This window comes from Salvelinus fontinalis, chromosome 6, assembly GCF_029448725.1.
Source record: "Salvelinus fontinalis isolate EN_2023a chromosome 6, ASM2944872v1, whole genome shotgun sequence".
NCBI lineage: Eukaryota > Metazoa > Chordata > Actinopteri > Salmoniformes > Salmonidae > Salvelinus > Salvelinus fontinalis.
This window is the reverse complement of record NC_074670.1, coordinates 32,205,495-32,256,300: the sequence shown is the minus strand read 5'-3', so window position 1 is coordinate 32,256,300 and position 50,806 is coordinate 32,205,495. Positions and strand designations below refer to the sequence as shown.

The 50,806-nt window shown below is 42.1% G+C and overlaps 2 protein-coding genes and 1 long non-coding RNA gene across 7 annotated transcripts; 2 read left to right on the top strand and 1 right to left on the bottom strand.

The window, feature by feature from the left end:
- The first annotated feature begins 1,057 nt into the window (after positions 1 to 1,057).
- On the top strand, positions 1,058 to 8,321 carry LOC129857693 (uncharacterized). Its single transcript, XR_008759938.1, has 4 exons — positions 1,058 to 2,503; positions 2,827 to 2,969; positions 6,619 to 6,683; positions 6,796 to 8,321. It is a non-coding gene; the product is annotated as an uncharacterized LOC129857693 (long non-coding RNA).
- A 3,200-nt stretch (positions 8,322 to 11,521) lies between these two features.
- On the top strand, positions 11,522 to 40,532 carry LOC129857689 (uncharacterized). Of its 4 annotated transcripts, XM_055926182.1 has the most exons (17): positions 11,532 to 11,629; positions 11,796 to 11,869; positions 12,092 to 12,368; positions 12,893 to 13,044; positions 13,229 to 13,282; positions 13,375 to 13,657; positions 13,764 to 13,912; positions 14,076 to 14,099; positions 14,402 to 14,467; positions 14,635 to 14,917; positions 16,205 to 16,356; positions 16,468 to 16,572; positions 17,200 to 17,292; positions 20,012 to 20,294; positions 35,945 to 36,099; positions 38,760 to 39,042; positions 40,066 to 40,532. In XM_055926182.1, exons 2-17 carry the CDS (start codon positions 11,800 to 11,802, stop codon positions 40,208 to 40,210), a joined length of 2,574 nt encoding a protein of 857 aa, XP_055782157.1. In that variant the 5' UTR covers positions 11,532 to 11,629; positions 11,796 to 11,799; the 3' UTR covers positions 40,211 to 40,532. The 4 variants fall into 4 exon arrangements, with proteins under 4 accessions (XP_055782155.1, XP_055782156.1, XP_055782154.1 ...); XM_055926180.1 differs by lacking the exons at positions 35,945 to 36,099; positions 38,760 to 39,042; positions 40,066 to 40,532 and adding an exon at positions 20,459 to 20,864 and having other exon boundaries at positions 11,522 to 11,629; positions 13,232 to 13,282; XM_055926181.1 differs by lacking the exons at positions 35,945 to 36,099; positions 38,760 to 39,042; positions 40,066 to 40,532 and adding an exon at positions 20,459 to 20,864 and having other exon boundaries at positions 11,522 to 11,629; positions 17,203 to 17,292.
- LOC129857692 (probable C-mannosyltransferase DPY19L1) lies at positions 21,223 to 28,229 on the bottom strand. 2 transcript variants are annotated; one of them, XM_055926186.1, is made up of 13 exons: positions 28,126 to 28,229; positions 27,617 to 27,703; positions 27,440 to 27,499; positions 27,098 to 27,178; positions 26,809 to 26,910; positions 26,377 to 26,448; positions 25,371 to 25,450; positions 25,188 to 25,212; positions 24,707 to 24,826; positions 23,504 to 23,678; positions 23,168 to 23,267; positions 22,951 to 23,076; positions 21,223 to 22,678 (listed from the first exon to the last, which is right to left on the bottom strand). In XM_055926186.1, the coding sequence occupies exons 2-13, from the start codon at positions 27,674 to 27,676 to the stop codon at positions 22,507 to 22,509; spliced, it is 1,173 nt and encodes a 390-aa protein (XP_055782161.1). In that variant the 5' UTR covers positions 27,677 to 27,703; positions 28,126 to 28,229; the 3' UTR covers positions 21,223 to 22,506. The 2 variants fall into 2 exon arrangements, with proteins under 2 accessions (XP_055782161.1, XP_055782162.1); XM_055926187.1 differs by lacking the exon at positions 26,809 to 26,910 and having other exon boundaries at positions 28,126 to 28,227.
- Positions 40,533 to 50,806: the final 10,274 nt, after the last annotated feature.

Sequence of the window (50,806 nt, the reverse complement as noted above, 5' to 3'; positions counted from 1 at the left end):
ATTTACTTATCATTGGGAAAGGTAGGCCAAACGGCCTTTACTTATCATTGGGAAAGGTAGGCCAAACGGCCTTTACTCATCATTGGGAAAGGTAGGCCAAACGGCCCTTACTCATCATTGGGAAAGGTAGGCCAAACGGCCTTTACTTATCATTGGGAAAGGTAGGCCAAACGGCCTTTACTCATCATTGGGAAAGGTAGGCCAAGCGGTCTTTACTCATCATTGGGAAAGGTAGGCCAAACGGCCTTTACTCATCATTGGGAAAGGTAGGCCAAACGGTCTTTACTTATCATTGGGAAAGGTAGGCCAAACGGCCTTTACTTATCATTGGGAAAGGTAGGCCAAACGGCCTTTACTCATCATTGGGAAAGGTAGGCCAAACGGCCTTTACTCATCATTGGGAAAGGTAGGCCAAACGGCCTTTACTCATCATTGGGAAAGGTAGGCCAAACGGCCTTTACTTATCATTGGGAAAGGTAGGCCAAACGGCCTTTACTCATCATTGGGAAAGGTAGGCCAAACGGTCTTTACTCATCATTGGGAAAGGTAGGCCAAACGGCCCTTACTCATCATTGGGAAAGGTAGGCCAAGCGGTCTTTACTCATCATTTGGAAAGGTAAGCCAAACGGCGTTTACTCATCATTGGGAAAGGTAGGCCAAACGACCTTTACTCATCATTGGGAAAGGTAGGCCAAACGGCCTTTACTTATCATTGGGAAAGGTAGGCCAAACGGGCTTGACTCATCATTGGGAAAGGTAGGCCAAACGGCCTTTACTTATCATTGGGAAAGGTAGGCCAAACGGCCTTTACTCATCATTGGGAAAGGTAGGCCAAACGGCCTTTACTCATCATTGGGAAAGGTAGGCCAAACGGCCTTTACTTATCATTGGGAAAGGTAGGCCAAACGGTCTTTACTCATCATTGGGAAAGGTAGAACAAACGGCCTTTATTTATCATTGGGAAAGGTAGGCCAAACGGCCTTTACTTATCATTGGGAAAGGTAGGCCAAACGGCCTTTACTTATCATTGGGAAAGGTAGGCCAAACGGCCTTTACTTATCATTGGGAAAGGTAGGCCAAGCGGTCTTTACTTATCATTGGGAAAGGTAGGCCAAACGGCCTTTACTTATCATTGGGAAAGGTAGGCCAAGCGGCCTTTACTTATCATTGGGAAAGGTAGGCCAAACGGTCTTTACTCATCATTGGGAAAGGTAGGCCAAACGGCCTTTACTCATCATTGGGAAAGGTAGGATGTGTTTTGGACATATCCTTTCTGTGCTCCAGCAATTTATGAACAGATGCCTCCTTCCATCAGTCGTATGCACCTTGTTCAGTATCTGTCACTTTACAGTACTGTAGTTCATGATCTGGTTTTACTTACTTTATGACATTCCTCCTCGTTCTTATAGGCTGGAGCAGACTTAGACTCAAAATAAGACCGGTTTAAAATAGTTTTAGCCTGTTAAAGCAGGGTTTCCCAAACCTTTCTTTTTCAAGGTGAAGGGGGAGGTTCGGACAGAGCTAAAGGACGTCCATTTTTTTTGCACTGATCACAGACGTGGTCAAGTGTAAATATGACTTCTTACATGAGCCTGACAGTGCATGTCACGAAAGACTGAACACTATCTCAGGCTAACATAGTTTGGAAAGCAATTGGCTATTGCTTCAAAGAGAAGACAATGAAAAGACTAATCTGTCTTTTAGTTATCAAAATTCTCAACTTAATTGAGCGAACAGTATTTTTGCCATTGGCTATATCCCCGGTGAGTGTGCATATTCACTTTCTTTATCCCTGGGTCAGTGCCACTTGAAAGTCATATTGAAAAAGATTCTGCTAATCTCTATAGTCATATAAAGTGTAGTAGAATTGCATGATAAAAAATATTTTAACAAGGGGGGGGAAAAATCCTGTAAAGAGAAACATATCTGACATAGCCTAGCCTAGCCTTACTCTACCACGCGCTGCATTGAACAGCCGTTTTTTTGTGAACAGTGATTGAGTTATATTATTAACCTAAATGATGACTATCCAATTTACTAATCACATTAGCAATAGTCAGCTATCTTACAAAAGTCTGTAAATGTGATGATGCATAGAATGCTTTATTTATTTTTTTATGGTGAAAATGAGCTTCCCCTTAACTTGAGACTCGCGCGCCTATGAGCAAGACAGTTAGGCCTAAACACTCCGTTTTTCTTTGCTAATGTTTCCCCCGTCCGTCCTGTCGGCTGTCAGCAATGTCGATGACTGTGTACATACCGCACGTCAATCACCGACACCGGAAGTCCCATGACCGTCACAGCCCTAATTGTATGCTTGAGTTTGTTCAAGAGAGGCTTTGACGCCAGATTTGAGCAGATCTTGCTTTAGTTTTCCTCAGCCTGTGTTTTGTTTCTCTCTCCTTTTCCTGTTAGATGGTGATGCTGCTTCTCTCCAGAGGAGCCAACATTAATGCTTTTGACAAGAAGGACCGCCGAGCAATCCACTGGGCTGCTTACATGGGTAATGAGTTGACCACACATTTACATTCTGACTAATGTCCTTATCCCAGTGAGTGAATGAATTGGCTGTGTGTTAGCCTCACAGCTCAGCTGTATGGTCCACCTCTAGTGTGTTATTATGTCAGAATGATGGACTAAGTATGTTGATAAGATGTAGGTTTTCAATTGTACTAACACGATGTAGGTATTGTTTATGGTGCTGTGTACCACTGTAAACTAACCTCTTTCTCCCTCTATATCTCTGCCTTACTCTCTGTCTCTCTCCATCTGTCTGTCTCTCTCTCCATCTCTGTTTCTCTCTTTGTCTCTCTTTCCCCCCCATAGGGCACATTGAGGTGGTGAAACTGCTGGCCTCTCATGGATCAGAGGTCTCCTGTAAAGACAAGAAGGCCTACACCCCTCTCCACTCTGCAGCCTCCAGCGGCATGATCAGCATAATCAAGTACCTCCTGGACCTTGGGGTGGATGTGAGTCAATGCATACATACACCTCCCCACATTCAACTGTGTAGTCACTGTTCAATTACAACTCCATGAAAAGACAGAGCTCTAGTGTGTTGGAGAATGATTTCCTTCAAGTAATGAAGAGATGGAGGTTGGGCCAGGGGGTTGGGATCAGTGGGTTGGGACAAGTGTGTTGGGACCAGTGGGTTGGGACCAGTGGGTTGGGATCAGGGGGTTGGGACCAGTGTGTTGGGACCAGGGGGTTTTCATAACCAAGTAATGAAGAGATGGAGGTTGGAGCCAGTGGGTTGGGACCCAGTGTGTCGGGACACAGTGTGTTGGGTCAGGGGTTTTTCCTAACTAAGTGACCTGATCAGGAATGTATTGTCTCTCTCTCTGTCAACATGTTAAATGTGCAACCAGAGTAAAATAAACTCTGGACCAGCTTTACTCCATATTCAAAGATGCATACAAAGCTCTCCCTCGCCCTCCATTTGGCTAATCTGACCATATTTCTATCCTCCGGATTCCTGCTTACAAGCAACAATTAAAGCAGGAAGCACCAGTGACTAGATCAATAAAAAAGTGGTCAGATGAGGCAGATGCTAAACTACAGGACTGTTTTTCTAGCACAGACTGGAATATTTTCTGGTATTCTTCCGATGGCATTGAGGATTACACCACATCAGTCACTGGCTTCATCAATAAGTGCATCGATGACGTCGTCCCCACAGTGACTATACGTACATAACCCAACCAGAAGTCATGGATTACAGGCAAAATCCAACCTTAGCTAAAAGGGTAGAGCTGCCGCTTTCAAGGAGCGGGACTCTAACCTGGAAGCTTATAAGAAATCCCGCTATGCCCTCCGACGAACCATCAACCAGGCAAAGCATCAATACAGGACAAAGATCACATCATACTACACCGGCTCCGATGCTGGTCGGATGTGGCAGGGCTTGCAAACTATTACAGACTACAAAGGGAAGCACAGCCCGAGAGCAGCCCAGTGACACGAGCCTACCAGACGAGCTAAATGATTTATATGCTCGCTTCGAAGCAAGTAACACTGTAACATGCATGAGAGCACCAGCTGTTCCGGACTACTGTGTGATCACATTTTCCGCAGCTGATGTGAGTAAGACCTTTAAAAAGGTCAACATTCACAAGGCCACAGGGCCAAACGGATTACCAGGATGTGTACCTGAGCATGCGCTGACCAACTGGCAAGCGTCTTCACTGACATTTTCAACCTCTCCCTGTCTGAGTCTGTAATATCAACATGTTTCAAACATTGCACCATAGACCCTTTGCCCAAGAAGACTAAGGTAACCTGCCTAAATAGCTACCGACCCGTAGCACTCACGTCTGTGTTTTTGAAAGGCTGGTCATGGCTCACATCAACACCATTATCCTAGAAACCCTAAACCTACTCCAATTTGCATACCGCCCCAACAGATCCACAGATGATGCAATCTCTATTGCACTCCACACTGCCCTTTCACACCTGGACAAAAGGAGCACCTATGTGAGAATGCTATTCATTGACTACAGCTCAGCGTTCAACACCATAGTGCACTCAAAGCTCATCACTATCAATCAATTAAATGTATTTATAAAGCCCTTCTTACATCAACTGATGTCACAAAGTGCTGTACAGAAACCCAGCCTAAAACCCCAAACAGTAAGCAATGCAGGTGTAGAAGCACCAAAACCTAGGAAGAAACCTAGAGAGGAACCAGGCTATGAGGGGTGGCCAGTCCTCTTCTGGCTGTGCCGGGTGGAGATTATAACAGAACATGGGCAAGATGTTCATAGATGACCAGCAGGTTCAAATAATAATAATCACAGTGGTTGTAGAGGGTGAAACAGGTCAGCACTTCAGGAGTAAATGTCAGTTGGCTTTTCATAGCCGATCATTCAGAGTATCTCTACCGCTTCTGCTGTCTCTAGAGAGTTGAAAACAGCAGGTCTGGGACAAGGTAACACGTCCAGTGAACAGGTCGGGGTTCCATAGCCGCAGGCAGAACAGTTGAGACTGTTCAGCAGCACGGCCAGGTGGCCTGGGGACAGCAAGGAGTCATCAGGCCAGGTAGCATGTCCTCCTCCGAGAGAGAGAGAAACAGAGATAATTAGAGAGCATACTTAAATTCACACAGGACACCGGATAAGACAGGAGAAATACACCAGATATAACAGACTGACCCTAGCCCCCCTACACATAAACTACTGCAGCATAAATACTGGAGGCTGAGACAGGAGGGGTCGGGAAACACTGTGGCCCCATCCGACGATACCCCCGGACAGGGCCAAACAGGCAGGATATAACCCCACCCACTTTGCCAAAGCACAGCCCCCACACCACTAGATGGATATCTTCAACCACCAACTTACTATCCTGAGACAAGGCCGAGTATCTCCAGTATCTCCAATCTCCAGTGGGTGCGCGGGAGGGGGTAGATCCAGAATTTTGGGAATCCTGTAGAAAGGAGATGGCGTCTCTTCCCTCCACGACCTCCGGGAAACCTTGAAGTCTCAAATTCGAATGCCTTTGGAAATGTTCATAATAATCAAATTTCTCCTCGAGTTTAGCGATGGAGTCTTCCAACTTCTTGTATTTTAGGTCCACTTCCTCACGGACGTCCAGGATGGCAGCCTGGTGGTCAGCATGGTCTTTTTCTAACTTTGTCACTCGTCCCTTTGTGACTTTATGGTCTTCGTGGAGTTTATCGACCAGTACATCAATTTTGCTGAGGGGTTCAGAAAGTGTCTCTTGGATTTATTTTTGTTATACACTTGTCCATCTCCATTCTGAACCATGCTGGTGCTTCTTCCCGAGCTAGCATCCGCCAAGGCCGACGAAGGACTGTCAGAGAGGGGCATTTTTCCATGCCTCGTCTGAGGCTTTGACATATTTGGCATATTTTGTTTTGGCGATACAATAAACCTTTTAACTTCCAACTCACTATTAACGAACAGTTAAACAATGTCAAAATGCCTTAAAACTGTTTGAAAGTTCGAGGACACTACGCAGATGCGTCTTGTTAGAGCTTCGCCATTGGCGGAAGTCCCTCTCATATCATCATTCTTAACAGTCATCGTCCAACAAGTCTTCTACTGTTGTTCTTCTCCATTTCATGCACAACACATTGGAGGGACACTTCACATATGTAGTGGGTGTACTTTCCATGTTACAGTATTTCCTTTATAACATTTATAATGACTACATAACTAATAAAACAACATTAGTGTTCTTTAGATCACCTCTGACCATTCCCCACGTTTTATGTTAGATATATTGTTCCAGTAGTTGCTTCTGAACGTGTTAGAATTTCGTCAGGAAAAAGTATTCTTGAAACAAAGCAAAAGTTGTTAACCCCCACCAGTTCCCTCCTCCTCCCTCTGCGGGAGAGAGGGGGCGGCAGCGTAGCCTAGTGGTTAGAGCGTTGGACTAGTAACCGAAAGATTGCAAGATCAAATCCCCGAGCTGACAAGGTACAAATCTGTCGTTCTGCCCCTGAACAAGGCAGTTAACCTACTGTTCTTAGGCCGTCAATGAAACAAAGAATTTGTTCTTAACTGACTTGCCTAGTTAAATAAAGGTTAAAAAAAGAAGGGATCTTGTTGAAGTCATTCATTGCAAACCTGATCTGACCTCTTTGGATCCTCACAGGACAGTCTGTAATCCCGACATATTTCAAGCTGACTACCATTGTCCATGTTCCCAAGAACTCCAAGGTAACCTGTCTGTAGCACTCACATCTGTGCTTTGAAAGTCTGGTCATGACCACATCAACACAATCATCCCAGACACCCTGTACCCACTCCAATTTGCATATCTCCCCAACAGATCCACAGATGAAGCAATCTCAATTGAGAGGGGAAATACCTATGTGAGAATACTGTTCATAGACTACAGCCCAGCGTTCAACACCATAGTCCCCTCCAAGCTAGGGACCTTGGGACTGAAGACCTCCTTCTGCAACTGGATGCTGGACTTTCTGACGGGCCGGCCCCAGGTGGTGAGGATAGGCAAGAACACCTCTGCCACACTGACCTTCAACACGGGAGACCCTCAGGGATGCGTGCTTAGTCCCCTCTTGTACTCCCTGTTCACCCATGACTGTGTGACCACACACGACTCCAACACCATCATCGAGATTGCTGACGACACGAAGGCGATGAGAGGTCAGAGACTTGGCATTGTGGTGCCAGGACAACCTCTACCTCAATGTCAGTAAGACCAAGGAGCTGATCGTGGACTATAGGAGCAAGAGGGGAGAGCACGTCCCCATCCACATCAACAGGGCTGTTAAAGGGTCTTGCTCTGAACCTACCCACAATCACTAGACTGTATACAAACCATATGCACACACACACACACACACACACTACATTCACACTCCCACACAAAACCCACACACACACACAAACCCGACACAACCCAAACACACATGCATACACATTACACACTCTCACAAACAAACACACACCTTTACACTCATTTGCTGCTGCTGCTCTGTTCTTTATTTTTCTCTTATTATTATCTATCCTGATGCCTAGTCACTTTACCCTGCCTTGTACATATCTACCTCAAATACCTCGTACCCCTGCACACTGATATGGAACTGGTACTCCTTGTATATAGCTTTATTCTTGGGTATTTTATTACACTGTTACAATATATACAGTGCCAGTCAAAAGTTTGGACACACCTACTCATTCCAGGGTTTCTTTATTTTTTTTACAATTTTCTACATTGTAGAACATCAAAACTATGAAATACCACATAAGGAATCCTGTAGTAACCAAAAAAATCGAAATATATTTTATATTTGAGATTCTTCAAAGTAGCCACCCTTTTCCTTGATGACAGCTTTGCACACTCTTGGCATTCTCTCAATCAGCTTCATGAGGTACTCACCTGGAATGCATTTCAATTAACAGGTGTGCCTTGTTCAAAGTTAATTTGTGGAATTTATTTCCTTAGTGCTTTTGAGCCAATCACTTGTTTTGTGACAAGGTAGGGGTGGTATACATAATAGCCCTATTTGGTAAAATACCAAGTCCATATTATGGCAAGAACAGCTGCCCACCATGATCATGGGAGGTGTGAGAGAATTGCTGCTCTTTGTGATGACTGTGGGGGTTGTCATAGGTTGGTTCACTAATGTTTTATTTGGATTGAAGTGATTTGTTCGGGAAATATGCAGAACTTTACAAGTGTGAGATTAAAATTTGACTGTCTGTTTCTTCCGTGTTGGTCAACTTAGAAAAAAGGGTTTCAAAAGGGTTCTTCAGCTGTCCCTATAGGAGAACCCTTTTTGGTTCCAGGTAGAACCAATTTTGGTTCCAGATAGAACCCTTTTAGGTTCCATGTAGAACCCTCTGTGGAAAAGGTCCTACATGGAACCCAAAAGAGTTCTGCCTGGAACCAAAATGGTTCTTTAGAGGTTATGCTATGGGGACAGCCAAAGAACCCCTTTAGGTTCTAGATAGCACCTTTTTTTCTAAGAGCGTACTCTACTGTTCTATAGCAGACTCTTCCTTTAGGATAACTTATTATTTCTCTTCAAGGCCGGGGTCATTAAATCCAGTCCAGCAGGTAGATATCTCACTCTGTGGACATCAGGTGAAGAAGGACGTTATGTGACTGTGGTTCTACCAGGTCAGAACAGAATTCTAACACTCTGTGAAGTGGAGATGTATGGGTACCATGCTCCAACTGGTAAGACTCCCTTTTTAAAAATGTATTTTCATGTTATCTTCAGCAATATCCGCCTTATTAAACAGACTTATGGTCTGACATCTTCACAAACAAAATATTAACATAGTGTCACTTGTGAACTAGTAAACCAAAGTTTAATGTCCTGCTGTTGTGTCCAGGATAAATGTTTTTTGCGAAATTGCTTTTGTCGAATAAACCTTGGTCAATGGAAACCTGCCTAGTGTTGGGGACTAGTGAACTAGATATAGTTCAATTATATTTTGCAGTAGCTTGGTGGTAGTTGAACTAAATTAAAATACTGGTAGTGTTTTCAGTAGTTAATTACCTTTTAGGAGTGTAGCTAAGTCCTAGAACTACACGCTACTTTTTTTGTTCAAATTAAATATGGGTGAAGACTTTCCTTTTCGGCACCAGACCAGTCTGTATCCCACTTGAAACAGCTTTTGTGTTTAATAGGCTAAATTACATATTCTGTTAACATCTGACTCTAGAGTGATCCTTTCTTGAAATTTGTAGTCTATGACATTTCAGATTTAGTGGTCTCCACCTTTTGACGGCCGTGACACTGACTGTGATATGTGGTTGTCCCACCTAGCTATCTTAAGATGAATGCACTGTAAGTGTCTGCTAAATGACAGAAAATAGCTCATGTAAAATGTATAACTCTCCTGAGAAAGGTAGTGAAATCTGTCATACCTACAGTATGTGCTCAACTCCAAAGACTGACTGGACAGTACAGGATTATGGTTGTGAAAAGACTTTCACTTTCCTTCAATTAGATCAGCAGCCTAACTGGTTAAAACCCTTAAACACCTACGTGACTGACTACAGTACATACCAAATTGCTCAAATCTTCCTCCAGTGCTAACAAATCATGAATACCCTTCTAATGATTTAGCTATGTACTTCATTCACTCACTCTGGCGTAAACGGCAGCAACAAAGCATTTCAACTTCAACTCTGTATTACAAAAATCCCCATCAGGGACATCTGTTACTTTGAGACTGTACTAAATGAGAAAGTCTCAGGCAATACATCTCAGCTGCTGTATTTACTCAAGCGTTCTGTCATTATGTAAGTACAGATATGGGATCTTAATTTGATCACTCTTTTTCTGCTGAAAATGTTCCTGCATGGCAGGAAATGCAAGCTTATTGTGTATTCGAGGTTTGAAAATGCTTCTAAAGTTTGTAATTTCCACTTTAAAAAGTCAGACTAACAAAAAATGTATCAAATGTATGAATTATAATCCAAATAATTAATTAACATATACTGTTGCTGTAGGATGATTTTCCCGCTGTAGCAAACTGTCTCAAATTAAGATCCTAGATATGTAAGACACAATCCAATCATATACTGTTTCTTCAAACTATGACAGCTGAAATGAATACATCAAATACATTGTTGGAAACCCAAACATTATTTAGGTAATAGACACAGGTATCTTACCAGAGTTTAATTGTTCCAGCCGCTGGTGTTACAGCAGAGCTGGTTAGAGGCAGTGCAAATTAAGCCCTTGTTTTTTGACAATGGCTTCAGTGCTCAGAGGAGTTCCGCAGTTGGAGGTAGTGATGGATGTTGCATTGAGAGTACCTGTAGTGGACAAAACAGGTTAAACATTATCAGACGACACATACACAGGCCTGAAATATCTTCTACATATTCATTTTACTCAAAGCAAGACTGTTGTCAATGACTAATTAACAAGGCAACAATAATTAAAACATGACAAGCACATGTAATACATATTTATATTAGACAGCATTTCACAGCTTTGTTTTAAAGAGACAGTTTAGGCTCTTTTGCTGCACTCTCCTGGAAGTGCAGGTCCACATACTGCAGTATGTGGTCCACTGGACTGAGCAGAAGGATGTCTGTGTTCTCATCAATGTCCAGCTCAGTTGAGTAGTTCTTCAGTGGGATGGTGGGGCGGTGAACATGCCAAGCAGAGCACCACTCTTGGTCGTCTACACACACGCGTGCATGCACAAACACACACACATTTGTTTTACTATCCTTGTGGAACTGAACATTACCGTTCATTACCGTTCATTACCGTTCAAAATCCTATTTTCCCTAACCTCTAAACCTAAGCATGACCGTAACTCCTAAACCTATGCCTAAACCAAACCCCTAACCCTAATTGTAACCCTAAGCCTAAAATAGCATTTTTCCTTGTGGGGACCCGAGAAATGTCCCCACTTGTCCAAATTTTCCTCGTTTTACTATCCTTGTGATTTCTGGTCACCACAAGGATAGTAAAATCAAAAACACACCTACACAGTTATTAAATCAAATACTTGATTTTTGTTTTACTTCCAGCAATATTTGAGATGAAATGATGTTCCCCTTTTGAACCATATGATGGTGCTGTTGTATTGCAAACATTTCTTCCTCTTGTGATGTATAGTGGGTGAAGGACACTGCATACCGTGATTCTAAAATGCTGCTATATTTATTCGGTGGTGTTCAGTGGCCTGCCTAGCACATCTTTTTGCAAAATGTACAATTAGTTTTAAATGACCATTTAGGACTGATTTAGAGGTGGTTTTGGACTGTACGCATGTGTAATGTATGCTATAGCATGATTACAGGGCAATGGCCAGGTTGATGTCACCAGGTTGTTCCACTGAGCCTTTACAACAATCCAGGCCGTCTTAGTGTGTCTGTGAAGCTTCATCATGTCTTATGAACATACTCATAAGCATACTGTACAAGGAATGCAAAAAGTGCAGTTCACACAAAAAGTACAAGATGACTACATGTGACATGCCTGTGTCAGGGTTCTGTATATGTAATGCTCCATGGCACAGTCTTGTTTGCCACTTTTGAAAAGCAAACAGTTCTTTGTGCATCGCAAACATAGTGACTCGGAGGTCAATGGACCCTTCCTATGTTCAATCCATTTCTGCCAGTCCCTGAGGACCTAAAGGAATGCAAACACATTACATCCACGGTAAGTTCCCAAATGTATATGATAACTTCATTTTGAGTAGCCTACTGCAAAATGTGTCAGTCATATGTTTTATCTGATCTGTGACATTTCAAAGAACTGTCTGGTTAACAGAATATCTGAATCTGTTGATGTTAATCTGTGAACCTCTCCTATTTGTTTCTATCAGCAAGATGAAAGAAGTAATTATACTCTCCCTACTGGGGATTCTGGGAATGGGAAGGTGCTCTAAAGATGAATTAGGTTGGTCAACGCTTTTGTTGGGTCCCATGGGAATCTATTTTCTTTTGTTCTATATGTAAAGTTAACGCATGAAAATAGTGTCACTATTTCAAATGTGGATATTTAAATACAGTATTTAAAAATGATTTTATAACATGTAAGGAGATTATCAGATGGTAACATGATTTATGGTTCATCTCTGTTCTGAATAGCTATCCTCACTATTCTCCTTCTGGCCCACAGTGAATGTTGCTCTGAGGGGCAAAGCAGCCCAATCCTCCACAATCTACGGAGGCCCTGCAAAAAGAGCCATTGATGGAATATGGAACCCGACTTACGAAGATCACTCCTGCAGCCACACTTTGGGAGAGACCAACCCCTGGTGGAGGGTGGACCTGCTGGAGACTTACCAAGTCACCTCCGTCACCATCACCAACAGAGATACTTTAGCAGAGAGGATCAACGGGGCTGAGATCCGCATTGGAAATTCCCTGGAGAACGATGGCAACAGTAACCACAGGTATGGCACTACCCATCATCCTGCATTTGAGCATTAGAAGAAAATGATGTTGTATGCCCAGGCTGATAGCCCAGGTGTCTGCTATGTCACAATTGTGTTATTCCTCACATGCTATCTCTTCACCTGCTTCTCAATAGTATTGAGGAGAAGGTTCAAGGTGCCTCCACTAGGACTTATTTTATCCAATGGGTTTTGACAGTTGTGTAAAGTAGCTTTAGTAAAAATGCCTTTGACAATTTTTACTCCACTAGATTCCTATTTTATGTTTACTTTTCACTCCCATACATTTTCCCTGACACCCAAAAGTACTCAGGCAGGACAGCAAAATGGTCCAATTCACACACTTGTAAAGATAATTTTACTGGGTGACTCTCCCTTTTACTTCTACCTTTTTTACTGCAGTATATTTACTTTTACTCAATTATAACTGTTCGGTACTTATTCCACATCTGGGTTTTAAAAAGGAGGCGAGGATAGAGGATACGAGGAATCCACCTCCTAATACGTCTTACTGTTCCATCCAGGTGTGCGTTGATATCCTCCATTCCCGCAGGGGGCTCCACCACATTTCAATGCCACGGGATGCAGGGGCAATACGTCAATGTGTTCCTCAGAGGATACATGCAATATCTGACCCTGTGTGAGGTGGAGGTGAATGCTCATCCTGCTCCTATTGGTACGCATCAAAACCTGGAAGAAAAGAACCTAACAGAGTGATCATACACATATTGAGCTAAATATTTTGATGGTGGTCCATTTGTGTGATAGTTTTCCTTTTTTATTAGCTATAAATGGTTGATAAGACCTGTACATTATAACTTCACTGTTCATCTCATGTATGTTTCATTGTGTCTTATAAGAAGAAATGGGACCAACTCAAGCTTCAGAACTCAACTTAATTGTTCCTGTTACAGGTAAACCCAGATCTATACCACATAAGTATGTTATATAAATTAATGGATCGTTGTACTGCATTGGTAAGTGTAAACCTTCTATTTCCCTAAAGACAATGTTGCCTTAAAGAAAACTACTCGCCAATCCTCCCAGTACTCCTACATGGGGGGCTCTAACAATGCCGTAGATGGAATACGCCTCTCCATGTACAAAGACAAATCATGCAGCCGCACCAAGTCCCAAGTCAACCCATGGTGGAGGGTGGACTTGCAGCGACCTTACAACGTCACCTCCATAACAGTCACCAACATTGAAGACGTTGATCCAGAGATGATCGATGGTGCTGAGATCCACATTGGAAACTCCCTGCAGAATAATGGCAACAGCAATCCATTGTGAGGAGCCTCATTAGCAAATATAACACAGAGCGCATTTGATGTTTAAGATTTGAGATCAAAAGCCTGTTTATACAATGTGTTTTCGTTCGATTTCCTTCTTTAGGTGCGCTGTGATCTCCTCATATCCCGCGTGGGAGGTCATGACCTTTCAGTGCAGTGGGATCGAGGGTCGCTATGTGAACGTTTTCTTGCCGGGCTGCAATAAACACCTGTCACTGTGTGAGGTGGAGGTGAATGTGGGCAGCCGTCCAGGTGAGGAGCAGACATTATATGGTATTGTCATCTATTAACGGAAGGGGCAATATATGATCACTTCATCTAAGTTTATAAGCTTGTTAGGGTGACAAAATCATGACATCTGGTCAAACTTGACCTATTCCTCTAAATTACAACAAATGTCTTGGTCCTTTTACAGATGTGGACGAACATCTTTCCTCTGGTATGTACAGGGTTTTATTTATAATATCTCTGATGTGTTATTGTTGGACATCAAATCACATTTTATCGGTCACATACACATCGTTAGCAGATGTTATTGCGAGTGTAGCGAAATGCTTGTGCTTCTAGTTCCGACCATGCAGTAATATCTAACAAGTAATCTAACAATTTCACAACAACTACCTTTTACACTTGCCTACATGGTAGCTATTAGATGACTTGAAGCCATGGCTAACTGTCTCTTAACAGTGTGGGTCAAAAGCCTGTGACTCAAACCCTTATGTACTGTAATGTTTCCTGTAGACAGGAGCGTGCAAGATATGAAGAGAGGGCAAGACATTCTATGCCCAGACCATAAGACTCGATATGGTAACACAATATACAACATTTTTACTTTTGTTGTATTATAGAGAATGCAACACTGTTTTAGAAAATGTTTCATTGAGATCACTGATTAGTACAGCTATGTACTGCATCTTGAACTGACAATGAACCATTTGTAAACCCATGATTTTAATCTGGTTTGTTCTGTGAAGAGAATGCAGCCACTGGCGGGATAGCCAGTCAGTCGTCGCAGTGGGACAAGTTTGGAGATGCCAACAATGCCATTGACTTGAACTGGACCAACCAGTATCTGAAGGGGTCCTGCAGCCACACAAAAGCAGAGGTCGACCCCTGGTGGCGGGTGGACCTGAGCAAGACCCACAACGTCACCTACGTCACCATTACCAACAGAGGGGACTGCTGCTCAGACAGGATCAGTGGAGCAGAGATCCACGTTGGGGACTCACTGTTCAACAACGGCAATAGCAACCCACTGTGAGTTATCTTTGTAACACAACTTCTGGCTGGCTACACAACCCACTATGTGTCATCCCGACAACACAACTCTCCCTTAAACAACCCAGCCATCTCCATAACTCATCAGCTATGAGGATTTAATCAGACTTAAAGGGGCAGTTTACATACACTTCGGTTGGAGTCATTAAAACTCATTTTTTAACCACTCCACAAATTTCTTGTTAACAAACTATAGTTTTGGCAAGTCGGTTAGGACATCTACTTTGTGCATGACACAAGTCATTTTTCCAACAATTGTTTACAGACAGATTATTTCACTGTATCACAATCCCAGTGGGTCAGAAGTGTACATACACTAAGTTGACTGTGCCTTTAAATAGCTTGGAAAATTCCAGAAAATGGTGTCATGGCTTTAGAAGCTTCTGATAGGCTAATTGACATAATTTGAGTCAATTGGAGGTGTACCTGTGGATGTATTTCAAGGCCTACCTTCAAACTCAGTGCCTCTTTGCTTGACAGCATGGGAAAATTCAAAGAAATCAGTGCGAGCAAGGAGTGCGAGCAAGGAGGCCTACAAACCTGACTCAGTTACACCAGCTCTGTCAAGAGGAATGGGCCAAGATTCAGCCAACATATTGTGGGAAGCTTGTGGAAGGATACCCGAAACATTTGACCCAAGTTAAACAATTTAAAGGCAATGCTACCAAATACTAATTGAGTGTACGTAAACTTCTGACCCACTGGGAATGTGATGAAAGAAATAAAAGCTGGAATAAATAATTCTCTCTAGTATTATTTTGACATTTCACATTCTCAAATAAAGTGGTGATCCTAATTGACCTAAGACAGGGAATTTTTACTAGGATTAAATGTCAGGAATGGTGAAAAACTGAGTTTAAATGTATTTGGCTAAGGTGTATGTAATCTTCTGACTTTAACTGTAGCTATGGATACAATGACTGACCAGCTATGATATCAAAATTATAGTTGGAACCATGTTTTGAGGCTATATAGTTTGTTTACATTTACTTTGTTTAAGAACATTGGATAAAACAAGATTATATTTTTGGTTCTGATGGGCTATGACAGTTGAACTAAGCTCATGAGGCATTTCTAAGTTATGTTCTTCAAGAATCATTGGGTACATATCATTGATTTATACATCCCAAAATGGATGTAGCAACTGCAGATTGCCCCTTTAAGCTTTCAGGAAACTCGTCCCTGATCCATTATTTTGAGCAAATACTGTTTGTCCTGTAATCATCTTATAACATATAACAATGCTCAAGATTCCTACGCCTGTAGGTGTGCCAGGATTCCATACATTCCTGCTGGGCAAAGCAGGACATTTCCGTGCGGTGGGATATCGGGGCGCTATGTCAACATTCTCCTCCCAGGAAAAGAAAAGTACTTGACTTTGTGTGAGGTGGAAGTGCAAGCAAGCACCTTTCAGGCAGGTATGGGCTCCATCATTCAGAATGTACACCTTCTCCAGCAGATGCCTTTTTTTATTATCGTTTACCGATATACATTTTTTACTCCACTCCCTTCCATCCTCCTTTTTCCAGGCCTGCCTTCAACTGACCCCGAGACAGCTGTTAGAGCTCCAAACCTAAACCTGGCCTGGCTATGGGATCTTCTGAGATCCCTCGGAAGGTCTGCTATTCGGAAAGGTCAGCTACTCCTACATCCAATCATACAGTCCCCTCCAGGCTAAAATTGGGACCAGAAATCAGAAATCCTTAACCAGAGGCTTGGATTTTACACAATATTCCATACTCACCAAGTCATTTTTCTGAGCATGGGCAGCGCCATTGAGGGCTGTCCCTATTTTAAAGTAGTTCATTTCTTCTTCTTCTGAGTGTATTCGCAGTACAAAAATAAACTGAAAAGGTGCATACCACTACCTACTTTGATGGAGTGTGTAAAGTTTGAACAGATAGATGTACTGCCACCTGCAGTTATGGAATGTTTGCTCAGGAGTAATATTCATTGGCTGAACTCTCCTACTGACCTACTGTGATCCTTCCTTAACCCATAGCAAGTCCTAGCCAGTTGACTACTTCAAAATGGTGAAAGTCCTCAATGGCGCTGCACATGCTAAAATAGGCTTTTGGACAATGGGTCAATTACATTTCAACACAGTTGATTCATGGAGGGCCGAATCCTAACTTCAAATTTATGTATTTACCTCAAGTTTCATGCATTAGGATTAGCCCTGAAATGAGTTGACGTGTTAGTTTCAACTCTGCTGTTGCATTGATTTCCCTTACTTCTCGTCTTCTATTTCTCGACTGAAGAAGAGACCTACAATCAAAACAATACAGATGAAGAAACATTTGATCATGAGAAAATATCATTTGAGACACAACATCCAGTTGATACAGTGCCTGGTAAGTTACCCACATAGTCTGCAAAATGCAAGCAACCCTTTTGCTTGCGTTGTGTGTCACTAAGGCTGTGTTTACATAGGCAGCTAAAATCTGTTTTTTTCCACTAATATGTCTTTTGACCAATCAGATCTTTGGAAAAAGATCTGATGTGATTGGGCAAAAGACAAATTACTGGGAAATAGATCAGAATAGGGCTGCCTGTGTCAATGCAGCCTATTACACTTACAGTGCCTTCAGAAAGTATTCACACCCCTTTGACTTTTTACACATTCTGTTGGGTTACAGCCTGAATTTAAGATGGATAAAAACAAACAAAAAAATGTCACTGGCACAATATCCCATAACGTTTTTTTAAACAAATTAGTGACAAACAAAAAGCTGAAATGTCTTGAGTCAATAAGTATTCAACCCCTTTGTTCTGGCAAGCCGAAATAAGTTTAGGAGTAAACATTTGCTTAACAAGTTACCCCTTTGTTCATGGCGAAGTTATTAATTATACTTTGGATGGTGTATCAATACACCCACTCACTACAAACTCAGTTGCCGGAAAGGAAGGAAGGATTTCTCCATGAAACCAATGGAGACTTTAAAACAGTTACAGAGTTTAACGGCTGTGAAAGGAGAACTGAGGATGGATCAACAACATTCTAGTTACTCCACAATACTAACCTAACTGACAGAGTGAAAAGAAGGAAGCCTGTACAGAATACAAATATAATACAAAATATGCATCATGTTTGCAACAAAGCACTAAAGTAATACTGCAAACAAAATGGCAAAGCAATTAACTTTTTGTTCTGAATTCAAAGTGTAATGTTTGGGGCAAATCCAATACAACACATTTCTGAGTACCACTCTCCATATTTTCAAGCATAGTTGTGCCTTCGTCATGTTATGGGTATGCTTGTAATGGTTAAGAACTGGGGAGTTTTTCTGAATAAAAAATACATTGAATGGACCTAATTCTAAAAGAAAACCTGGTCCAGTCTGCTTTCCACCAGACATTGGGAGATGAATTCACCTTTCAGCAGGACAACTTAAAACACAAGGACAAATCTACACTTGAGTTGCTTACCAAGAAGACAGTAAATGTTCCTGAGTGGCCGAGCTACAGTTTTGAATTAAATCTACAGCAAGACAAATATATGGCAAGACTTGAAAATGGTTGTCTAGCAATGATCAACAACCAATTTGAAAGAGCTTGAAGAGTCTTGAAAATAGTAATTGGCAAATGATGCACAATCCAGGTGTAGAAGCTCTTAGAGCAGAGTTCCCCAACTGGTGGCCTGAGGGTGATATTATTTGGCTCCCCAAGTTTTCTGAACAAACAAAATAATATACAGTACCAGTCAAAAGTTTGGACACACCTACTCATTCAAGGGTTTTTCTATATTTTACTATTTTCTACATTGTAGAATTAATGTGAAGACATAAAAACTATGAAATAACGTAGTAATCAAAAAAAGGTGTTAAAAAAATCAAAATATATTTTGATTTGCACACTCCTGGCACACACTCAGCATTCTCTCAACCAGCTTCATGAGGTAGTCGCCTGGAATGCATTTCAATTAACAAGTGTGCCTTGTTAAAAGCTTAATTGGTTTGAGCCAATCAGTTGTGCTGTGACAAGGTAGGGGTGGTATACAGCAGATAACCCTATTTGGTAAAAGACCAAGTCCATATTATGGCAAGAACAGCTCAAATAAGCAAAGAGAAATGACAGTCCATCATTACTTTAAAACATGAAGGTCAAACGCGCACCTTTTATAAAATAGGGCCACCTTCTGTATACCACCCCTACCTTGTCACAACACAACTGATTGGCTGAAACACATTAAGGAAAGAAATTCCCCAAATTAACTTTTAACAAGGCACACCTGTTAATTGAAATGGATTCCAGGTGACTACCTCGTGAAGCTGGTTGAGAGAATGCCAAGAGTGAGCAAAGTTGCCATCAAGGCAAAGGGTAGCTGAATAATCTCAAATATAAAATATATTTTGATTTAACACTTTTTTGGTTATTACATGACTCCATATGTGTTATTTCATAGTTTTGATGTCTTCACTATTATTTTACAATGTAGAAAATAGTTAAAAATGACAAAAAACCCTTGAATGAGTAGGTGTGTCAACTTTTGACTGGTATTGTATATATTATTCTTTTTTTTTTTTTTGACATAAAATACCTTAAAAATACCAGCAAATCAGTTCCAAGTGATTTTAGTTTTAGAAATCTGTTCCAAAGTATTCCCACGCATAATAGATATTGTGACCGTATACAAATGTACGCATGGTTTGAAAATATGTTTTAATTAAACATAATATCTGTTTGTACTTCCTGCGGTCAATTTGCAGTTTACAAATGATTTGTAATTATGTTTCGGCCCACTGAATTTTTAAAATAAATCAATGGATCTAATTTGATGATCCCTGTCTTACTTACCGAGAAAGACTGATTGCTGCAATCGCTGCCAAAGGTGCTTCTACAAAGTATTGACTCAGGGGTTTGAATACTTAGGTTAATTAAATATTTCTGTATGTCATTTTAACTTTCCCTTTGTCATTATTGGGTATTGTGTGTAGATTATCATTTAAAAAAAATAGTTTTATCCATTTTGAATTCAGGCTGTAACACATCAAAATGTTGAATATGTCAAGGGGTATGAATACTTTCTGAAGGCACCGTTTTTCCCCCTAATTCTTATTGTGTCCCCCTCAGAGAATCTAGCCTCCGGTGGAATAGCGGTCCATTCCTCCCAGTACGACAGCCACGGTGCTGCCAGCAATGCCATCGACAGAAAGCGTAACCCACTGTACCATGCTGGCTCCTGCAGCCACACGGAGGCAGAGACCAACCCCTGGTGGAGAGTGGACCTATTGGACATATACCAAGTCACCTTTGTCACCATCACCAACAGAGGGGACTGCTGTCTCCACAGGATCAACGGGGCTGAGATCCGCATTGGAAACTCCCTGGAGAACAACGGCACGACCAATCCACTGTGAGAAAATATGATTCATGAAGCCTTGGCTTAGATGATCCACAGCAGTCATGTTTTGGAGATGTTGTGGCGAATTTACCAGTTTACATCAATGATTGCAGGTTTCATGATCAGGAAAAACCTCTGGCTGTATGCTCTAACTTACTGGTATGTGTGCGTTTCAGGTGTGCTGTGATCTCCGAGATGGGAGAAGGGCAGCCAATGGATATTCCATGTAACATGGAGGGACACTATGTCACTATCGTTCTCCCAGGCAGAGAGAAGTACCTGGCACTGTGTGAGGTAGAGGTGTACGGGGGAAAGTGATGACCCTAACCAATCCGAAATGATTCCTTTTACAGGAAAGTCCAAATAAGGCCAACATAGTTACCATCTACCTGCATAATTACTACAGAATCACTTAATATTTTGAGAAGTGTGGAGAAAGTCACTCACTATTTCTTGTCATAACCCAGTGGAACCTCAAATTGTTTTCTTTGTTGAAGGCGGACGCCGTATTATAGCCAAATTATAAACAGTCACATTTGTATTCAGGTGTCTATTCTATTAATAAAGGCTTGTTACTGTGCATCCCGAAACCATTTAATGAATTTAATATCCAATTCTCTCAAATGATCAACCAGCAAAAACTCGCATTGGTTTCACTGTTAATCAAAAACAAGAGAAAGAAAGATGCTGATAAACCTTTTTTCAAAATACAGATGAAGTCAACAAGCATTAGACAAAGCTAGGCCTGTCACAAGAAATGTTGATGTCAAAATATTTCAAATTGTGTGGTCACCGCCCCACCACTAAAAACAGGCATTTTGCTTTCAAGATCACTTCAGTACCTTACTGTATATCTTGGACATAACCAAAAATAAACTTAGCATAAAACACTTGCTGTGCTATTCATGAACAGTCACAGAAATAGCAGAACACATTGAAATAAACTTCTTGCATTTAATTGAAACTGCTGCTTGAAACTATTACAATTGATGAATGTTGTATAATATGTATAAACCTTGAAGTCTGAGTAACTAACAGTATGCTTATTGCTAAAATGCCTCACCTGTATTGGTGAGATGATTTGTACCCAACAATACTGTAGCTTTTACACTGGAATGATTACACTGGGGTTGTTTTAAGTAACTTCAAAGCCACACTGGTAAAGGCCGAATGAGTCACAGGGATAATGAGAACGACTCTCCTGTTTGACCCTTGACCTCATCAGAGTGGCAAAGGGACTTTCACAGTCACAACTCAGAGCTGCATGAACAAAAGGGGGAAGTGGTTAGAGCACACCAGTGCTATCAAGTGTAAAGTGGAGACCAGAGTGGCGTAGTCTTTCACAGCTATGTCCCCACAATAAAATGGGGAAGTAACCGCAAGCGGGTTACAATTCAAATCATTAAAAAAAAATTGTTTTTTTTTGTCATAACATTGTTGAATTCAATTATGTTGTGACATGTGCAAAGGCCACTGAGGTGCAAAAAAAGGCTACAAATTAATGACGTAACTTCCTGTGGTGGAGTCCAAAGCAATAACGCTAAATTGGTATGACTTTAACAACTCCAAAAAGATGCCTAAAAGTGTTTTCTGTATGTCAATACAGGGTCCTAAACCACTGATATATGGTGGTAGGTCATTACGCTAATGCTTAAAATAATGCACTGCTACAAGTTGCAATGGGTTGTTGGGAAAAATCTGTTTGCAGATGATCATATTCCACTTCTCTTAAAAAGGACATTTCAGGTGTGCTACATTAAGCTGACACTTGCAGCTGTAACACTAGTAGTTATACTAACTACACTTTGCTTTGGCAAATAACAAAATTATTACACACATCAGTGAATCAAAAAAATGACACTAAATAATGACAATTCTTAATATGCAAAAAAGGGCATAAAAGTACAAAAAGTAAATATGCCTGACATCCAAAATGTACTAATACACAAAAATAAAATGAATTTCTTTCTTTAAGAACAACTTTCAGTATAAGCTCGCATAAAATTAAATGAAATGCTTACACAACACAAGTGGGGACTCTTATTTAGCCCATCACATCAGTCCACTGCTCTAACAGAGCCTCAAAAAAGGGAGACGTAAAACGCAGCTGTGGCAGTGGTACCTCCAAAGGAGACAGACCAACAGGAAAAGGAACTATATAAAAACACGCACCACGCTGATGGAAACACTAGAAGGTAGCACCAAAAACAGGCCGACGCTGCTGTTATCTGAGCTCTTTAGCTGCTTTGGGAACTTTTAGAACTTTGTAAACGTTGTTGTGAAAGACTGTGGCAAAGTGGGGCCTGGAGTCCCTGGACATGAGCGTACAGAGGGGGACTTTCCCAGCGTTCTGAGGGTCCTCCACATCCCAGATCTCAGGCATACTGCAGCCAGGCCTGGAGAGCACAGAAAAAGCCAGGAAGGGAAAATATTTCAGCAAAGAAACAAATTGAACAAAAACATTGTGTGATTAACGGACTGCGAAACAGATCAAATGGTTCAAATGGTCACTTGGCAGCAGAATTGGGTTCAGTTCAATTCTGAGTAATTTCAGAGTGAGTTGGAAAAATGCCCTGTACTGACTGGAATGACTTGTTGACAATGTCACAAGAACATATGACAGTGTAAACAGCAGTTGGTGACTGACAGGAAGGTCAACTAGGGTTACCTGGAGCGCCGGGTGCACCACGAGTCCTCCAGGACAAAGTAGTCCACCTCCATCTGCATCAGGTTCCTCTTCACCACCTCGGCAGACTTGCGGCTATACATGGCGTACACCAGCTTGGTCCTCTCCCTGAGTGGAACAGACCACAAAGTTTAGGCAACGCTGAATTGTTGTTAGCCTAGCATATAGCGAGTACAGTGTATCAATGTTCTGTCCACACCTCAGTCCAGCGTCCTCGTAATGTGGGTGGTTGACGATGGGCCGGCCGGCTGACAGCTTCACACTGGCCATGGTGGGCATGGCTCCAGCAAACACAGCGTCTGCACCACACACAAAACAAAGTACATCTAAGAGAAGAGTCCACAGAGGCATGGGTCATGATCACTGATCTGAAAGGGACTGGATACCTGAAAGTGAGGTTACCAGCCAATTGCTTTCACCAATCCAACCTAGTCAGATCAGTCAATTCCATAACGAAGGATGTCATTTAGAATGATTTAAAAAAATGTGTTTCTCGAGCCTCTGGTTTCAGAGGTAGGATGAAGACGTTACTCACTGGGCCGTGTGTTGTCTCTGATCCAGTCCAGCAGCTGCTCCTGGGGTAGGTTGCTGAATTCTCCCATGATGCCCCACTGGGCCTGCAGGTTGGCCGCACCCTGCATGGCCATGATGGACAAGATGCCAAACACCATCACGTGGAGCTTGAACTTCTCCCCTATCCAGCCAAACAACTGACACACAGACAGACAACACATGAGCATCACAGAGAACACTGGTCTGCAGTGTATCTGTGATGGAGGTCTCTAGTGGTAGTGGTGTTGTGAGCCATCTTTTGTAACGTTATGTACTCTGCAGTATCTGTGTGGTGTCAGTGCTAATTGTGTTGTGGTGTGTTGAATCTCACCGAGTTGCGATGAGTCGTGTCGTGTCGAGTGGCGTCGTGTCGTGTCGAGTGGCGTCGTGTCGTGTCGAGTGGCGTCGTGTCGTGTCGAGTGGCGTCGTGTCGAGTGGCGTCGTGTCGAGTGGCGTCGTGTCGAGTGGCGTCGTGTCGAGTGGCGTCGTGTCGAGTGGCGTCGTGTCGAGTGGCGTCGTGTCGAGTGGCGTCGTGTCGAGTGGCGTCGTGTCGAGTGGCGTCGTGTCGAGTGGCGTCGTGTCGTGTCGAGTGGCGTCGTGTCGAGTCGTGTCGTGTCGAGTCGTGGCGTGTCGTGTCGAGTGGCGTCGTGTCGTGTCGAGTGGCGTCGTGTCGTGTCGAGTGGCGTCGTGTCGTGTCGAGTGGCGTCGTGTCGTGTCGAGTGGCGTCGTGTCGAGTGGCGTCGTGTCGAGTGGCGTCGTGTCGAGTGGCGTCGTGTCGAGTGGCGTCGTGTCGAGTGGCGTCGTGTCGAGTGGCGTCGTGTCGAGTGGCGTCGTGTCGAGTGGCGTCGTGTCGAGTCGTGTCGCGTCGTGTCGAGTGGCGTCGTGTCGTGTGGCGTGGCGTCGTGTGGCGTCGCGTCGAGTTGTGTGGCGTCGCGTCGAGTGGCGTCGCGTCGAGTGGCGTCGCGTGGCGTCGCGTCGCGTCGAGTGGCGTCGCGTCGAGTGGCGTCGCGTCGAGTGGCGTCGCGTCGAGTGGCGTCGCGTCGAGTGGCGTCGCGTCGAGTGGCGTCGCGTCGAGTGGCGTCGAGTCGAGTGGCATCGTGTCGTGTCGACGTGTCGCGTCGTGTCGAGTGGTTGTCGTGTCGTGTCGAGTGGCGTCGTGTCGTGTCGAGTGGCGTCGGGGACTGACCTGTTTGGAGCAGATCAAGGAGGCCATGATGCACATGTGGGGCGTGAGGAAGAGCTTGAGACGCATGATGAGCATCGCCAGCACTGCAAACGCTATCAACTGTAGGCTATGGTACACCAGCTGACACCATGACAGAGAAAGAGAGATACATACATAGAGAGAGAGAAAGAGCTCAGGTAGAGAATGAGGGTTGAAGGGCACAGGAGAGAACAAGATTGGGGGAGGGATGGATGGAGGAAGCGAGAGAAATAAATGGTTAGAGCTAGAAGTGGTAATAAAGTGAGCAATTTAACTGGCAGGAGAAAATTGCCTCTGTATGCAGGTTATGAAAATCACTTAGACGATCATTACTATTGTAGCTGAAGCAGATGAACATTACCGCATTTAAGAAAAAAAAGAAGGCTTGAATCATATGGCGTGAGGAGACTCAGGCACGGTGTACACAGCAGTAACATTCAGGGAAATCAGGATGCTTGCTTACCTCTCCTTTTGCCAACATTTCTGGGCTGTGAAAAATGTGAAAAAAAGTTATGAGTTGTCAAAATGTCTAGTTGTGTTGTCTTTATAGGAATGAATGGGCAAAATGCACATGGAAGTTTGCCTTTTGACTTGTGCTGTTAAGAGGGTGAGTTTTATAACAGAGGACAGAGGGAAATATACTCACTGTTCATCGTCGTCATCGTCTTCAGGTTTGACAGAATACTTCTCTCCTTCCCTCAGGAACCTCACAACATCCTGGATGGTCTGCGCAGAGTAGGAGAAGGGACAAACAGTGTCACAATTTTTTTTTAAAGACGAACCTCAGAAGGGATATAACGTTGACCAGGATGATTCCGCCTTCTAGTATATGCTAACAGTGAGCATACTCACAGCAAATAATTAACCATTTTCATTTCGACCAGTATCACTATTTAGAAGCCCTCCATTTCTTCACTAGCAAAGCAAGTCAAACAGAATCAAAATGGCACGTCATTTTTTATTATAATAATTTTTTACCCCTTTATCTCCCCAATTTCTTGATATCTAAATTGGTAGTCAGTCTTGTACAGTCTCGGGAGAGGTGAAGGTCGAGAGCCACGTGTCCTCCGAAACACAACCCTGCCAAGCAGCACTGCTTCGCATAACCCAGAAGCCAGCTGCACCAATGGGTTGGAGGAAACTCCGTACAACTGCCGACCATGTCAGCGGGCATGCATCCGGCCCGCAACAAGGAGTCGCTAGAGCGCGACGAGACAAGGACATCCGGCCGGCCAAACCCTCCCCTACCCCGGATGTCGCTAGGACAATAGTGCGTTGCCTCAAGGGACTCCCGGTTGCCGCCGGCTGCGACATAGCCCGGGATCCAACCCGGATCTGAGGTGACGCCTCAAGCACTGCAGTGCTTTCGACCGCTGTGCCACTCGGGAGGCCCGCACTCGTCTTATTAATTCTGCATTTGACACACAATTAGATCAAACTGACACATTTGGACACGATCGAGGAGATTCTTGAATATTTCTGGAACATAATTATCTTGCCGTTTGTCAAGCCTGCCTCAAATATGACAAATTGAGCTCAACAGCCATGTCAAAAGCAGAACGGGAGAAATGACATTTCAAGGATGCCTGCCTTGTTCTCTAACAGTGGATTGTGTGGAGTGCCTGGTGTATGGCACACAAATTAAGTCTTACCCGTCCTGCTATGACAGCAACCACCAGCATGTTGATGGGAAGCAGCAGTGTCTTGATGTAGCGCAGTGGGGTCTGAGAAGAGCAATGTTACACACGTCAGATCGACTGGAGAAAAACTGTTATTTCTGACACATACCACACACGACCTTTACAAAATGAGCTGCCAAATGGGACGGCAGGCAGCCTAGTGGTTAGAGCGTTGGACTAGTAACCGAAAGGTTTCAAGATCGAATCCCCGAGCTGACAAGGTAAAAAATGTCGTTCTGCCCCTGAACAAGGCAGTGTTCCTAGGCCGTCATTGAAAATAAGAATTTGTTCTTAACGGACTTTCCTAGTTAAATAAAAGGTCAAATAAAAAAAATACTATGAAAGGATGCCTTCTAACACTAGTGCCATGTTGCTATGCCAAATACGGCCAAGTGTCTTTCATACTTCAATTTCCATGAAGTCAAACTCAGCAGCACAGGTATACATCATGGTGTCAAAGTCCTTGTAGCTGGTAAACTTGGGCTTTATTAAGCTACTGATGTGAGCCTGGAAGAGAAATTGTTGTAAAAGTAGCTGCAATTTCAAATACAGTTAGCATATTCCTATTTACTTGTATTACTATCATACTTTTGAGTGATGGCTTGTTTCAAAATGCACAGTGATTCTTCCAGAAAAGGCACCAAAATGTAAGGCATTTTGTTTCAAATGCACAGGGCTATTTTCAAAGACTTACATCATCAGAGGCTCCAAAGATGGCTGACAGCATGAACTTGAGAATGACCGTGGAGACAACCCATACCAGGCCCTGCATGACCTGAGAGCAGACCGACAAGTCAACCAGGAGACAGACAGACAGACGCAGTCTTCTTTTACTAACATTGTGGGGACACACAATTGATTCCCATTCAAAATCATATTTTCCCTAACCTAAAACACTAATTCTAACCCCTCTAGAAATATACTTTTTTCCTTGTGGGGACCGGCAAAATGTCCCCAGTTTTTGATTGTTTACTATACTCGTGGGGACTTCTGGTCCCCACAAGTATAGTTAAACATGTCCACACACACCTCTTACCCATGTGATGAGGCCAGGTTTGAAGGCTCCTGCAAATTTGTCCCGCAGGGCAATTATTCCCTGCAACCAGGAAGGAACTGATTTCAACACCATACCATTTTCAACATCACACCATGCTTAACATAAAAGACATCCTCTACACATTGAAAGCATGAGGAGAGTGCTAGTCCAGCTCACCCAAATGGAGACCAGCGAGGAGGCGTAGAATGATGTCAGCAGCATGGAGTTTCCAAACATCAGAAAAAAGCACACAGCAAGTGTGATCTGGAGATGGAGTGGGGCGGAAAGAAGTTTGGTGACATAGTCCGAGTCGATATTCACATAATAATAAGGAATTCCCCTTGACCACGCCTACAAATTGTGGAAAACAAACATTCTTTACCATTGACCTCAAGTGCGAGAGACAACTTCGTCATAGATTTGTTATACAGAAAAATAAATGCAGAAAACCTGCTGTGTTGTTCAATGTACATGTAACCAGGTCAAAAATCCAGACGGTTCGCAATGCTTCCACATAGGGAAATAGAGCATGCCAGAAGAGCCCTATGGCTTCAGGCTATTCGGTGTAGGACAGTGGAAATATGGGGACCCAGTGTCCAAGTAAGCTACAGTATGTGTGTGGAAAACATTATCACATTCAAAGACATTTAACTTGTTTAGTAGAGTCTGTTTGTAACTCCACTTACCCCAACGGAAAACGTGAAGCCTTCAGTCAGTCTTAATGCTACTACTTGAAGCTGTATAGTCCGTTATAGTCCGTTTGCTTGTGTTGTTGGTCTTGGCTAGCTTAATGTTCTGGTCGGTAGCACTCACGTGGCTATTTGCACCCTCATGAAAACGTGTATGAGGGAACTCTACATTATGTTTTTCTCAGTAGTGAGAACGCTCCGGAGTAGGCAATTTTGAAAAGTAATCTTTAGACGTTGTACTTTTTTAAATGTAGTTTTGTAATTGACGAAAACAGGTTGACAACAAGGAAATTGCATTTGAAAAAGGTTACGTTTCAGCTGTGAGCCAATGGGGTAACCTAGGCAACCACCGGTTGTTTTCCCCCACAGATGGGCAGGGCTGCAACATTCAATCTAATACCGACTGGGACTATCAAAAGAGTTGTGTGAAAGTATTATTTTTTAGTAAATATTTTTTCTTTTTACTGTTGTCATGGCACATTGACACGCACAGCAAACTTGTTACAGCCAAAGTGGGCTTCAAAAAAATAAAGGAAACACTAAAATAACACATCCTAGATCTGAATGAATGAAATATTCTTATTAAATACTTTTTCCTTTACATAGTTGAATGTGCTGACAACAAAATCACACAAAAATGATCAATGGAAATCAAATTTATCAACCCATGGAGGTCTGGATTTGGATCACACTCAAAATTTAAGTGGAAAACCACACTACAGGCTGATCCAACTTTGATGTAATGTCCTTAAAACAAGTCAAAATAAGGCTCAGTAGTGTGTGTGGCCTCCACGTGCCTGTATTGACCTCCCTACAATGCCTGGGCATGCTCCTGATGAGGTGGCGGATGGTCTCCTGAGGGATCTCCTCCCAGACCTGGACTAAAGCATCCGCCAACTCCTGGACAGTCTGTGGTGCAACGTGGCGTTGGTGGATGGAGCGAGACATGATGTCCCAGATGTGCTCAATTGGATTCAGGTCTGGGGAACGGGCGGGCCAGTCCATATTATCAATGCCTTCCTCTTGCAGGAACTGCTGACACACTCCAGCCACATGAGGTCTAGCATTGTCTTGCATTAGGAGGAACCCAGGGCCAACCCGCACCAGCATATAGTCTCACAAGGGGTCTGAGGATCTCATCTCGGTACCTAATGGTAGTCAGGCTACCTCTGGCGAGCCTATGGAGGGCTGTGCAGCCCCCCAAAGAAATGCCACCGCACACCATGACTGACCCACCGCCAAACCGGTCATGCTGGAGGATGTTGCAGGCAGCAGAACGTTCTCCACGGCGTCTCCAGACTCTGTCGCGTCTGACACGTGTGCTCAGTGTGAACCTGCTTTCATCTGTGAAGAGCACAGGGCGCCAGTGGCGAATTTGCCAATCTTGGTGTTCTCTGGCAAATGCCAAACGTCCTGCACTGTGTTGGGCTGTAAGCACAACCCCCACCTGTGGACGTCGGGCCCTCATACCACCCTCATGGAGTCTGTTTCTGACCGTTTGAGCAGACACATGCACATTTGTGGCCTGCTGGAGGTCATTTTGCAGGGCTCTGGCAGTGCTCCTCCTTGCACAAAGGCGGAGGTAGCGGTCCTGCTGCTGGGTTGTTGCCCTCCTACGGCCTCCTCCACGTCTCCTGATGTACTGGCCTGTCTCCTAGTAGCGCCTCCATGCTCTGGACACTACGCTGACAGACACAGCAAACCTTCTTGCCACAGCTCGCATTGATGTGCCATCCTGGATGAGCTGCACTACCTGAGCCACTTGTGTGGTTTGTAGACTCCGTCTCATGCTACCACTAGAGTGAAAGCCCCGCCAGCATTCAAAAGTGACCAAAACATCAGCCAGGAAGCATAGGAACTGAGAAGTGGTCTGTGGTCACCACCTGCAGAACCACTCCTTTATTGGGGGTGTCTTGCTAATTGCCTACAATTTCCACCTGTTGTCTATTCCATTTGCACAACAGCATGTGAAATGTATTGTCAATCAGTGTTGCTTCCTAAGTGGACAGTTTGATTTCACAGAAGTGTGATTGACTTGGAGTTACATTGTGTTGTTTAAGTGTTCCCTTTATTTTTTTGAGCAGTGTATAATACTGCAGTTGAGCCACAATTTAAATTTTGGCCATTAGATGGCAGCAGTGTGTGTGCAAAGTTTCAGAGTGATCCAGTGGAGCATTGCAATACTGCACAGTATTTTGTATCAAGTCTGCCCAAATGTGTCGATTTGGTCAAAAACAGCGCTACATTTTATCTCTGGGACCCTCAGGATTACAAATCAAAGCAAGATTACTGAATGTAAGTACACTACTTACCTTCAGAGGTGAATATATCAAACCAGTTGCCGTGACAATTGTGCACTCAAACCAGTTGCCGTGTTGTGCACTCTCCTCAAACAAAAGCATGGTATTTTTTAACTGTAATAGCTACTGTAAATTGGACAGTGCAGTTAGATTAACAATAATTTAAGCTTTCCGCCCACATAAGACATGTCTATGTCCTGGAAAGTTTGATGTTACTTACAACGTCATGCTAATCACATTAGCGCACGTTAGCTCAACTGTTCCGGTATAGGGACACCGATCCCGTAGAGGTTTTAAAGTAATTCTGGACTGTCGTTTCTCTTTGCTTCTTTGAGCTGTTCTTGCCATAATATGGACTTGGTCTTTTACCAAATAGGGCTGTCATCTGTATACCACCATTACCTTGTCACAACACAATTGATTGGCTAAAACGCATTAAGAACGAAATAAATTAATTTGAAATGCATTCCAGGTGACTACCTCATGAGGCCGATTGAGAGAATGCCAAGTGTGCAAAGCTGTCATCCTGGCAAAGGGTGGCTACTTTGAAGAATATAAAATATATTTTGATTTGTTTAACACTTTTTTGGTTACTACATGATTCTATGGTTACTACATGTTATTTCATAGTTTTGATGTCTTCACTATTATTCTACAATGTAGAAAATAGTAAAACTAAAGAAAAACCCTTGAATGAGTAGGTGTTTTCCTGTCATGGTTTAGGTCCACTTGTAGAATCTATGCCGTGAGGCATTGAAGCTGTTCTGGCAGCTCATGGTGGCCCAACACTCTTTTAAAACACTTTATGTCGGTGTTTCCTTAAGATACCCGTAAATGCTTGTGATAAAACTCAATCCAGTATTTTTGGGGATAAACTATTGATCCTGTGGCAAAATCATGTTCTCTGGTATATTTTGAACATTGAGGGCGGGCTCCTGTGGTTGGATAAAAAATAATAATAATACGGCTTGGGCCCAGCCCCACTCACACAATCGACCAGTCACATTATTTATCACACAGTTTATTTTCTTATTTTTATTCATCAGTTACCCAATCAAGGCAGGGCCCCCCAGTTACCAACGTGGGCTCCCTACCTCCTCTCCTCTCCCCATCTGATGTGCGGCACCAGGCAGCAGGCTGTCTACACTCATGGAGAGTCTTCCTGTGGTTGGCGGTTGCAGTGAAAACAATATACTGTATACAGTATATATAAAATATTCTGAATGTATAATATCTACAGTATATATTTCCTTAATAAAAATAAAACGCTATCAGTAAGTCCCCGAACAAATCTGTCCCTGTTTGTCAATGACAGAGAGGCAGATAAACCGTTTTCAAGTGAAACGTCAATAATGATGGTTTTGGGAAACATCTTGGATATTTAACGATGCTCCTACAAAAGGTTTTAACGATGAACTTCAAGCCTTAAGATGTTTTTGGGAAACCGGGCCCTGATCATTAGTTATGCTGTATATACAGTGCCTTGCAAAAGTATTTATCCCCTTGGTGTTTTTGTCACGCCCTGATCTGTTTCACCTGTCCCTGTGATTGTTTCCACCCCCTCCAGGTGTCGCTTATTTTCCCCAGTATATTTATCCCTGTGTTTCCTGTCTCTGTGCCAGTTTGTCTTGTATGTTTTCCAAGTCAATCAGCGGTTTTCCCGTTCTCCTGCTTTTTGCTATTCTCCTTTTTCTAGTCCTCCCGGTTTTGACCCTTGCCTGTTTCTGGATTCTGTACCCGCCTGCCTGACTTTTCTGCCTGCCTTGCCACGCTGTACCTTCTAGACTCTGATCTGGTTTTGACCTTTTGCCTGTCCACGACCATTCTCTTGCCTACTCCTTTTGAATTAATCAACAGTGTAAGACTCCAACCATCTGCCTCCTGTGTCTGCATCTGGGTCTCGCCTTGTGTCATGATAGTTTTTCCTATTTTGTTGCATTACAACCTGTAATTTAAAAGGATTTTTATTTGGATTTCATGTAATGGCCATACACAAAATAGTCCAAAGTGGTGCGTGCATATGTATTCACCCCCTTTGCTATGAAGACCCTAAAAAATATCTGGTGCAACCAATTACCTTCAGAAGTCACATCATTAGTTAGATTGCACACAGGTGGACTTTAAGTGTCATATGATCTCAGTATTTATACACCTGTTCTGAAAGGACCCAGTGTCTGCCACACCACTAAGCAAGGGGCACCACCAAGCAAGCGGCACCATGAAGACCAAGGAACTCTCCAAACAGCTTTTCAAAGTTGTGGAGTAGTACAGATCAGGGTTGGGTTGTAAAAAAATATCAAACTTTGAGCATCCCACGGAGTACCATTAAATCCAGTATTAAAAATGGAAAGAATATGGAACCACAACAAACCTGCCAAGAGCGGGCCGCAAACCAAAACTCATGGACCAGGCAAAGAGCTCATTAATCAGAGAGACAACAAAGCAGCCAAAGATAACCCTGAAGGAGCTGCAAAGATTTGAGTATCTGTCCATTGGACCACTTTAAGCCGTACACTCCACAGAACTGGGCTTTACGGAAGATTGTCCAGAAAAAAAAGCCATTGCTTAAGGACAAAAATAAGCAAACACGTTCGGTGTTTGCCAAAAGGCATGTGGAAGACTCCCAAAATATATGGAAGAAGGTACTCTGGTCAGATAAAACTATGAAATTGAGCTTTTTGCCCATCAAGGAAAATTCTATCATATATGGCGCAAACCCAACACCTCTCGTCACCCCGAGAATCCCATCCCCACAGTGAAGTATGGTGGTGGCAGCATCATGCTGTGGGGTTGTTTTCGTCGGCAGGGACTGGGAAACTGGTCAGAATTGAAGGAATGATGGATGGCGCTAAATACATGGAAATTCTTGAGGGAAACCTGTTTGTCTTCCAGAGATTTGAGACTGGGACTGAGGTTCACCTTCCAGCAGGACAATGACCCTAAGCATACTGCTAAAGCAACACTCGAGTAGTTTAAGGGGAAACATTTAAAAGTCTTGGAATGGCCTCGTCAAAACCCAGACCTCAATCTAATTGAGAATCTGTGGTATGACTTAAAGATTGCTGTACACCAGCTGAACCCATCCAACTTGAAGAAGCTGGAGCAGTTTTGCCTTGAAGATGTGCCAAGCTTATAGAGACACCCCAAGAGACTTGCAGCTGTAATTGCTGCAGAAGGTGGCTCTACAAAGCATTGACTTTGGGGGGGTGAATAGTTATGCACGCTCAATTTTTCTGTCTTTTGGTCTTATTTCTTGTTTGTTTCACAATAGAAAATATTTTTCATCTTCAAAGTGGTAGGAATGTTGTGTAAATCAAATGATACACACGCCCCAAAAAATATATTTTAATTCCAAGTTGTAAGACAACAAAATATGAAAAATGCCAAGGGGGGTGAATAATTTCACACGCCACTGTATATCTCATAAATTGTAATCATGTTTTAGTTATTTATCTCAATGATTGGTCATGATTACCAAAGTATTACTCAATTATTAATTTAAACTCTTTCCTGCAGTTAAATTACCAAATCGCTCCCTCCTTTGGCATTATGGGAGGAATGTTATTAATATTTTTCATAATTTCACAATTAATACACTTTTTTGTAATGCCGAATATCCAGTGTTTCTTAATCAAACAGATTTGTAAAAAATATTTCAGTCTTCTGTGAAGTGTAATATTGGAATGTAAACTCAACATTTTATACATTTCAACTCTTTATGACATGGTACAGGGGTTTTGTTTTTTTAACCCATAACCATGTGTGTGAGGTGTATACTTTGGTTTCAAAGTACATTTGTGACAACCAAGAAAAACACTGTGTGACCCTGATTGTACACGTAGAAAACATCAAATATGACAAGTTCATTGACTTGGTTACTGGTGTATAAATACCTCCGTTTAATCCAGTTTAGAGAACGTTTACCTACATCAACATCAGCAGTGAAGGTAAGAGGATTTAAGGTAAGAGGATTTAAGGTAAGAGGATTTAAGGTAAGAGGATTTGACAATATTAATACCTCACCTTTTGAATTGTTTTAAATGTTCTAGTTGAGACATCATCAATGAAGTCTCTTTTTCCACTATTCTGTTCTTGCCTTTATTTTATTTTGTTTGTATAGATTACCAATGTGATATACTGACTTATTTTCTTTATTATAATTTTTAAAATCCTTACCACAACCGTAATACATGGAATAATTTTTTTGTGTAATTTTTTCACACAATAAAAACTGCACTCCTGTTTTTCTGAACCAGAAAAGCCCATTTGGACATAACACCTTTCTGAAATCTTATACTACACAAAACGCTGTTATATTTATTGCAGTCTTATGTGCTTTTGATGGAACTGACTGCTGTGTCTGTTTACTGTGCCTGCTGTCTTATTACGTATTCTCTCCACTGACTTGCTCTGTGTCTCCCCTCCAGGAGAATGAGACAAGCCATGTTCTTCCTCTTGCTGGCTCTTCTAGGAACGCCCTGTGGTGCCATTGTTCCAAGTAAACACTACCTCTTCTTGTTACCGCTAGATATATGATGCCCTTTATATTGACAGGAAAAGGCCTATAGTTATCAACAGTGAAAATGGTATCAGTTCTCTTGTCTTGTTTAACTTATGACACACAATCCTTATCACACACAAATAAACAATTCTATCCTCCGGCAGAAAACCTTGCTTTGCATGGAAAAGCTACCCAGTCAAGCCTTGTTTACATTTACATTTTACATTTAAGTCATTTAGCAGACGCTCTTATCCAGAGCGACTTACATTTAACATTTTTTATTTAACTAGGCAAGTCAGTTAAGAACAAACTCTTATTTTTCAATGACGGCCTAGGAACAGTGGGTTAACTGCCTTGTTCAGGGGCAGAACGACAGATTTGTACCTTGTCAGCTCGGGGATTTGAACTTGCAACCTTTCGGTTACTAGCCCAACGCTCTAACCACTAGGCTACCCTGCCGCCCTTGTTGAAAATCCGTGGGCAGCTTTTGGTGATGCCGATCATGCCATTGATGGGAACCGCAATGCAAATTTTGACTTGGGGTCCTGTACTGCCACTGAGTGGCAGGATAACCCCTGGTGGAGAGTGGACCTGCTTGATAAGTACATAGTCACCTCCATCACCATCACCAACAGAGGGGATTCTGTTCCTGAGAGGATCAACGGGGCTGAGATCCACATTGGTAATTCTGGGAATGATGGCATTCCAAACCCTCTGTGAGTCAAGATGTTTAAAAAGGGATGCTATGTGCAATGTGTTGCTACTGTTTATATCCTTGCAAAGTTAAATTAGTGACAACAGTATACATACTGTGCATAAAAAACCCATGCAGGCCAGACAGATAGAATCCATTAACGCTGGTGAAAAGCTTCAACCCCACTCACAGGTTACCACCAGACCAGAGGCACAGTTGTAGATATCATTATATCGACTCCTGTGTCTTGTTTAAATAAAGTTATATCGTATATGATACAGTATCTTGACAGAGGTCAGTGAAAACCCATTTCTCTCTCAGGGCAAAAACAATTGCCTCCTTTCCAGCCAGTGGTTCTCTCACCTTGGACTTTGACCCAGGCTTTGAAGGACGTTATGTGACTGTAGTTATACCAGGCCAGAGAAGACTTCTGACACTCTGCGAAGTGGAGGTTTATGGCTACCTTGCCCCAACTGGTAAGAACTTATATTAATATATTTCATATATACAGTGCCTTCGGAAAGTATTCAGACCCCTTGACTTTTTACATATTTTGTTAGATTACAGCCTTATTCAAAAATGTATTAAATAGTTTGTTTAATGACAAAGCATAAACTGTTTTTCAGACATTTATTTATTATAAATAAAAAAAGAAATATCACATTTACATAAGTATTCAGACCCTTTACTCAGTACTTTGTTGAAGCACCTTTGGCAGCAATTACAGCCTCGAGTCTTCTTGGGTATGACGCTACAATCTTGGCACACCTGTATTTGGGGAGTTTCTCCCATTATTCTCTGCAGATCCTCTCAAGCTCTGTCAGGTTGGAAGGAGAGCGTTGCTGCACAGCTATTTTCAGGTCTCTCCAGAAATGTTAGATCGAGTTCAAGTCCGGGATCTGGCTGGGTTACTCAAGGACAATCAGAGACTTGTCCCGAAGCAACTCCTGCGTTGTCTTGGCTGCTTAGGGTTGTTGTCCTGTTGGAAGGTGAACCGTCACCCCAGTCTTAGGTCCTGAGCGCTCTGGAGCAGGTTTTCATCAATGATCTCTCTGTACTTTGCTCTGTTCATCTTTGCATCGATCCTGACTAGTCTCCCAGACCCTACCGCTGAAAAACACCCCCACAGCATGATGCTGCCACCACCATGCTTCACCGTAGGGATGGTGCCAGGTTTCCTCCAGACGTGACGCTTGGCATTCAGGCCAAAGAGTTCAATCTTGGTTTCACCAGACCAGAGAATCTTGTTTATCATGGTCTGAGAGACTTTGGGTGCCTTTTGGCAAACTCCAAGCGGGCTGTCATGTGCCTTTTACTGAGGAGTGGCTTCCGTCTGGCCACTCTACCATAAAGGCCTGATTGGTGGAACTCTAGAGCTCTGTCAGAGTGACCATCGAGTTCTTGGTCACCTCCTGAACCAAGGCCCTTCTCCCCCGATTGCTCAGTTTGGCCGAGCGGCCAGCTCTAGGAATAGTCTTGGTGGTTCCAAACTTCTTCCACATCAGAATGATGGAGGCCACTGTGTTCTTGGGGACCTTCAATGCTGCAGATATTTTTTGGTACCCTTCCCCAGATCTGTGCATCGAAACAATTGTCTTAGAGCTCTACGGACAATTCCCTCGACCACATGGCTTGGTTTTTGCTCTGAAATGCACTGTTAACCGTGGGACCTTATATAGACAGGTGTGTGCCTTTCCAAATCATGTGAAATTAATAGAATTTGCCACAGGTGGACTCCAATCAAGTTCTCAAGGATGATCAATGGAAACAGGATGCACCAGAGCTCAATTTCGAGTCTCATAGCAAAGGGTCTGAAAACTTATGTAAATGAGGTATTTCAGTTATTTTTTTAACATTTACAAACATTTCTTAAAATCTGTTTTCTCTTTGTCATTATGGCGTATTGTGTGTAGATTGCTGAGGATTTGTATTTATTTATTACATTTTATTATAAGACTAACGTAACAAAATGTGGGAAAAGTCAAGGGGACTGAATACTTTCCGAATGCACAGTATATATTATGAATATTATGCAATAAGTACAATTTTAGTTATATTCTCTGTAATTATAGTCTAAACTTTATCCACTCTTAACCTGTTGAGGACAGAGGGCGCTGTTTTCACTTTGGGGGAAAATTGTGCCCAATTTAAATGGCCTCGTACTCAATTCTTGCTCGTACAATATGCATATTATTATTACTATTGGATAGAAAACACTCTCTAGTTTCTAAAACCGTTTGAATTATATCTGTGAGTAAAACAGAACTCCTTTTGCAGCAAACTTCCTGACAGGAAGTGGAAAATCTGAAATCGATGAACTGTTCTAGGGCCTGTCTATTAAAGTCCTTGATATTTATTAGTTTAGATGCCCTTCATACGTCTTCCACTAGATGTCGACAAGCAGTGAGAGAAGAAATTGAGTGTGTAACTTGATCTGGGGTTGAATAATAGCTCTTGGCATGACGTGTCACCAGTTTCCTGTTTTCTGGAGAGCACGAGAAGGGACCTGGATTTGCCTTCTGATAAGCTGTCGTTATGGACGACTAATATCTCTGGCTTTGATTTTATTTGATACATGTGACAATTTCATCGTAAAGTATGTTTTTTCAATATAGTTTAATCAGATTATTGAAATTTTTTCGGGAGTTTTGCCGTGGTCCGTTCTCTGAGTTTGTTGACGATGGAGAGATTCGCGCCACTTGGCAAGTGTGCTTGCTAAATCGAGAGGGAAAAAGGCCGTTCTAAAACCAAACAACGATTGTTCTGGACAAAGGACCCCTTGTACAACATTCTGATGGAAGATCAGCAAAAGTAGGACCCATTTTATGATGTTATTTCATATATCTGTCGTACATGTGAAATAGTCGTTTGCGCCCAGATTTTGGGTACTCTCTCGCTATACCTAAGCTGGATGTCGTAATAAAGTTATTTTTAGAATTCTAACACGGCGATTGCATTAAGAACTAGTGTGTCTATCATTTCCTATACAACATGTATTTTTTAGTTATGTTTATGAATAGTTATTTGGTCAGAATATGTGTGTCAGAACTTTACAGTGCATGAATATCCTCACACAAGTTCAAACAATTGTTTGGTAAGATGACAGCTATTGTGCATTATGCTCTATTTTGTCCAGGAGATAATGTGGCTCTATTTGGAAAGGCCACCCAGTCGTCGTTGTTCGAGTTTGGCATTCCAGGCAATGCTATTGACGGTAACCGCAATGCTATTTGGACAAGTGGGTCCTGCTCCCACACACACCAGGACATGAATGCCTGGTGGAGGGTGGACCTTCTGAAGACCTACAAAGTGTTCTCCATCATCATCACCAACACAGTCGACAGTGTTCCCAGCAGACTCAATGGAGCTGAGATTCGCATTGGAAATTCCCTGGAAAACAACGGCATCAACAATCCCAGGTGAATTACTTTATGAGAGTTGAGGTCCATTTAACTTTCTATGTGTTTTAAAGATGAGTTTAAGCACAAAATTATGAAAAACCAACCTAGCCAATCAGGAGGCAAGGTGGGGCTATAACCATATTAGTTAATTTATCCTGCCTAATTTACTTAATGGGTATCTTAAATGGGCAATCTGTGATTTTTATACTTTTAAATTTTATATTTATTTAACCAGGAAAGTCAGTTAAAAATAAATTCTTATTTACAATGTCGGCCTAGGGACGATGCTGGGCCAATTGTGCGCTACCCTATGGGACTCCCAATCACGGCCGGTTGTGATACAGCCTGGATTCAAACCAGGGTGTCTGTAGTGACGCCTCTAGCATTGAGATGCAGTGCCTTAGAATGCTGCGCCACTCGGGAGCCCAATTTATACCCATTGATTCTTGAAGTATATTACTCATAAATACCTCATGAGCTTAGTTTAACTGTCACCAGAACCCAAAATATAAACTTGTTTTGCTCCAATGTTTGTAAACATTGCAGATTTAAACAAACACAGAGTGGCTCAGCGATCTAAGGCACTGCATCTCAGTGCAAGAGTTATCACTGTAGTCCCTGGTTCAAATCCATGCTGCATCACATCTGGCCGTGACAGGGCGGCGCACAATTGGCCCAGCGTCGTCCGGGGTAGGCCGTCATTGTAAATAAGAATTTGTTCTTAACTGACTTGCCTAGTTAAAACAAGGTAAACATTTATTTTTTTATAGCCTCAAAACATTGTTAAAACTATAATTTTGATATCATGGTTGGTCAGTCCTTGCATCCATAGCTCTGCCTATGAATTTGAAAGAGGTTAAATTAATCCAGTCTCATCCCTCAGATTTTTACCAAAACAGTGGCGGGTGTCTACTTTGTTATTTAGCCCCTATCTCTGCGAATTAAAGTGGCCATCTGCAGTTCAAACAATATCCATTTGGAATTGAGCAGAAGTTGCTATCAGCAGTTGCTATAGTAGTGTTTTTCTGTTTTATCCTGCAGGTGTGCTGTGATCTCTATCTCCGGTGACAATTCAAGCACCTTCCAGTGTAATGGCATGGAGGGTCGATATGTCAATGTGGTCATTCCAGGGAGGAAGGAGTATCTGACTTTGTGTGAGGTGGAGGTGTATGGGTCACCCCTGTAGGGGACTGGGCCTACATGTAACTAAATCAGATCATTAACTGTTAACAGCACCCTGCAATATTTAATTAAATTATTGTCTTACAAAATAATTAATATTTTTTTGTATATTTTCAGTATGTTAATTATTACCAAAAAAAAAGCATTTACTTTAAGTATACAAAAACTAATTTGGTGCACTTTTGGAGAATTTATTCCATATCCTAATTATTGGTTAGATGGTTATCTATCATACTTAGAAATACATATAATGCTGTAATACTATTGCTATCATGTTCAAATGAATTAAAGGTGAAATCTTGGATCTGGAAGGTTTCGCTTATGTATTTGGTTGTTTGTGCTTGTAGTCTGTAAATAGGTCAATTTTGGACTTTTAACAATAATCCAGTCTTTGCCGTATTCTGTTCCCTCTAAAGGTGTAACCCTATCTTCTCCTTAAAATACGTAGGGTTATGGTCGGGATTACTGCAGATGACTTCCTTGCTTGCAGCTTTATTATTTGCTGGCGTCATATTTTAACAAATAATAAGCAAATATTTACCAGTTGCATTCATATATAGCTGAGTGTTACTCAGATGACGAGACCAGGTCTAGGGCCGTGGCGGTTATTACATTTTGTCAGCCAGCGATGGTCATGCAAATAATGTCCGGTCTATAATTGTCCGTTAATTAACATAAACATGTTTAGCATCTCCTGGCTTCCACGCATAGCCAACAAGCCACTGATGCAGACCTTTTGGAACATCTACATTTTAAAAAGGATATTTGCCCCTAATTATTTCCGGAGTGCACGCACACATGCGGCTATTCTGCGTTGAGCTTTAACAAAGAAACATGTTCACCTATATGCTTAATTTCGGGTATCGAACTTTAGTCCTAAAGTATTCAGACGCTTTGCTATGAGACTCAATGTAGCTCAGGTGCAATCTGTTTCCATTGATCATCCTTGAGATGGTTGTACAACTTGATTGGAGTCCACCTGTGGCAAATTCAATTGATTGGATATGATATGGAAAGGCACACACCTGTCTATATAAGGTCCCACAGTTGATAGTGCTTGTCAGAGCAAAAACCAAAGCCATGAGGTCAAATGAATTGTCTGTAGAGCTCCGAGACAGGATTGTGTCGAGGCACATATCTGGGGAAGGGACTAATCTGAACTTTACTCCGTATGCTGTGAACACTATGCCATAATCCAGTCCGTGTGTTCGTACTGTGGGATTCCTGTTCCATATTTTATAGTAGCCAGAGAGTAGGAGTGATATACGCTGTGAACTATGTAATGCCAGCATACTTCGGAGTAAAGTTCAACTAAAGTATAAGAACGCCCCAACCTCAGTTCTTATAAACCTAAGACATCTAAACAACTATGGGTGTTACAGGTACCAAAACAATTATGCAGCATTGAAGGTCCCCAAGAACACAGTGGCCTCCATCATTTTGAAATGGAAGAAGTTTAGAACCACCAAGACTCTTCCTAGAGCTGGCCAACCCGGCCAAACTGAGCAATTGGGGGAGAAGGACCTTGGTCAAGGAGGTGACCAAGAACCCAATGGTCACTCTGACAGAGCTCTAATGTTCCTCTGTGGAGATGGGAGAACCTTCCAGAAGGACAACCATCTCTGCAGCACTCCAACAATCAGGCCTTTATGGTAGAGTGGCCAGGTGGAAGTCACTCCTCAGTAAAAGGCACGTGACAGCCCGCTTGGAGTTTTCTAAAAGGGACCCAAAGACTCTCAGACCATGAGAAACAAGATTCTCTGGTCTGAAGAAACCAAGATTGAACTCTTTGGCCTGAATATCAAGCGTCACGTCTGGAGGAAACCTGGCACCATCCCTACGGTAAGGCATGGTGGTGGCAGCATCATATTGTGGGGATGTTTTTCAGCGACAGGGACTGGGAGAATAGTCAGGATCGAGGGAAAGATGAACGGAGCAAAGTACAGAGGGATCTTTGATGAAAACCTGCTCCAGAGTGCTCAGGACCTCAGATTGGGGCGACGGTTCACCTTCCAACAGGACAACAACCCTAAGCACACAGCCAAGTCAACACAGGAGTGGCTTTGGGACATGTCTCTGGAGTGGCCCAACCAGAGCCCGGACTTGAACCCGATCAAACATCTCTGGAGAGAACTGAAAATAGCTGTGCAGCAACACACCCCATCCAACCTGACAGAGCTTGAGAGGATCTGCAGAGAAGAATGGGATAAATTCCCCAAATAGCAAGCTTGTAGCATCATACCGAAGAAGACTCGATGCTGTAATTGCTGCCAAAGGAGCTTCAACAAAGTACTTCGTAATGGGTCTGAATACTAAGCAATTTCTAAAAAGCAGTTTTTGCTTTATCATTATGGAGTATTTTATGTAGATTGATGAGAGGAAAAAACAATGTAATAATTTTATAATAAAGCTGTAACGTAACAAAATGTGGAAAACTCAAGGGGTCTGAATACTTTCTGAAGGCACTGTATAGGTAGGAGCTACCAATATCATTTTTGGTGAGTTCGGACATTTACAAGCAGATGTGAACGAGAGACATTGTGAAAATGAACAAAGTTCTTTCCTTCTTAATATGTTTAAGCCAATCATATGTGTTGTGACAAGGTAAGGGTGGTATACAGGTGATTGTTTTATAAAACCAAGTCCATATTATGGCAAGAACAGCTCAATAAGCAAAGAGAAACAGTCCATTACTTTAAGACATGAAGGTCAGTCAATCCGGAAAATTAAGAACTTTGAAAGTTTCTTCAAGTGCAGTCACAAAAACCATCAAGCGCTATGATGAAACTGGCTCTCATGAGGTCCGCCACAGGAAAGGAAGACCCAGAGTTACCTCTCCTGCAGAGGATAAATTCATTAGAGTTAACTGCACCTCAGATTGCAGCCCAAATAAATGCTTCAGAGTTCAAGAAACAGACACATCTCAACATCAACTGTTCAGAGGAGACCACGTGAAGCAGGCCTTCATGGTCGAATTGCTGCAAAGAATACTACTTAAGGACACCAATAAGAAGAGACTTGCTTGGGCCAAGAAACACGAGCAATAGACATTAGACCGGTGGAAATATTTCCTTTGGTCTGATGAGTCCAAATCTTTGATTTTTGGTTCCAACCGCTGTATCTTTGTGAGATGCAGAGTAGGTGAACGGATGATCTCCGCATGTGTGCTTCCCACCATGAAGCATGGAGGTGATGGCATGGAGGTCCTTTGCTGGTGACAATGTCAGTGACTTTCTTTTGTTGAATTCCCACATATGCTGAGCACTTGTTGGCTGCTTTTTCTTCACTCTGCAGTCCAACTCATCCCAAACCATCTCAATTGGGTTGAGGTCGGGTGATTGTGTAGGTCAGGTCATCTGATGCAGCACTCCATCACTCTCCATCTTGGTCAAATAGCCCTTACACAGCCAAGAGGTGTGTTCAGTCATTGTCCTGTTGAAAAACAAATGATTGTCCCACTAAGTACAAATCAGATGGGATGACATATCTCTGCAGAATGCTGTGGTAGCCATGCTGGTTAAGTGTGCATTGATTTCTAAGTAAATCACTGTCAGTGTCACCAGTAAAGCACCATCACACCTCCTCCTCCATGCTTCTGAATCCACTGGATCTATTCCTGTTTACAACATTGTGCTCGTCTCTATTTCTTCCAGTATTCTTATTTTGACTCCTAAGCACCTGGAACAGACACTTTTTAGTAGTAATGACCTTATTAAAAGAGCTCAGACGGCCTCTGATCATTTATGATAAACATTAGAAATATGATGGCCATGCATTGTTTTTGTAAAAAAAAGACTACCTCATTTACCTGTGTGGCTGCCAAATAGCGTTGTCATCTGATCAAAATGTAATTTTCTGCAGAATGTGTTGGTTGCTCTAATGTATTTAGATTGTGTTGGTTGCTCTATTGTACGACCCCTGTCAATACACAGCTGGACTCACCTGCTCCTGCTTTCTCCCGTTGCGCTATTTAAAGACACAGACGTGACTCGCTCAATCGTTCTGGGGAACTTTGGTAAGCTTCATAATGTCAAATAATGTGACAGGTGAAATGAAGAACGCTTTATCTCCTAATGTATTGCACAAGTTGACAAGTTGAAAGACATTAACGTTTATTGAAAAACTTCAAATAAATAGTTTCAAAGGTATTGATGCTATTAAAAAACCATCACATGGCTAGCTCCAAATACCCATATACTCTATACTGCCCATGCCTTAATCCTCATTTAGACATAATAGTAGAGATGTTAATTTGTTTTCATAGTGTAACAGCAGTCTAAGTCGTCCTCCTCCTCAGACGAGGAGAGGCGAGAAGGATCGGAGGACCAATGTGCAGCGTGGTAAGTTTCCATAATTTAATGACATGAAAACTAGACAAGAATACAAAACAACAAAATTACTAACCGTCACAGTCCCGTGTGGCACAAACACGGACACAGGAGACAACCACCCACAAAATCCCAACACAAAACAAGCCACCTATATATGATTCTCAATCAGGGACAACGATTGACAGCTGCCTCTGATTGAGAACCATATTAGGCTGAACACAGAAACAGACACACTAGACACACAACATATAATGCCCACCCAGCTCACGTCCTGACCAACACTAAAACAAGCAAAACACATAAGCACTATGGTCAGGACGTGACACATAGCATGTATTTTAATTGTACTTAATAAAACAAGATGTCAAAAGATGAAAAATCACCACTTGAAAGTTGTCTGGAAGTGAATACTATGACACTATCTTGAAATGAATACTGCCAAGGCAACGCTATGGCCACACCGTTTATGCTGTAAAAGGCTTTAAATTAAACCTAATTTGCCAAACTCGTGAGGACAATGCATCATGTAGTGAAAGTCTTAGCAAGCACATCAGAGTATATGTATTGTAAAGAGTATACAAATTTTTTTTTTCCATTGGTGTCTGAAACACCATATTGTATGGTGATAAGAATGTTTCATATACAAAGATTATACTTATATAGCAATAGCCTAACAGATTTTACAACTGAAACTGAAATTGAGGTCTTTCCATGGTAGAAAAGTAATTGATTACTATAACTTTTAATTCCTTCAAGCTAGCCTCTACCTCTCCCACTGCTAATGTTAATAAGTATCTTAGCTGAAATATATTTTGTATACTGTCGTGACTTGACTTTGATTAGTGTGATGACTGTTATTTAGCTTATCAACTAACTATGTTTTCATATGACTTAGTTCTCTGTACTTTTAAGATGAACTTTTCATCAACTTAATGTAGTAAATGGAGTGTTAAAACTAGTTAGTGGGTTTATTAGCATATTTCCCAGTTGTATTGTTTGAAATGTGATATTTTATGGTTTAATCGTTATATTTTTTTTGTGTTTTAGACGAATAAAAATCACATATCTTTGTTTGTATTGAGTTTCTTGTTATTCTGTTAATTACATTGGATGCCAATGAATGGGGGTATACATAAGTCCACCTTACTTAATTGAATTACGGAAATTGGTTTCCATACTTTAAAGACAGCTCATTTGATTTCACAGTGCCTACAGAATTATGAAAACGTTTATACTCCATCTCGTACTGGGAAGGCCAGGTCTCCTTTATGCTGTCCACGTAATGTCGCTTGTTATACAAAACTGTAATGTTTAATTGTGTAGCCCTTTCCTGCAGTCAAATTACCTAGTAGCCTCATGGGTGGAATGTTATTAATATTTTTCATAATTAATAAACTTTTTTTTATTTTTTAACTGCAACAAATCTGGTGTTTCTATGACAAACGGTTTAGTTATATTTAAGTCTTCTGCGATAAGTGTAATATTGCGATGCAACCTCAAAATGTAATACATTTCAATATCTGACATGATACAGGTATCTTCTTTTTTTAAAGATCATAACCCTGTGTGTGAGGTGTATACCTTTGTTTCATAGTAGATTTGTTTAAGACTACCAAGAAACACTCGGTGTGACCCTGATTTAGCCCACTGCAGTAAAAGGTTCAATCTCCCTGCAGAAAACATTGCCTTTCGTGGAACCCAGTCTTATTTGGTAAATAACGCAAACACAGGTTATAGTCTTGCTTTAAATGCGGAGGGATGAGTGTCTGCGGGTTTTCGCTCCTCCCTTGCATTTGATTGATGAATTAAGGTCACTAATTAGTAAGGAACTCCCCTCATCTGGTTTCCTAGGTCTTTACTGAAAGGGAAAACCAAAACCCAGCAGACACTAGGACCTCCAGGGAATGAGTTTGACAACCCCCCCCCCCCCGCTCTGTGTTTTTTTTGATGACATTACATTTTGATTACACACATCACAAAGCTAGATAAATGTCTACGCTATCATGTAAAGACAGATATATAATTTGACATGCTTTGTTGTATTTCTTTGAATAGAGTAATCATCTGATATGGTTCAATGTACACTGCTCAAAAAAATAAAGGGAACACTTAAACAACACAATGTAACTCCAAGTCAATCACACTTTTGTGAAATCAAACTGTCCACTTAGGAAGCAACACTGATTGACAATAAATTTCACATGCTGTTGTGCAAATGGAATAGACAAAAGGTTGAAATTATAGGCAATTAGCAAGACACCCCCAAAACAGGAGTGATTCTGCAGGTGATGAACTCAGACCACTTCTCAGTTCCTATGCTTCCTGGCTGATGTTTTGGTCACTTTTGAATGCTGGCGGTGCTCTCACTCTAGTGGTAGCATGAGACGGAGTCTACAACCCACACAAGTGGCTCAGGTAGTGCAGTTCATCCAGGATGGCACATCAATGCAAACTGTGGCAAGAAGGTTTGCTGTGTCTGTCAGCGTAGTGTCCAGAGCATGCAGGCGCTACCAGGAGACAGGCCAGTACATCAGGAGACGTGGAGGAGGCCGTAGGAGGGCAACAACCCAGCAGCAGGACCGGTACCTCCGCCTTACTGCAAGGAGGTGCACTACCAGAGCCCTGCAAAATGACCTCCAGCAGGCCACAAGAGTCTGACTTGGAGTTACATTGTGTTGTTTAAGTGTTCCCTTTATTTTTTTGAGCAGTGTATATGATAAGTATACACTTAGAAAAAAGGGTTTCAAAAGGGTTCTTCAGCTGTCCCCATAGGAGAACCCTTTTAGGTTCCATGTAGAACCCTCTGTGGAAAAGGTCCTACATGGAACCCAAAAGAGTTCTGCCTGGAACCAAAATGGTTCTTTAGAGGTTATGCTATGGGGACAGCCAAAGAACCCTTTTAGGTTCTAGATAGCACCTTTTTCTCTAAGAGCGTACTCTACTGTTCTATAGCAGACTCTTCCTTTAGGATAACTTATTATTTCTCTTCAAGGCCGGGGTCATTAAATCCAGTCCAGCAGGTAGATATCTCACTCTGTGGACATCAGGTGAAGAAGGACGTTATGTGACTGGTTCTACCAGGTCAGAACAGAATTCTAACACTCTGTGAAGTGGAGATGTATGGGTACCATGCTCCAACTGGTAAGACTCCCTTTTTAAAAATGTATTTTCATGTTATCTTCAGCAATATCCGCCTTATTAAACAGACTTATGGTCTGACATCTTCACAAACAAAATATTAACATAGTGTCACTTGTGAACTAGTAAACCAAAGTTTAATGTCCTGCTGTTGTGTCCGGGAGAAATGTTTTTTGCGACATTGCTTTTGTCGAATAAACCTTGGTCAATGGAAACCTGCCTAGTGTTGGGGACTAGTGAACTAGATATAGTTCAATTATATTTTGCAGTAGCTTGGTGGTAGTTGAACTAAATGAAAATACTGGTAGTGTTTTCAGTAGTTAATTACCTTTTAGGAGTGTAGCTAAGTCCTAGACCTAGAACTACACGCTACTTTTTTTGTTCAAATTAAATATGGGTGAAGACTTTCCTTTCTTTTTCGGCACCAGACCAGTCTGTATCTCACTTGAAACAGTTTTTGTGTTTAATAGGCTAAATTACATATTCTGTTAACATCTGACTCTAGAGTGATCCTTTCTTGAAATTTGTAGTCTATGACATTTCAGATTTAGTGGTCTCCACCTTTTGACGGCCGTGACACTATGACTGTGATATGTGGTTGTCCCACCTAGCTATCTTAAGATGAATGCACTGTAAGTGTCTGCTAAATGACAGAAAATAGCTCATGTAAAATGTATAACTCTCCTGAGAAAGGTAGTGAAATCTGTCATACCTACAGTATGTGCTCAACTCCAAAGACTGACTGGACAGTACAGGATTAGGGTTGTGAAAAGACTTTCACTTTCCTTCAATTAGATCAGCAGCCTAACTGGTTAAAACACCTACGTGACTGACTACAGTACATACCAAATTGCTCAAATCTTCCTCCAGTGCTAACAAATCATGAATACCCTTCTAATGATTTAGCTATGTACTTCATTCACTCACTCTGGCGTAAACGGCAGCAACAAAGCATTTCAACTTCAACTCTGTATTACAAAAATCCCCATCAGGGACATCTGTTACTTTGAGACTGTACTAAATGAGAAAGTCTCAGGCAATACATCTCAGCTGCTGTATTTACTCAAGCGTTCTGTCATTATGTAAGTACAGATATGGGATCTTAATTTGATCACTCTTTTTCTGCTGAAAATGTTCCTGCATGGCAGGAAATGCAAGCTTATTGTGTATTCGAGGTTTGAAAATGCTTCTAAAGTTTGTAATTTCCACTTTAAAAAGTCAGACTAACAAAAAATGTATCAAATGTATGAATTATAATCCAAATAATTAATTAACATATACTGTTGCTGTAGGATGATTTTCCCGCTGTAGCAAACTGTCTCAAATTAAGATCCTAGATATGTAAGACACAATCCAATCATATACTGTTTCTTCAAACTATGACAGCTGAAATGAATACATCAAATACATTTTTATTCTATTTATTTTATTTATTTATTTATTTTTATTTTTATTTTTTACCGTTATTTTACCAGGTAAGTTGACTGAGAACACGTTCTCATTTGCAGCAACGACCTGGGGAATAGTTACAGGGGAGAGGAGGGGGATGAATGAGCCAATTGTAAACTGGGGATTATTAGGTGACCATGATGGTTTGAGGGCCAGATTGGGAATTTAGCCAGGACACCGGGGTTAACACCCCTACTCTTACGATAAGTGCCATGGGATCTTTAATGACCTCAGAGAGTCAGGACACCCGTTTAACGTCCCATCCGAAAGACGGCACCCTACACAGGACAGTGTCCCCAATCACTGCCCTGGGGCATTGGGATATTTTTTTTAGACCAGAGGAAAGAGTGCCTCCTACTGGCCCTCCAACACCACTTCCAGCAGCATTTGGTCTCCCATCCAGGGACTGACCAGGACCAACCCTGCTTAGCTTCAGAAGCAAGCCAGCAGTGGTATGCAGGGTTGGAAACCCAAACATTATTTAGGTAATAGACACAGGTATCTTACCAGAGTTTAATTGTTCCAGCCGCTGGTGTTACAGCAGAGCTGGTTAGAGGCAGTGCAAATTAAGCCCTTGTTTTTTGACACTGGCTTCAGTGCTCAGAGGAGCTCCGCAGTTGGAGGCAGTGATGGATGTTGCATTGAGAGTACCTGTAGTGGACAAAACAGGTTAAACATTATCAGACGACACATACACAGGCCTGAAATATCTTCTACATATTCATTTTACTCAAAGCAAGACTGTTGTCAATGACTAATTAACAAGGCAACAATAATTAAAACATGACAAGCACATGTAATACATATTTATATTAGACAGCATTTCACAGCTTTGTTTTAAAGAGACAGTTTAGGCTCTTTTGCTGCACTCTCCTGGAAGTGCAGGTCCACATACTGCAGTATGTGGTCCACTGGACTGAGCAGAAGGATGTCTGTGTTCTCATCAATGTCCAGCTCAGTTGAGTAGTTCTTCAGTGGGATGGTGGGGCGGTGAACATGCCAAGCAGAGCACCACTCTTGGTCGTCTACACACACGCGTGCATGCACAAACACACACACATTTGTTTTACTATCCTTGTGGAACTGAACAATTCATTACCGTTCAAAATCCTATTTTCCCTAACCTCTAAACCTAAGCATGACCGTAACTCCTAAACCTATGCCTAAACCAAACCCCTAACCCTAATTGTAACCCTAAGCCTAAAATAGCATTTTTCCTTGTGGGGACCCGAGAAATGTCCCCACTTGTCCAAATTTTCCTCGTTTTACTATCCTTGTGATTTCTGGTCACCACAAGGATAGTAAAATCAAAAACACACCTACACAGTTATTAAATCAAATACTTGATTTTTGTTTTACTTCCAGCAATATTTGAGATGAAATGAAGTTCCCCTTTTGAACCATATGATGGTGCTGTTGTATTGCAAACATTTCTTCCTCTTGTGATGTATAGTGGGTGAAGGACACTGCATACCGTGATTCTAAAATGCTGCTATATTTATTTGGTGGTGTTCAGTGGCCTGCCTAGCACATCTTTTTGCAAAATGTACAATTAGTTTTAAATGATCATTTAGGACTGATTTAGAGGTGGTTTTGGACTGTACGCATGTGTAATGTATGCTATAGCATGATTACAGGGCAATGGCCAGGTTGATGTCACCAGGTTGTTCCACTGAGCCTTT

Coding starts and splice junctions, on each gene's coding strand:
- LOC129857689 (XM_055926182.1), top strand. CDS start 11,800: ATGAAAGAAGTAATTATACTCTCCCTACTGGGGATTCTGGGAATGGGA. Junction 12,369..12,892: donor GATGGCAACAGTAACCACAG/GTATGGCACTAC, acceptor TGTTCCATCCAG/GTGTGCGTTGATATCCTCCA. Junction 20,295..35,944: donor AACGGCACGACCAATCCACT/GTGAGAAAATAT, acceptor TTTCTCTCTCAG/GGCAAAAACAATTGCCTCCT.
- LOC129857692 (XM_055926186.1), bottom strand. CDS start 27,676: ATGTTTGGAAACTCCATGCTGCTGACATCATTCTACGCCTCCTCGCTG. Junction 27,500..27,616: donor CCTCGCTGGTCTCCATTTGG/GTGAGCTGGACT, acceptor TCCTGGTTGCAG/GGAATAATTGCCCTGCGGGA. Junction 23,268..23,503: donor CAGAGACAACACACGGCCCA/GTGAGTAACGTC, acceptor TGTGTGGTGCAG/ACGCTGTGTTTGCTGGAGCC.